Source organism: Gymnoscopelus braueri (genome assembly GCF_963280865.1).
Source record: "Gymnoscopelus braueri genome assembly, chromosome: 5".
Classification (NCBI taxonomy): Eukaryota; Metazoa; Chordata; class Actinopteri; order Myctophiformes; family Myctophidae; genus Gymnoscopelus; species Gymnoscopelus braueri.
The window spans coordinates 7,673,935-7,742,369 of NC_137606.1; the positions used below are offsets into that span (position 1 = coordinate 7,673,935).

Below are 68,435 nucleotides of genomic sequence, written 5' to 3' on the forward strand. Positions count from 1 at the left end.
CTCTCTCTCTCTCTCTCTCTCTCTCTCTCTCTCTCTCTCTCTCTCTCTCTCACACACACACACACACACACACACGCAAACACACACACACACACACACACACACACACACACACACACACACACACACACACACAGTTAACCTGTGATGTGCAACTTTCCTTTTTTTTAATTTATCAAACAATATTATTAGCCTACAAAGAACAAAGGGATTCTACTGTTGCGCCTCAGCCTTAAACGGCCAGTCCGGTGCGTCACAAGGGTAGAGACAATAGATCGCTTGAATATTATTAGCCTACTCTGTGCATTTATTGTCTCCGCCAGGCCGAAAGGCATGGCGAGAGAGTATGTTTTACCCCCTGTCCGTCCGTCCGTCCGTCCGTCCGTCCGTCCGTCCGCGAAACTGTGCACACACACTCCCTGGATGCCAATTCAGAACCTCTGCCCCATAATTTTCACATTTTGACATTACTCCTACAGATTTTATCCAAACATCATGCAAATTGGTACACAGCATCTCTATAGTCATGTGATCAACACAGATTTGTCCGATTTCCCATATTCCATCCTGATTGGCTAAGGTTGGCTTCCAAAGTTTGCAGGATTGGTCCGTTTTGAACAAAAGGCCTCAAATTATGCACGCAGCTTGCAATTTCCGTGAAATTTCAACCGCACATTCCCACTAGGCAGAGGAAGAAATGCCACCCTTTTCACAATGGCCTGTTATAGCGCCACCAGCAAGTCTAATTTAGCAAAACAAAATTTTGGAACAAAATGCCCCAAATCATGAATGCAGTGTCCGCTTGCCGTGAAAGGCCTAGGAATAAATGGCACAACTTTCACATTGGTCTATTATAGCGCCACCAGGAGGCCACAATAACGTACCTGACCTGGCGGAGACCTGTGCTCCGAGGAGCACTTTTTCTAGTTTATTTTCATTCAGTGTGTGCAATGCACCAAGTTTTGCTTATTTATGTATATTTTTAGAATTACTACTGTAGCAGTGGTGGAAGAATTAAGTACTCACATGTTGTACTTAAGTAAAAGTATCAATACTGCAATGTAAAAATACTCTGTTACAAGGAAAAGTCCGGAATAAAAAATGTACTTGGGTAAAAGTACCAAAGTATTGCCGTCAAAATGCACGATGCGAGGCATTGTGAGCTTGTAGATCGGCTATTTTTTAAATGGCCGAAATGTATATAGGGCTGAAGTGGTTAATGTATGTTTTGTAATAATAATCAAAATATACAAAGTAACCAGTAACTAAATTTTTCAAATAGTTGTAGTCGAGTAAAAGTACATCCTTGAGTACAGTACTTGAGTAAATGTATACTTAGTTACTTTACACCACTATGTAAATACTAGTTAGTATTCTTCTAATTCATGAATCTGATGCAACTCTACTTCGTTCAACTGTGCACACGTGTGTAGTTGTGAATGACAATAAAGTTATACTTTAACCTTGAATAATAATTAAGTCAACTAACTGTGTGAAACAAACTATGTCCAATGCAGTGGTAGACAGTAAATAATATTAAGAAAAATGTATGAATTAACCACTTAAGGCCTATTTCAAACCTAGTGAAAATAGCGTTGTGAGCTTGAATATCTGTTTTCTCTATTACTGATATTTGTTGAACATTTCTGGGAAATCGTAGATTTTTGTGGGGAAAACATCTAAATTTCAATACAGCAATGCATTGATATCAAATGGATGGACACTAAAATGTAGCCTACATTTGAATTCTTAAGTATTTTTGAATTCTTAAGTATTTTTAAACTCCAGTAAGTATTTGTACTCCAGTACAAATGTGACAGAGGAGTTGAGTAATATTTGATCGGGAGCATCTGTACTTTGAAGTAGTGGGGTTGAGTACTTTGTCCACTTCTGGTCCAATGCCAAACAAAAGACAAGCCAATTTCATCTCTGTGACCAGGCCAGTGGTTTTCAAAATGTTGTTTCCAAACCTCCAGACACACCTGTATTCTTATCTGTGCAAATAAGCCTCGATATGTGTTAAGCTGTGAGCTTGTAGATCTTCTATTATGGTTAGTTTTTGAAAAATTAATATAAAAAATTAAGAAAAAAAAAAAAAAAACTCATGATTTTCCCCTTTTACTGATTTTACTGTTTCAATGCCCAAAATAGTGAAGCCAGTTTAGGATTTAGAATTCAGGACTGTACTGGGAAATTAGTAGTACTGATATTATTCAATTTTTTAAAGAATCTGAGCTTTTTGTGTAGTTTTATATTATATTGTAATAATAATAATGTGTGGTTATCACACATGGACCTGTCTCACTGTTTTGGTTTTGAAGCACCAAACATGTTGATGGAAAATGTATAACTGTTACAAACATTTCTGTGTTGAATGAAAAACAAAACATGGTAACAACAAGCACACAGGGTGAGGAAGTGATGCAACCACTCGGTCAACTCATTAAGGGACACTGGTATGGGACACAGATTATTACGGGGTCAATAATATTGTGCCACACTGTTGTCAGACTAATAGTGCGTGTGCAGCAGGGAACGGTGTTGTTACCGTACCTTAATGAGCCCCCAGAGAGCTGTTTGGACGCACTGTTTGTTTCCTAGAGAGCCTTGGAGAGCAGCGTGTTGGACAAGTGGACACACGGGAGACTCTACAGCCCCACCCTCAGAGGCCAATTAAAAGCAGTTTAGCCAGGGGTCACTGGGGTCGCAGTGACTGTTGTTTGTTTGTTTCAAGGTCAAAGTTAATTTATTTGTCATTTACCGTACATGCTTGCACACGAAACGAAAATCGCACTCAGGACCAGCAGTGCACAATAAAACAACTATCAATAGATTAAAAAAAAATAAGCATACAAATCCTGTGCAATGAATTCAAACTGAGCAGCATATTAAAAAAGTAACATCCAGCATTTATCAAAACAAGATAACATGGCGGCATGGCATACTGTACAGCAAGGCCGAACAGTGAAAGTACACTTATTGGGGCATAGAGTTCATGTGTCTAACAGCCCCTGGGTAGAAGCTGCAAATATTCAATCCGGGAACGCATCTGTATCACTTTAGATTTCTTTAAAAAAATTGCAGATATACAAGCTCATAGTAGATCTGTTATATTTTTTTTGAGATGATGATACATCATTTTGGGTGGTCCTTGAAAAAAACTGTTAGGATTTAGAGGACATTTGTAGAACCCCCCAGAAGCAAAGATTTGAGTTACAAATGTTCGCTTTATAAAATATATATATCCAAAGATGTGCATACATTTTCACAATTTTTGTTCGCTATGAGCTTGTATATCTGCTATTTTTGAATAGCCAAAGAAATCTAAAATGACACAGATGCTTTCCCGGTTTGAATGGGTTAAAGGGATAGCTCACCCAAAAAAATACGTTTTTTTCTATCAATTAGTCACCCCATGGAGACTTGAATTCATGGATATGTTTTGTTTTTGTCGCATTCCTAAGCCAATAATTTGATGACCAGCGGACCAGTAGGCAGCGGTTCCGGTAGGAGACACAAAGGAGACTCTTTGTGTCTCCTACCCGAACCACTGCCGGTCATCAAATTATTGGCTTAGGAATGCCACAAAAACTAAAAAAATATCCATGAATTCAAGTCTCCATGGGGTGACTAATCGATAGAAATTAAAAGAATCAATGTCATTTTTGGGGTGAACTACCCTTTAAGCCTAACAGTTCTAGCTTTGATGCACCGCAGCCTCTTGCCCGAGGGGAGCGGGTCAAACCGCTCATGGGCCGGGTGAGTGGGGTCGTTCATAATGCGAGCCACACTGCTCCAGCACCTGCTGACGTGTAATGTCCTCAATGGAAGGAGGACTGTGGGTGATCTAGACCAGTGGTTCTAAACCTGTGGTTGATCCCCACATGATTGGGGGGGGGGGTCCTCAGATGACAGTGAAGTGACAATTTAAGGACTTTTAAGACATTTTTAATACCTAAAAAAAGAAGAAGAAAGAAAGCATTACTGCATCAAAAGTCATTATTATATTATACAAAAAAACTGGTCAAACATTGCCCAAATTGTCAAATAATATAAGAAAGAGGCAACAGTTGTTCAAATAGCCTTCAAACTCCTTCAGTATGGTTAAAGGAGAGATCCGGACATTTTAAGTGTTATCTTTGATGTGTCGCTAATCACTCACCATCATTGAAAGGGACGTTGAGTTATTTCAGAGAGTCCCGCGTCGTCCAGTCTGTCGACCCCCTCCGTTGGCATAATGGGAGCCCGTGTAAGAGTGAAAATCGTCTATTATAACCGATACAAAGTTAGTTTTTTCTCTACTACTGCTCATCGTGGAGTGTCATGATACTCAAACGTGCACTGAATGTCGCGAGCGAGCTATCGTTCGTGCAGAACGACATGATGCTGGTTGCTTATTTCTTCCACAGAAGCCAGGTTCTGTGGAAGAAACAAGCAACCAGCGTCATCAAGTTCTGCACAAACGGAAGCTCGCTCGCGACATTCAGTGCACGTTTGAGTATCATGAGAGTACCACCAGGTCCACGCGGTGCTTTTGACCCCAGCCGAAAATCTCAACTTTTTTAGGCTTGTCGATCTGCTCTTTTTCGGGCCAAAACGGCCGGTACCGACCGGGCCGCGGGTCGCCCGGGGCCGGCGGAGGGCTCGTTGGATCCGGGCCGGGGCTGCGCACGCGTCGGTGCCCCCCCCCGGGTCCCATGGATGCCACCCGGGGTAACTGCGGCCGAAAAACACTCCGGAGAGCCCAGGAGCCAAAACACCCCTTTCACACATTTCCGTTTCCGAAAAAGAAAAGAAACACCCCTTTAATACATTTCCGTTTCCGTTCTCTGGACGAGGTCCACGAAAGGAGGTTTCCATCAGTGGAGGTCCCGCCCCCCGGTCACGTGCTCATTTTGCGCTTCAGTCTGCAGCCAGACCCTATTGAAAATTCTGCACGCACATTCCCACTATGCCGAGGAAGAAATGCCATTTTTTTTTTTAAATCAGCCTCATGGTGGCGCTATAACAGGCCGATTCGTGTTTTTACCTATAACTGCACCGATCTATATAAAACTTTGCATACGCACTCACTAGAGGCCAAGGAAAAACCTTTGCCCTGCATTTTTCACATTTGCATTTTATAGCGCCACCAAGAGGCTGACTTATGTAAAAAAAAAATGTTATATTCCTTCACATTTTATCCAAATTTCACGCAAATCGGTACACATGATCTCTATAGTCATGTGATCAAGACGGATCTGTTTCATTTTTCATATTCCATCCTGATTGGCTAAGAGTAACATCTAAAGTTTGCAGTAGTGGCTTGTTTTGAACAAAATGCCGCAAATCATGAACGCAGCGTCTGATTGCGGTGAAACTTTCCACGTACATTCACACTATGTTGAGGAACAAATGCCATTAATATTGGCCTGTTATGGCGCCACCAGCAGGTCAAATTTAGCAAAACACATTTTTAGAACAAAATGTCTCAAATCATGAATGCAGTGTCCGATTGCCGTGCAGGGCCTAGGAAGAAATGGCACCCCTTTCACATTGGCCTATTATAGCGCCACCAGGATGCCAAAATAACCTACCTGACCTGGCGGAGACCTGTGCTCCGAGGAGCAATTTCAATCCAGAAAAGTAATAGTTTTGTACGTGAGGTTTCCACCCGACAGAGATGGCTGGTATGTACTATTGCACTTTTGCCCAAGACAAATTTCCCCTTGTGGGACAATAAAGTATATCTCATCTCATCTCATCTCATTTGTAGAATCGGCCTCAGGTCTTAATGGGTTAAGTTCCTCTTGATAGAAACATCTGCTAAATGATAAAATTGCAAATGCATCTTTTTTCCCACTTCTGATAATCATCTGCAAACATGAATCAAAGCTTCATAAACACTGCCGTGCTGCTAGAGGCCTTCGAGCCCCGCGGCCCGGCAAACCACGTCTACTTCTTTCTGGCCTTTGTCATGTACGTTGTTACCGTGCTGGTGAACCTCGCTCTCATAGCTGTGATCTACGTGGACTCCAGCTTGCAAAAATCCATGTATGTGTTCTTGCTGAACCTGGCGGCGAACGGCGTGATCGGATGCACGGCCGTGTGCCCGGCAATCATGAGCAACCTCCTGTCGGACGACGCGCAGCAGAGCATCTCTTACGGGGGTTGTCTGCTGCAGGTGCTGCTCGTCACCGTCTACGCCACGTGCACGTACGCCATCCTGGCGGCGATGGGCTACGGTACGTGTCCATCAGCAAGCCGCTGCAGTACCACAGTATCATGACTCCCGGTAAGGTCAGACTGCTGTTGGCCGTGGTATAAGTCCCCGTAGCCATCGTAGCCGTCCAGGTGTACTTGACCTCGCGGCTGCCCTGTGCCGCTTCGTCATCAACAAGCTGTTCTGCGACAACATGTCGGTGGTTCAGCTGGCGTGCGTCCGCAGTGCGCTGGCCAACCTCTACGGCGTCTTCGTCATCGTCGGCCTCATCGTGTTCCCTTTATGCCTGGTCACCGTGTCGTACGTTCAGATATTACGTGTGAGTCTGAGAGCCTCTGCGGAGTCGCGTAGGAAAGCCTTGGGCACGTGCGCCCGTCAATTTCTCTCTGTGCATTCTGTTCTCTGTGGTTTATAACAGGTACGGCACGATTCCCAGATATGTCAATTTTCTCCAAACGGCGCAGTTCATATTTCTGCTGCCGTTGCTGCATCCGATTGTCTACGGGATGAGGACCAGGGAAATACGGAGGTCTATTGCGAAGATTATCCAGCGAAAGATTTTGTCACAGACGCAGGACTTCATGGCAGTTAAAAAGTGTAAGATAGGTATTGTTTGGTGAAGGCAGTGTTGGATCTTTATGGCTGGTGGTTAGACTGAATTAAGTACTTGCATTTGCATCTGATATTGTTTCTGTCCATATTTAAACTGCTACTTTTGCTATTTTTATTTATTTTATTTGAAAAGTTATAGTTTTGGACATAATAATACATAATATGAGGTTTCCACCCGACAGAGACGATAAATGTGATATTTTTGTTTTATATCCCAATTAAACAATCCTGCCCTTTTGTGGAAAATATTTTTTATAATTTGGACATTTGGCATTTGGAGTTTTTCCAAATGCCTTTTTTCCCCATTTTATAGTGACAATAGCAGATCTATGAGCTCACAAGAGCACTTGAGCTTGTAGATCGGCTATTTTAACTATTGTCAGGCATGTCCAAAGTCCGGCAGAAGGGCCAATTGTGGCCCGCAGGCACAATATGGCCCCCAGCTTCCTTCCTAAAATGTTTTTTTTTTTTGGCCCGTCAGTATAGTCATGTGAACTGGCCTCTCGCGCCTGTCTAGAGCCCTAGTAAAAGCCTTGAGTTTTGTGACGGCCCCCATGGCCTTTGCTATAGGGTTGTGTGTGTGTGTGTGTGTGTGTGTGTGTGTGCCTTTAACAGCCTGACCAGATTCCCTTGCAGTGCTGGTTTGGAGGGTGGAGTCTGAGTTGATCAGTGGAAGGGGAGACACCTGGCCAATTGTCTCCTCACACTATAAAAGCCCCACTCTACAATGCGCTTGATATTCAGTCCTTCCAGGCCTCTGGCGTGGCCACACAGGAGAGCATTTCTGTTTGGTTTTGTTATGTTCATTTGCTAGGTTCAGTTCCAGTGGGCAGCATGTTTCCCTGCCTGTATTATTTGGAAACTTAAACTTATTACCTTGACATATTTCACTATTGGGTAAATAAACTTTACACTTATTTATGTATTCCTCCGTGTCGTCTCCCCTTTTTTGTTATGGTCTCTGAGCCAGACTGTAACAAATGGGGGCTCGTCCAAAACGGAAAACTTTGGTAAAACGACAAAGTTTGAGTAGGCCTATTGTAGTTTAGGTTGCTTGTGTTCAACAAGCAGGGTTCAGGTTCGCACCTACCCTTGGTGGCAGCAGGGGGGTGGGGCCGTGGGAATTGGGAAAGCCGCTGGTGATGTCAGTGCTGGGGATTCCGTACCTGCATTCTTTGGGGAGCGATGGGAGGTCGGAGAATTTGTTAAAGGTCGGTGACATAAGAGCGTAAGTATAGTTATTTTGCAACTCTGTTTTATTGAGCCAACTCAGGTAGGCATAGCGCGTTTTCCCTTGGGATTCGTGAGCGGGGAAAAAGTAGTGTGGGGTGAAAGTGGCTGGGAGCATGTCCCTAGTTTTGGGGGGTTGCCAGCTTGCTGGTCGCTTTTCCACGCTAGCGGGTTTTGGTGCGTAAGTACCTGGCAGCAGAAACCCTTTGAAGACCAGAGCGCAGTTAGATACGTTTTTGGTATAGGCAGTCAGTGGGGAGGCTCAATTTAATTGATTTGTTTTCTGTTGCGTTCTTTTGTCACTAGAGGTTTTTGGTTTAATTTGGTATTGTTTGTTTTTTTCTGCCATTACTGTCACCAACCAGGACACTGGAAAAAGGAATGCCCTATGCTTCAGTCACGTAATGAGAACACCTCAGCTAGGCCGAGTCCGTCTGCATTTGCAGTGTCACTTTCGGGTGGCATGGTAGATCAGCCGAGTGCTGAGGTAATGACAAGTGCCTTTTCACCATTTGTGTCAAAGGTCCTTGATTGGTAATCCGGAGAAGGTGCCAGTAACTATTTTACGAGACACAGGCTCATTTAATTCATTTATCCTTGCCTCTCCTCTGGAGCGACTGACACTGGGTCGTTCATTCCTGTGTTGGGCATGGAGATGTCAGTTTTCCATGTTCCTGTACACAAGTTCATCTCTGTTCCAGGGTGAAGTTAGGATGGGGGTGCGTCCAGCTCTTCCTGTTAATGGGGTGACCATAGTACTGGGGAATGATGTAGCAGGGGAGCTGGTCTTTACTGATCAGTCTGTTGTTCAACCTGTACAAAAAGCAGTTGGGGATAGGAAGCACCAGGATGAAAATGAATATCTGTGCAACCTTCCTAGGTCTATTTCACACTCTGAGTTGGTGAGGGAGCAGAAAGCCGATCCCACACTGAAGGAGCTGTTCAATCTTGTTCTCCCCAAAAAGGAGGTGAAAAATCGTGCACAGGGGTACTTCATTGAGCATGGAGTGCTACTGCGCAAGTGTGTGCCGAAGGGCCAAGGGTTCATTGGAGACCCAATTTTCCAAATTGTCATTCCTTCCAAATTTCAGGAGTCTATATTAGTGTTGTGCAAATTAAGAGAAAAGAGAAAAGAAGAATTAAGAATTAATTCTATGGTCCTCTTGTTTGTTTTTAAATCTTTACATGCATGGGCTGGCTCGGTGGCTCCTCCTTATCTCGCTGAACTTGTGGAACCTTACACCCCAGTCAGGGCTCTGAGGTCTGCTGACAAGTTGCTCCTAGAGGTTCCCAAACCTAGACTAAAAACCAGGGGTGACGGCCCCTAGGCTCAGTGTAGCCTGACAGCGCGCTGCGGGTGCGACTCCAGATCCCGACTCCATATCACGACGGCCTTTGCTGCATGCCACTCCCCATCTCTCTCCCCATTTCCTGTCAGCCTACTGTCCTGTCAAATAAAGGCATGGGGTGAGCGTGCCTTTACTGCTGCTGCCCCTAGGCTCTGGAACAGCCTAGCCCTTCCTATTAGAAGTGCTCAGACTGTTGGGGCTTTTAAATCTCTCCTCTATTCATTTATTTTCTCTATGGATGGCACACAGTCGGAAAATATCAACTTTGCACACAAAATATCAACTTAATTTGCAAACAATGTATGTCAGAATCTGTTTCAGTTCAGTTTCAGTTTTATTAGACATAAAAGGTTAACACACGGTCAACGGTACAAATGTCTTTATACAACTAAACAGGTCAGCTGTTTGTTCAGGGAGTCAACAGGGAGTTCAGTTGGACCATAAGAGCATATAGTCACCAATCACAGTACTAATCATATAGAGATAAAATATATACACACACACTAAGGCTTCTTAACATTCTTAACATGTCCAGCTACAAGACTCCAAAGGTCGAGGTGTCGCTTGATGCAGAATAGTCTTTCGGCAGGGTGGAGTTGGGGTACCCCTTCGACACTATGGAGAGATTTGGACTTTGGGAAGAATTCATATCATGGGTTAAACTATTTTAATCTACTCCAGTGGCATCAGTAAAACAAACAACATCCCATCACCCTCCTGTTCTCTTCACAGAGGCCCAAGAAGTACGCTGTCGCTTTTACTATTCTCGATGGTGATAACAGTATGTTTGCAACCATGGTTCCATTATTTTGTACAATTTCAGGTCTTGGAAGTGATTAAAGTCAAGTATTTTAAGAGGTCAGACAGACATCCATATAAAGGAACCTTACTTTTCAGAAACACCAAAACCTTTTACATATATTTCGGATTTTGGACATTCTCAGTCCATACAGTATAGGAGTGAGAAATGGCTGGCACATCACAAAATACAATGATAAAAATATACTCAAACCAGCAGGTATATTAGTATTTGTTATATTGAGTCTACTTATGATTGTTTCAAAGAAACAGCCAAAGGAAAAGTTCAAAAGCGAGGCGAGGTGGGGGGTGCATGTACTAAAGGCTTTCTGTCTGGTCTCCTTTGAGCCGTGTACACACATTTTAAGAATCTTAATGTAAGAAAAAATAATTGGAATCAGAGGAATTGAAACGATGTAGGTAGTACCAAACAGACCATATATGTTATTGACTTTGGTATCAGAGGCAAAACATGCCAGTTTAACAATATGGTAGTTTTGACAATATAATTTGTTAATTACATTTCCACACAGTGATAAATGAAGACTCAAAAAAAGATAGATTAGAAAATTAAACAACGGGTAAACCCATGCCACAGTAATGAGCACAGCCACCTTCTTAGTTGTCATACGTGTATTATATTGTAAAGGACTACAGATTGCAAGGTATCTGTCATAGACGCAGGACTTCATGGCAGTTAAAAAGTGTAAGATAGGTATTGTTTGGTGAAGGCAGTGATGGATTATGGCTGGTGGTTAGACTGAAATAAGTGGGCCTACTTGCATTTGCATCTGATATTGTTGCTGTCGGGCATTAATCTCTCATCTCCATATTTAAACTGCTACTTTTGCTATTTTTTGGGGGGAAACGTTACAGCTTTGTACATATGAGGTTTCCACCCGACAGAGACGATATGTGTGATATTTATGTTTGATATCCCAATTAAACAATTTAATTAAACATGTATGTTAACCGCATTAACCCTGCCCTTTTGTGGGGACATTTTGTATAATTATTTCAAACTTTTTCCAAATGCCTTTTTCTTATTTTTATAGTGACAATAGCAGATCTACGAAATCACAAGCTTGAGCTTGTAGATCGGCTATTTTAACTATTGTCTACGTCAGGCATGTCCAAAGTCCGGCAGAAGGGCCAATTGTGGTCCGCAGGCACAATATGGCCCCCAGCTTCCTTCCTAGAATGTATTATTTTTGGCCCGCCAGTACAGCCATGTGAACTGGCCTCTCGCACCTGTCTTCAGCCCTAGTAAGCCTTGAGTTTAGAGCGCAACCTTCTCTATCAATCAATCGATCAAAATCAATAAAAAGCATTTTAAATCCGATCGGCGGCCATTTTCTCATAGAGTTACAATGTATCAGAGTAATATACCTCCAAACCGATACGGTCACGTAGTTGCATGCCACTTCCCATCTCTCTCCCCATTTCCTGTCAGCCTACTGTCCTGTCAAATAAAGGCTAAAAGACCAGATATATATATATTTTTTAAACAAACAGGGGTGAGCGTGCCTTTACTGCTGCTGCCCCTAAGCTCTGGAACAGCCTAGCCCTTACTATTAGAAGTGCTCAGACTGTTGGGGCTTTTAAATCTCTTCTCTAGATTCGTTTCTTTTCTCTATGAATGGCACACACAGTCGGAAAATATCAACTTTGCACACAGAATATCAACTTCTAAAACATCAACTTAATTTGCAGATAATGTATGTCAGAATCTGTTTCAGTTCAGTTTCAGTTTTATTAGTCATAATAGGTTAACAAAAGTCAACGGTACAAATGTCTTTATACAACTAAACAGGTCAGCTGTTTGTTCAGGGAGTCAACAGGGAGTTCAGTTGGACCATAAGAGCATAATAGTCACCAATCACGGCACTAATCATATAGAGATAAAATATATATACACACTAAGGCTTCTTAATATTCTTAACATGTCCAGCTACAAGACTCCAAAGGTCGTGGTGTCACTTGATGCAGAATAGTCTTTCGGCAGGGTGGAGTTGGGGTACCCCTTTGACACTATGGAGAGATTTAGACTTACGGAAGAATTCATCTCATGGGTTAAACTATTTTAATCTACTCCAGTGGCATCAGTAAAACAAACGACATCCCATTACCCTCCTGTTCTCTTCACAGAGGCCCAAGAAGTACGCTGTCGCTTTTACTATTCTCCATGGTGATACCTACAGTATGTTTGCAACCATGGTTCCATTATTTTGTACAATTTCAGGTCTTGGAAGTGATTAAAGTCAAGTATTTTAAGAGGTCAGACAGACATCCATATAAAGGAACCTTACTTCTCAGAAAACACCAAAACCTTTACATATATTTCGGATTTTGGACATTCTCAGTCCATACAGTATAGGAGTGAGAAATGGCTGACACATCACAAAATACAATGATAAAAATATACTCAAACCAGTATTTGTTGTATCAAATCTACTTATGATTGTTTCAAAGAAACAGCCAAAGGAAAAGTTCAAAAGCGAGGCGAGGTGGGGGGTGCATGTACTAAAGGCTTTCTGTCTGGTCTCCTTTGAGCCGTGTACACAGATTTTAAGAATCTTAATGTAAGAAAAAAGAATTGGAATCAGAGGAATGGAAACGATGTAAGTAGTACCAAACAGACCATAGATGTTATTGACTTTGGTATCAGAGACATAACATGCCAGTTTAACAATATGGTAGTTTTGACAATACAATTTGTTAATTACATTTCCACACAGTGATAAACGAAGACTCAAAAAAAGATAGATTAGAAAATTAAGCAACGGGTAAACCCATGCCACAGTAATGAGCACAGCCACCTTCTTAGTTGTCATACGTGTATTATATTGTAAAGGACTACAGATTGCAAGGTATCTGTCATAAGACATGACAGCTAAGTTACAAAACTCCACATTTACATAAGTATACAAACAGTAAACCTGTAGGAAACACAATGACCTTGAAACAGTGTGTGTGTCTGACATTATCTGAGCCATAAGGAATGGGAATAATCCTGCACTACCATACAGCTCATTTACAAACAAACTGCACAGAAAAATATACATGGGTTCATGTAAGCTTCTGTTTACACAAATAATCACGATGAGAGTTGTGTTGGCAAATACAATGGTAACGTACAACAATGCAATAATCACGAAATATAAGTATTTCACTGAACCAGTGTGTATATAAGCACCTAGAATGAAATGCGTCATCATACCTGTAGAATTCATCATCATCGTGTTAGGTCAAAATAAAAATAATTACATTCACACAGTGAAATCATTAGAATTAAAATGAATCATGTTGTGGATTTCACACAATAAACATCAATCCATAATATGTTGAGACACTGACATTGTTGGGGACAAGGCCTACTGTACATCATGCTGAACACACATAAACATCTCACAATGTCACAAACCAACAAAACAATACCACTTACTCTCTGAGTTAACGCAGTATGGATCTGACAATGAAGGCTACACACAGCATAATGTGAGGCGTTCCTGAGCTGGAACTCTCTCTATCTCGCTCTGGTGCTTTATACCTTTTCAACACACGCGAATCCTCCCAAGAGTGTAGGACTTCAACACCAAACATCCAATTAGGCTGTTTTCGATATAACTATATCATCGTCACGGGACGATTATTCAAGGCTACCAATGTGTGTATGTTATTTTTAAATATGCTTTATTTCAACTTTGAAGTTGCACTTTATCAAGTGTCATTTCACCCATAAAATTGCTGTTCTGGTCCTGGTGAAAGTTTGAGAACCCCTGGCCTACAGTATACAGGTATGCTTAGTTGGCCCGGGGTCCCCAGGGCTCAATACTTGGTCCGCTCCTATTTCCCTCTACAATCTCTCCCAAATATCTTTGCCAAAAGTAGCCTTCAACTTGTCACAATATAACACGTTGCATTGTGTTGCACGTTCCATTACTTACATTTGTGCTCCCAGAGAATCCTACTGATTTGATTTTAGATTTTGGTGACCCCATGGCCTCTTCTCTAGTGCCACCCTTAGGCCAAACTTTTGTTGGTCTTTCTGTGGCCATTAAAACTCTTAATTTGTGTTTTAAAAGAACTCCCCTTTCAGTGAATATATAAATATAAATATATATATATATATTTTATGCCATTAACTATGTAAACCTGCTCAGATACGATAATGGACCACAATGGAAACAAGCTTTCGGCTTTTTAAACTTTATTTTGGTGCTTTTAATTGGTGATACTGAGCTTCTGGTTATTGCCATTAAGTATTCTGACTATAATGCTCTGGTAGGCTGTTCCACGCTTACACCCGGACAGCAGTGTGGAGGAAGGTTTTGTCCAATCTCCAATGTGCGTGTTTTGGAGCCTGGGAGGCTCAGAGCATGTCTTGGTGTGGCTGTGCATAGGCGGGTGGTTCGCCATCTGGCCAGTCCTTAACGCGATGGATCCGTTGATAAAGTAAATAGCCAACTCTCACGTGTAATGAGAATAAGAAGTTAGATTAGAAAGTTTTACCTCACGACTAAAGGCTAGTCAAACTTGAAATGGATATATAAGCCCTTTCTACTGAACAATTGCTCACTCACCTTTGCCGAGGTAAAAAGATGATAATGGAATCTGCCAATATCTGAATCTGTCCTTTGGATTAACCCTCCACTGTCCTACATCGGAATTGGAAATGGAGTAATGGACACAGATATCATCCATAGGGGGCGGGGCTAAAGCCGCATTCCATTGAATCGAAATCCTAGAACAGAGATTCTCTCTGTTAAAAAAAAATCGGTTGAATATTATGTCTATGATATGCATACAAGCAATAGATCGTTTGACATATATATATATTTATATGTGTTGACAAATGTTGGGCATATATAACTCCATTGGCTCCCTGTCTATTTTAGGATGAATTTTAAGGTCCTCTTGTTTGTTTTTAAATCTTTACATGCATGGGCTGTCTCCTCCTTATCTCTTTTTTTTTTAAATACATTTTTATCCCGCGATTTTTGTAACCCATTTTTTTCACCCGGTGCCAATTTCCTAAGTGATCCTGGGCACTACACCAGCCCTACACCAGTATTACACCTGTCACCCCACAGTAGGGAGGCCAGGGCCGAGCTCATGCTTCCTTCAGGCATGAGAGCCAACTGACCTTCTTGTCACCTGACAGGGGGGAGTTTCCCTGGTTGGACGTAGCGCGTGGAAGGAACACGTTATTCCAACCAGTTCCCTTCCCCTCCATCAGGCGCCCCGGCTGTCATGGGGGAGGCGGTATAGTGACCAGGATTACTACATGTTTTTGTGAGGGTATTAACTACCCTAGGAGACACGGGGAGAACGTGCAAACTCCACACAGAGTAGGCCCTTTCGCCAACCCCACCTAGGGTGTGGGCGCTGATGACGCGGAGGAGAAGACACGCCCCCAGTGCCCACAGCGTCCCCGGCGGGAATCGAACCCAGGACCTTCTAGCTCCGTCTCCTCCTTATCTCGCTGAACTTGTGGAACCTTACACCCCAGTCAGGGCGCTGAGGTCTGCTGACAAGTTGCTCCTGGAGGTTCCCAAACCTAGACTAAAAACCAGGGGTGACGGCCCCTAGGCTCAGTGTAGCCTGACAGCGCGCCGTGGGTTCGACTCACGATCCCGACGGCCTTTGCTGCATGCCACTCCCCATCTCTCTCCCCATTTCCTGTCGGCTTACTGTCCTGTCAAATAAAGGCATGAAAGCCCAAATATAAATCTTTTAAAAAAAAGAAAAAACAGGGGTGAGCGTGCCTTTACTGCTGCTGCCCCTAGGCTCTGGAACAGCCCTTCCCATTAGAAGTGCTCAGAGTATTGGGGCTTTTAAATCTCTCCTCAAGATTCATTTCTTTTCTCTAAGGATGGCACACACAGTCGGAAAATAACTTAATTTGCACACAATGTATGTCAGAATCTGTTTCAGTTCAGTTTCAGTTTTATTAGTCATAATAGGTTAACACACAGTCAAGGGTACAAATGTCTTTATACGACTAAACAGGTCAGCTGTTTGTTCAGGGAGTCAGAAGGGAGTTCAGTTGGACCATAAGAGCATATAGTCACCAATCACGGCACTAATCATATAGAGATAAAATATATATATACACTAAGGCTTCTTAACATTCTTAACATGTCCAGCTACAAGACTCCAAAAGTTGTGGTGTCGCTTGATGCAGAATAGTCTTTCGGCAGGGTGGAGTTGGGGTACCCCTTCGACACTATGGAGAGATTTGGACTTGGGGAAGAATTCATCTCATGGGTTAACCTCTTGCATTGTGTTAGAAACCTGCTGACGCTTTTGGTGTTAGCGGATCCATGATTTAACTCGGCCCAAAATACTCTTTCTTTCTTTTTTCATCCCCCACCTCATAGCGGACTTGTTATGCATTCATATCCATGAAAACATTATTTAAAATATTATTTTGGGTTAGGGATTCATCTTTCAATATAGCTCGATCAATTGTAAAAATGTTAAAATTCACTCATTACATTTCCTATAATGAAGATAATGGATAATGATGTTATCTGGCTATAATAGACTAATAGAACACACTTCCAAAAATTAATTCCTTGTTTTAGTTTTTTAACTTAATATTATTAACAATAATATTAACAGCCGGGTCAAAATTGACCAGGAAAGAAGGTAAAAAGTCAAACATGTAAACATTGAATATTGACAATTTGGGGGGAATTGAGCCACACTTCTCTGCCGGGTCATATTTGACCCGTACCACCACAGATGTAATTTTTTTATAGAGACCATCAGAATTTACTAAAATGAGAGGGCACGGTGCACGGCGCAGTCGGTAGCGCTGTCGCCTCAGAGCTAGAAGGTCCTGGGTTCGATTCCCGCCGGGGACGCTGTGGGCGCTGGGGGCGTGTCTTCTCCTCCACGTCATCAGCGCCCATACCATAGGTGGGGTTGGCGAAAGGGCCCACTCTGTGTGGAGTTTGCATGTTCTCCCCGTGTCTCTCAGGGTAGTTAATACCCTCACAAAAACATGTAGTAATCCTGGTCACTATAACGCCTCCCCATGACAGCCGGGGCGCCTGATGGAGGGGAAGGGAACTGGTTGGAATAACGTGTTCCTTCCACGCGCTACGTCCAACCAGGGAAACTCCCCCCCTGTCAGGTGACAAGAAGGTCAGTTGGCTCTCATGCATTGAAGGAGGCATGAGCTCGGCCCTGGCCTCCCTAGGCTGGTGCGGGGAGTGTAGTGCCCAGGATCACTTAGAAAATTGGCACCGGGTGAAAAATAAGGGTTACAAAATCTTTTTTTTTACTAAAATGATGATAATTAATTTTGTTGCGTTCAAATTGTTGTTTCTGAGGATATCATGAAGCCTTGTACCAACAAAGAAATGTAACCCTAACACAATGGAAGGGTTAAACTATTTTAATCAGTGGCATCAGTAAAACAAACAACATCACATAACCCTCCTGTCCTCTCCACAAAGGCCCAAGATAGGATTGTATGCTGTCGCTTTTACTGTTCTCGATGTATACTTTTTCAACCATGGTTCCATTATTTTGTACAATTTAATGCCAGGTCTTAGAAGTGATTAAAGTAAAGTATTTTAAGAGGTCAGACAGACATGCATATAGGAATGAACCCTACTTTTTAGAACACACCAAAACCTTTACATATATTTTGGATTTTGGACATTCTCAGTCCATACAGTATAGGACTGAGAAATGGCTGGCACATCAAAAAATACAATGATAAAAATATCCTCAAACCAGCAGGTATATTAGTATTTGTTGTATCAAATCTACTTTGGATTATTTCAAAGAAAGAGCCAAAGGAAAAGTTCAAAAGCGAGGCGAGGTGGGGGGTGCATGTACTTAAGGCTTTCTGTCTGGTCTCCTTTGAGCCGTGTACACAGATTTTAAGGATCTTAATGTAAGAAAAAAGAATTGGAATCAGAGGAATGGAAACGATGTATATAAATAGTACCAAACAGACCATAGATGTTATTGACTTTGGTATCAGAGACATAACATGCCAGTTTAACAATATGGTAGTTTTGACAATACAATTTGTTAATTACATTTCCACACAGTGATAAACGAAGATAGATTAGAAAATTAAGAAACGGGTAAACCCATGCCACAGTAATGAGCACAGCCACCTTCTTAGTTGTCATGCGTGTATTATATTGTAAAGGACTACAGATTGCAAGGTATCTGTCATAAGACATGACAGCTAAGATACAATACTCCACATTTCCATAAGTATACAAACAGTAAACCTGTAGGAAACACAATGACCTTGAAACAGTGTGTGTGTCTGACATTATCTGAGCCATAAGGAATGGGTAGAATCCTGCACTACCATACAGCGCATTTACAAACAAACTGCACAGAAAAATATACATGGGTTCATGTAAGCTTCTGTTTACACAAATAATCACGATGAGAGTTGTTGGCAAATACAATGGTAACGTACAACAATGCAATAATCACGAAATATAAGTATTTCACTGAACCAGTGTGTATATAAGCACCTAGAATGAAATGCGTCATCATACCTGTAGAATTCATCATCATCGTGTTAGGTCACATGAAAAATAATCACACTCATAACACAGTGAAATAATTAGAATTAAAATGAATCATGTTGTGGATTTCACACAAACATCAATCCATAATCTGTTGAGACACTGACATTGTTGGGGACAAGGCCTACTGTACATCATGCTGAACACACATAAACATCTCACAATGTCACAAACCAACAAAACAATACCACTTACTCTCTGAGTCAACGCAGTATGGATCTGACAATGAAGGCTACACACAGCATGTCATAATGTGAGGTGTTCCTGAGCTGGAACTCTCTCTATCTCTCTCTGGTGCTTTATACCTTTTCAACACAAGCGAATCCTCCCAAGAGTGTAGGACTTCAACACCAAACATCCAATTAGGCTGTTTTCGATAACTATATCATCGTCACGGGACGATTATTCAAGGCTGTATGTTATTTTTAAATATGCTTTATTTCAACTTTGAAGTTGCACTTTATCAAGTGTAATTTCACCCATAAAATTGTTGTTCTGGTCCTGGTGAAAGTTTGAGAACCCCTGGCCTAGAGTATACAGGTATGCTTAGTTTATGAGTTTATTAGGATCCCCATTAGCTGGTGCATAACAACAGCTAATCTTCCTGGGGTCCACAAATAACATAAAACATGACATTCGACAGTACATTACAGGAAAATGATACAAATAGTGTACGGCGTCAATTGTCCTTCAAACAGTGACTTTCATATCAACCATCACATACAGCTTATTTTGTGATTCCCCATTTCCTTGGAAAGAAAAATTTAAAAAATAAAATAATAATAATAATAATAATAATAATAGTAACTTTACAAATGTCTCCCTTCGCTTCTTTTAAAGTAAAAACAAACTAAACAAATACAATCCTTCCTAATCATAACTGTGAAAGGATGTGTGTGTGTCTGTGTTAGCGAAAGTGCCATATTCCTGCATGTGTTTAAAAAAAAACTATATGAATGGGTATGCTGCTGTATGTTTATAACCTGTCCGCTGCTTGTGTAATTACAATCTTTGGGCTTCTAGATGCCTCTTCAATCGTCTTTTGAAGCTTGCTTTAGTTTTTTCTTTAGAAATCTGATCTGGCAGTGTGTTCCATGCAGCCATGGCTCTATACAGCACTGTGCTCATAGACTCTGTTTTGGCTTTAGGGATTTGATAGCAACCTCTTGTGACATATCTCGTCTTATATGTATGGATTTTAGAGCTAGGTGTAAGTTGCTTATATAGACAGATTGGATGTTTCAGCTCATTTATGTTTCTCAAAAAGACAAGGAGTGATACCATCAACCTCTCCATGACTAATGTCCAGGAGAGCTTGACATGCATTTTGTTTACATTATGTCTTGGTGTACACCTAAGGGCAAGGCGAGCTGTTCTGTTTTGAACCAGTTGCAACTTTCCCAGGTCCCTCTTGTTTGCCCCTGACCAGATCATTGAGCAGTAGTCCAGTTGTGAAAGGACTAGAATCTCAATGACTTGTTTTGTCAGTTGCGGTGGTAAAAACACTGAGCACCTCTTGATGACAGATATATTCGTCCCCATCTTTGCCACCACTGAATCTATGTGTCTCGTCCATGATAAATTGTTCACTAGGATGAGTCCCAGGAGCTTTGTTTCCTCCACCTGCTCAACCTCTACATTATTCAGCATCAGATTCACCTGCGGTTTAGACCTTAGTACGTAATTTGTGCCAAATAGAATACTTTTAGTTTTTTGAATGTTGAGCACTAATTTGTTGCTGGTCACCCATTCCATTACTGTTTTCAATTCTTTGTTCAAAATCTCAGTTATCTCACCGATTGTGGGAGCCTGTGTATATATTGTCGTGTCATCCGAGTACATAGAGACTTTTTCAAGAGCTAATGGAAAATCATTTGTAAAGATTGAGAAGAGTAGAGGACCTAGTGAACTTCCTTGTGGAATTCCACTCTCAACACATCTAGCACTAGAGATACTGCCATTAAAGTATACACTTTGAGGTCTGTTATATAGATAGCTTTCTAGCCATGATATCGCCTTTGGGGCAAAACCATAGCACTCCAATTTGTCAAGTAAAATTATATGGTCTATCACATCAAAGGCAGCGCTGTAGTCTCATAGTACTGCTCCCACCATTTTCTTCACATCAATCTCTTTCATCCATTGATCTGTCATTTGTGTCAGTGCTGTGGCTGTTGAGTGACCTTCTCTGTACGCATGTTGATACTCACTCATCAGACTGTTAACAGAAAAATAGCATAGTATTTGATTGAATATAATTTGTTCTAGTAGTTTGTTTAGAACGGGTGACAGGCTTATTGGTCTGCTGTTAGAGCCAGTGAAGGCATTCTTTGCATTTTTAGGGAGTGGAATAACTTTGGCTACTTTCCAGATGTGCGGGCATGTACCTTCCAGACTCATGTTAAAAATATGACAGATGGGTGCAGCAATGAACTTGGCTACATTCTTTAATAGCTGACCGTCTAATCAATACCTGGTGGTTTATCATTATTGATTAAACAAAGGTATGGCTCGCAACTCACTTTGATGCTCCAGGTTTTATTTCACAATACAGCTGATACGATGTTTCGACCATTTCGGTCTTTTTCAAGTATGACTTACTTGAAAAAGACCGAAAGGGTCGAAACATCGTATCAGCTGTATTGTGAAATAAAACCTGGAGCATCAAAGTGAGTTGCGAGCCATACCTTTGTTTTATTATTACTGTCTTTACAGTTTAAAGCTCAGCGCCAAGGAACGGAGGATGTGCGTTGTCTATGTTTCTGATTATCATTATTGATTGCCAACAATAACTTTTCCACCTCTTCTGCCCTAACTTTACCCAGCTCAAAGGTGCAATTTTTATTTTTCATAATACGTTCTCTAATATTAACATAGGACGACTCGCAGCTAGATTTTGGCATTCCCTGCCTTAGCTTCTCCACTTTATCAATGAAATAGTTATTAAAATAATTGGCAATATCTAGTGGTCTAGTGATGTATGCCCCCTCTGATTCTATAAAGGATGGTGTTGAGTCGTTTTTCCTACCCATGATAGTTGACCGGGGTCCCCAGGGCTCTATACTTGGTCCGCTCCTATTTCCCTCTACAATCTCTCCCAAATCTCTTTGCCAAAAGTAGCCTTCAACTGCCACACGTTGCATTGTGTTGTACGTTCAATTACTTACATTTGTGCTCCCAGAGAATCCTACTGATTTTAGATTTTAAATTTATTTTGGTGCTTTTAATTGGTGATACTGAGCTTTTAGCTATTGCCATTAAGTATTCCGGATATAAGGCTCTGGTAGGCTGTTCCACGCGTACACCCGGAAAGCAGTGTGGAGGAAGGTTCTGTCCAATCTCCAATGTGCGTGGTTGGCATGAAAGCCCAATAGGCGAAACTGTGGCCACACTTGCAGAAACTGAAACGCCCCGAGGGAACTAATACTATGTGTCAACTGAAAATAAATACAAATCGGTTGAATATTTTGTCTATAATATCTATACAAGCAATAGATCGTTTGACATATATATATAGTTATATGTGTTGACAAAAGTTGGGCACATACATATTTTATTTGAGGTTTGGCACTATTGTAATTGATTTTGCATGAAGAATAAGGCATTCTGACATATGCAATCTTTGGTCCCATGTAAGTCTGCTTCTGAGCAGACGTGACTTTGAGCGGACATCCGTCAAAATTCAGGTGAAAAAAAGATTGATGAATCAGACTCCTAACGTGGGAATTTGCGTAAATGCCGTTAAGTACAAAATATGGATGTAAACAAGCTTAGTGACTGAGGCTCATGCCCATTGTCTTTTTACAGAAAATCCTGACAAAAAATAACTGGAGCAAGCCTACACCCATGTATGTTTTATTGATATCTTTTTTTTATCTGATTATAACAGACTAAATAAAAACTGAAACTTTTATTTCCTAGACTGAAAGTCTTCCACTTTGGTGAATCCCCGGATACCTGTAATAAAACATTTTAACTTAACTGCTCTATTAAATATGACTGGCAGGTTTCTTAACTAAAGAGTGAGGCATGCTCTTTTTGGAAGAATGTAAGTTAAGTTAATGTGTTTGCTACGCTACATTACTTGTGAAATTGTAATTGTCTTCTAGAGAAATTACATACTGGTGAAAACCCTAGGCTCAGTGTAGCCTGACAGCACGCCGTGGGTTCGACTCCCGATCCCGACGGCCTTTGCTGCATGCGTCTGTCTGTCTGCATGCCTGTCCTTTGCTGCATGCGTCTGTCTGTCCGTCTGTCCGTCTGCATGCCTGTCCTTTGCTGCATGCGTCCGTCCGTCCGTCCGTCCGTCTGCATGCCTGTCCTTTGCTGCGTCCGTCCGTCCGTCCGTCCGTCTGCATGCCTGTCCTTTGCTGCATGCGTCCGTCCGTCCGTCCGTCCGTCCGTCCGTCTGCATGCCTGTCCTTTGCTGCATGCGTCCGTCCGTCCGTCTGCATGCCTGTCCTTTGCTGCATGCGTCCGTCCGTCCGTCTGCATGCCTGTCCTTTGCTGCATGCGTCCGTCCGTCCGTCTGCATGCCTGTCCTTTGCTGCATGCGTCCGTCCGTCCGTCTGCATGCCTGTCCTTTGCTGCATCCATCCGTCCGTCCGTCCGTCCGTCTGTCTGTCAATAAACAATTGGCTTAAAATCTCACAGACTACTTAGCAACGTGTTTCGAGTACAACAACTCTCCTGCAGACAGCAGGTTTCCTGAGTTCTTGTACTCGTTTCGAGTACACTCCAAACGCATTGGATATTTTTCCTCCCTGGAAACCCTAGGACTCTCCACTTTTTCTGTGTAAGCAAATATAATATCATCAATTAGAGTAGCCTACCCCTGGTTATTTTTCGAAAACAATTTACTTGAATTAATTTGCTGCAAGACGGTACCATAAAACACTGAAATGAAATAAACTCAAACCACATCATAACTTTTTTAGCGCATCACTTTTTAGTGCCTTTAAAAAGGGAGCTGAGCCAGTAGAAGGTAAAGCTGTCGATCTGGCGGACAACCTTCGTCTCTCTCACTTTATGGTCATCAAATGTGGGTCATGACTGACAGAAGGAGATGGAAGATACTAGCGGCTGAAATGGGTTTTCTGAAGAGGGTGGCGGTTATCTCCCTCAGAGAGTAGAGCCACTGCTCCTTTATGTGGAAAGAAGCCTGTTGAGGTGGATTGGGCATCTATTAAAGGGATAGTTCACCAAAAATATATATGTTTTTTTCTATCGATTAGTCATCCCATGGAGACTTGAATTCATAGCCAATTTTTTGTTTTTGTCACATTCCTAAGCCAATAATGTGATGACCATGCGGACCGGTAGGCAGCGGTTCCGGTAGGAGATACTGTACATATGAGACTCTTTGTGTCTCCTACCGGAACCGCTGCCGGTCATCAAATTATTGCCTTAGGAATGCGACAAAAACTAACAAATATCCATGAATTCAAGTCTCCATGGGGTGACTAATCGATAGGAAAAAAAGTCATTTTGGCACTATCCCTTTAAGGACAGTGGTGTAAAGTAACTAAGTACATTTACTCAAGCACTGTACTTAGTGCTGACACTTGTGCCATTGCTAATAGAGCCTGCCTGCTTGCTCAGGGGATCCATTTAATCTTGACCATCAGGTCAAGATTCGTGTCAGATCCTGTGTCTATAGGTGAGACATGACCTTTGACACGATCTAAATGTCTCAATAGAAGAGCAGGGAGACACACCAATATTTGCCTCTGAGATGTAGTGGAGTAGAAGTAAAAGTACAGACAATTGGAAATACTCCAGTAAAGTAAAAGTACCTCAAAATTGTACTTAATTACAGTACTTGAGTAAATGTACTTAGTTTACACCACTGATTAAAACACAATACAATACAAATAAAAAGAACAGAAAAATAAATAAAATAAAAAGACTTCCACCATGTTCAGTTTCGAACACACAAACAAGTGCACCAATGGTTCAACAGTCTAGAGGAGAACCAAACAGAACTACGTAAGGGGTTAATTATGACAGCAATTATGTCATTTACTGACTCAGATGCCCTACACATACATCTATACATAAGGTTACGTAGCACAGCAGAGCAGGTGGGTACCCCAACACTAACAAACATATACATCTATACATAAGATTGCTTAGCACAGCAGAGCAGGTGGGTACCCCAACACTAACAAACATCTGGCTTGCACTGGAGCTTCTTGGAGCTCTCAGCAGCAGCCTCATACAGTCATTATAAGCCACTGTGAGTCGTCTGATGCTGCCTTGTTTGTATAGCAACCCCACAGGTGGGCAGTGGTGGAAAAAAGTACTGACATGTTTTACTTAAGTAAAGGTATCAATACAACAATCTAGAAATACTCAGTTACAAGTAAAAATTCGTAATTTAACATTCACTTGAGTAAAAGTACAAAAGTATTGGCATCAGAATGTACACGAAGTAGAAAGTACTCATTATGCAGAATGTCCCATTTCACAAGTTCCGTATAAAAAATATTTTTGAAAATAGCAGATCTACAAGCTCACAATGATCGCGACACATTGTGAGCTTGTAGATCTGCTATTTTCAAATGACCAAAATATATGTAGGGCTGAGGTGGTTAGTGTGTTTTGTTATAATAATCAGAATATACAAAGTAACTAGTAACTAAAGTTTTCAAATAATTATAGTGGTGTAAAAGTACAATATTTTCCTCTGAGATGTAGTGGAGTAGAAGTAAAAGTGCAGAAAATTGTAAATACTGAAGAAAGTAAAAATACTTCAAAATTGTACTTAAGTACAGCTACTTAAGTAAAAAACCACTGCAGGTGGGCAGTATACAGAAAGATTTAAAAAGTGAAATCTTCACCGGTACTGAGCACATGCTAAATTTACCACGCAGCATGTTCCCTTGAGCACACAGCTTCCGACACTGTCTGTCTATATACAGTATGTCCTGGTCATCAGAGAGGTCATTTGAGATCATTTGGCCCACATATTTAATCTCACAGCAGACACTGAGGGCAGTACCGGAGAGATAGAAGTCAGGAAAGGTTGACTGTCTGTCTTCCCTGCTTCGGACAATCATCATCTTACTCTTTTTAGAATCTTAGCATATCAGAAAGAAAGAAGTGATAAAATACAACAACAAAAAAACTTGATAGTTTCTGTTATGGGAACATCTAGGACACAAATGTCCCCTTATCTGTGTGTAACTGCAGACCGGCCTTCTCATTGACCCATTAAGACTGGGAAAGCATCTGTGTCATTTCTTTTATATCTTTGGATATTCACAACGCGTCGCATCGTATTTTAGGCTTGTTTTACTACTTTTGAAAAACATTTTAAAATAGTTCAAATATAGCCGATGTACAAGCTCACAACGTGTCGATGTAGATTGGCTGTTTGGAGTGGTGGAACGTAACAAAGTAAATTTACTCAAGTACTGTACTTAAGTACACATTTGAGGAATTTCTGCTTCACTAGCTGGAGTATTTTAAACTTTCAGTACTTTTACTTCTACTCCACTACATCTCAGAGGAACATATTGTACTTTTACTCCACTACAATTATTTGAAAACTTTAGCTACTAGTTACATTGTAGATTTTGATTATTATCACAAAACATACATTAACCACTTCAGCCCTATGCATACATTGACCATTTGAAAATAACCGATCTACAAGCTCACAATGTGTCGCAAAGCGACGCATTGTGAGCTTGTAGATCTGCTATTTTCAATTTGATTACACATTTGAAAACTTGTGAAATAGGACATTTCCGCATAATGAGTACTTTCTATTTTTGGTACTTTAAGTACATTTTGATACCAATACTTTTGTACTTTTACTCGAGTAAATTTGGAATTCCGGGCTTTTATTTGTAACTTGTTCTACATTGACAGTATTGATACTTTACTTAAGTAAAATATGTGAGTACTTTTTCCCACCACTGATCCACAGTGAGTAACTGATTTAAAGGTGAAAGGTGATCATATGAATCATACACTGGGTGATGGATGTGACAACTTTAAGCATGGTGGACATTCAACAGAGCAAAAGGAAGAGCAGCAGTGAACCTAAAGAGAGGACAAACTGTTATAATGTTTTAGATGCGTGTACAAACTGCAATATACACACACACACGCACACACACACACACCCTTTTTTTTAACTGCTAGGATTTAGAATATATTTGTAGAAAGATTTTTCCTTTTTTCCCCCAAAATAGCCGATATACAAGCTCATAGCACGGCACTCTGTACCTGCTATTTTTTTTAATAGCCAAAGAAATCTAAAAATGACAAAGATGTGTTCCCGGTCTTAATGGGTTAACGCACCATGACCGTGAACTACTTTATCAGATAGACTAACGTTGGTCTGTGCAACAATGATACCAGATGCATGTTCTATTCTATCACCATTCTGTTCTTCATGACTTATCCATCATATCTCCTGGTCAGGTCATGTGTCCAGGACTGCATAATCTATATATGTGTGTAATCACAACTTCACAACGTGCGGCGTGATAGGCCAGTGGTTCTCAACAGTGGTGGTGAAAGTACTTGCTTGTTTTACTTAAGTAACAGTATCAATACGGCAATGTAGAAATACTCTGTTACGAGTAAAAGTCCGGAATTCAAAATTTACTTGCGTAAAAGTACAAAAGTGTTGGCATCAAAAGTACCAAAAGTAAAAGTACTTATTGTGCAGAATGTCCCATTTCAAAGTTCAAAATGTATACAAAATCTTTTGACAATAGCAGATCTACAAGCAAGGTTTGTAGATCAGCTATTTTCAAATGGTCGAAAAGGTCAACTTATGTTTTGTAATAATAATCAAAATCTACAAAGTAACTAGTAACTAAAGTTGTCAAATAATTGTAGTGGAGTAAAAGTACAATATTTGCCTCTTAGATGTAGTGGAGTAGAAGTAAAAGTACTGAAAATTGGAAATACTCCAGTAAAGTCAAAATACCTCAACATTTTACCTAAGTACAGTACTTGAGTAAATGTACTTAGGTACTTCACACCACTGTTTCTCAACCTGTGGGTCGGGGACCCCAGGGCGGTCCATATGACAGTAAACCATATGACAGTAAAGTGACAATTTAAGGACTTTCAAAAAGGCAAGGCCAGTTTGAGGTTTGGGTTGTGTAGTTACCTTGTCAGGATGTAACTCCAAAGGTGGACAAGAAATAAAAACAATATTGCTCTATTGATTAGAAATTGATAATTCAAAATATGCTCCTCATTGACTTACATTGTATGGTAAATCAGCTCTCAAAGTCACTCTTTTAGCATGTAAACGAACGTAAACAAAGCTGTTCCAGAAAATCCAGCACGGTTTGCTTTTGTTAATAATTTTTTTTTTATAACTTCCTGTTAATTTTGCTATTTTTGCTATTTAATAAGAAAACTTTTGTCCATCTTGGACAAAATTGTTGATGGAATGTGACATTGTGGTTACTGGTTAGACAGGTTCGTAAGCAGTGATGGAAGAAGTGCTCACATGTTTTTCCTTAAGTTAAAGTATCAATACCCTAAATACAGTAGACTGTTACAAGTACAAGTTTGGTATTAAAAATGTACTTGAGTAAAAGTACAAAAGTATTGGCATAAAAATGTACTTAAAGCACCAAAAGCAAAAGTACTTCAAATCAAAATGTGTAAAATATCTTTTGAAAATAGCCGATCTACAAGCTCACAATGCGCCGCATTACTTTACACCAGTGTTTGTAAGCTATATTCCAGATGAGAGATGGTGCTAATAATAATGGAAATGCCTTTCTCAGTGGCTACAAAGTGCATAAATTCAAGTCAGTCAATGGGAAAGAAAAGTAGGACCTTGTTGTCTGAAGCAGTGGTGTCAAGTAACTAATTACATTTACTCAAATACTGTACTTAAGTACAAGTTCAACGCATTTTTACTTTACTTGAGTATTTCCAATTTTCAGTACTTTTACTTCTACTCCACTGCATCTCAGAGGCAAATATTATACTTTCACTCCATTACAATTATTTGACAACTTTAGTTACTAGTTACTTTGTAGATATACATTATTATATTATAAAACATACATTAACCACTTCAGCCCTATCTTATACATATAGGCTATTTGAAAATAGCAGATCTACAAGCTCACAAAACGACACTTTGTGAGCTTGTAGATCTGCTATTTTCAAATATTTTAGTACTTTTACTTTTGGTACTTTGGTATATTTTGATGCCAATAATTTTGTACTTTTACTCAAGTAACATTTTGAACACAGGCCTTTTACTTATAACAGAGTATTTTTATATTGCACTGCAGTATTAATACTTTTACTTTTTCCACCAGTATTAATACTTTTACTTTTTCCACCACTGGTCTGTCTGGTTTGTCATGCATATCGTTTCCAATAAAGGACAAGTGTGGGTGGAGGAACGAGGTGGGAATGCATTCATTGGCTGTTTAACCCATTTAGACCGCGGTAAAATCTGTGTCATTTTTAGATTTATATGGCTGTTTGAAGATATACAACAGGGATGGCAAACTCATTTTAGCTCAGGGGCCACATGGAGGAGGGCCAGAGGGCCTTGAGCTCATAGCTCAAGCTCAAGCTATGAGCTTGTACATCTGCTGTTTTTAAAGAATCTTGAACATTTTTGCAAATCTTTGAATATATATGTTTTTTAAAGCAAACTTTTTTTTAACTCAAATCTTTGCTTCTGTGGATTCTACAAATGTCGTCTAAATCCTAACAGTTTTTCTTTTTTGAAAAATAATTATGTTGCTATAATATCACTGCATGGTTCTCAAACTTTTTCATGTCCAAGGACCACCCAAAATGATATGCATTTGTTGAAAGGGTAGGCAGAATACGTTATTTAGCTTCAGCCTATACCTATTTTAGTCATAACTATGTCATATTTATTATTGTCGTTGTTTTATGCGAATGGAGCATACTGTTTGCATAGTGAAATGATGACCAAAATAAAAACGTAAGTATTTGGCCGTGAACCCCCTAAACCCCCCCCCCCCCCCACCATCTCAAAATATCTTGTTCCAGGGACCCCCAGAAGCAAAGATTTGAGTTACAAATGTTTGCTTTAAAAATATAACAAAGATTTGCACACATTTTCACGATTCTTTTTTTCAAAAATAGCAGATATACAAGCTCATATGAGCTTGTAGATCTGCTCATTTTGAATAGCCAAAGTATAAAATAATGGTTTAAGTGTCTACACACAATATATGTGTTCCCGGTCTTAAGGTGTTAACATAAGGGGTTTTCTCCTGCCTACACATGACAGCACATAAATGATGGCTGAGTATCTGACATGAAGGCACACTTCATCTCTCTGGAAGGAACAGCTGAAAGGACATTTAGCCCTGGAATCATAACAAAGCAGTGGTGGAAAGTAACTAAGTACATGTACTCAAGTACTGTACTTAAGTACAATTTTGAGGTATTTGTACTTTACTTGAGTGTTTCCAATTTCCAACACTTTTACTTCTATCTACTGCACTACATCTCAGAGGCAAATATTGTACTTTCACTCCACTACAATTATTTGAAAACTTTAGTTACTAGTTACTTTGCAGATATAAATTATTACATTATAAAACATACATTAACGACTTATTTTATACCTAGGCTATTTGAAAATAGCCGATTCGGCTATTTTCAAACATTTCAGTACTTTTACTTTTGGTATAATTTGATGCCAATACTTTTGTACTTTTACTCAAGTAACATTTTGAAAACCAGACTTTTACTTGTAACAAGGTACTTCTACATTGCGGTATTGATACTTTTACTTAAATAAGACATTTGAGTACTTTTTCCACCGCAGGGACCCATAAGGCTCAGGATTTTGCAGTGTATATATATATTTTTTTAATATTAACTTGTCTTAAGAGTTTCTTGGACAAACTACAATTGTGTTAACACTATAAAACGTGTCTTTTGAAAGGTACTAAGAGAAGCTGCTGAATGTAACAAGTTACTTTGATATGTATATTAATATTACAGACTGGAATCCTTGCATGTTGCAATGATGAATGGATTTCTGTTCCTGCTGTTTGCTGCTCTGGCTCTGAAGAGCCAGGTGAATGCTGGTGAGTGCCATCTTTAACCATCTTTAACACTATATTTATTAATAGTTGTAGGAATCAGAAACAATTGTTTCAATCAAATTGTATTACATTATTATTATTATTGTTATTATTATTATTATTATTGTTTTTATTATTATTATTATTATTACTACTAATTTGTACTGTTAAGGACATGAGTCTTGGTATCTAGAGTAGCAATATGTTACATAGGTTGTTGTGTAATTAATAATCAATTAACTAACTCACTAAATAACTAACTAACATGGTATACAACACAATTCAATAATAATTCTAAAAATATCAATTAAAGAAATATATATATATAATGCATAACTGACTCGATAAAAATGTAGAACTGATTTATTTTCTTTTTTCTCAGCATCACACATGCCCATTGGTCTCCTTAAACATATGGTGCATGATGCTAAAGACAAAGTGGATCGTGAATATGATTACTCCAGGAAAGAGTGAGTAGGCCTACTGTATACCAACTTGTCGAGAATGTGAAAGAAAAAATAATCAGAATCAATTGTTACATCACAGGTTTTACTATTTTTCGTGTATAAGCTCCATCATTTCATAGTTTTCTGTTTCACCGGAGTGAAAAAGTCAAATGGTTGACTTCTTGGGACTGACATCCGGCAAATAAGGCACATGTTGAGGGAATATTTGGGGAATATGAGTTACGATTCGACTTTTGGGGAATATGAGTTACGATTCGACTTTTGGGGAATATGAGTTACGATTCGACTTTTGGGGAATATGAGTTACGATTCCGCTTTTGGGGAATATGAGTTACGATTCCGCTTTTGGGGAATATGAGTTACGATTCCGCTTTTGGGGAATATGAGTTACGATTCGACTTTTGGGGAATATGAGTTAAGATTCTGTCCCGGGACATAACTCGAACGGCGCTGAGTCGGCTCAGTCGGACTTCGCAATGCTCGGCGCGGCGACTCACTCGCCTGACGGCGGTGCCTCCCGTGGCTCAAGTCCGTTTGAGACGGCGCGCCTCCGGCACATTCCTGGAGTGCAGAAGTGCCCGGTAAGGCGTTGTAAGGCAAAACATACTTTAACCACTTCAGCCCTGCATATTTTTCGGCCATTTGAAAATAGCCGATCTATGCTCACAAAAGCCGATCTGTGCTCACACGACGCATTGTGAGCTTGTAGATGTTTTCAAAAGATTTGTATACATTTTGTACATTTGAAAACTTATGAAATAGGACATTCTGCATAATGAGAAGGCCTACTTTCTACTTTTGTTACTTTAAGTACATTTTGATAGCAATACTTTTGTACTTTTACTTAAAGGGGAAATCCACCCATTTTCAATATTTAACTATGTCATTAATATAGCATAAAGGAGTTGTGTGGAAATAAGAAAAAATTAAAAAAAAAATTAACATTGCAAAAAAATGTAACATTGCAAAAAAATTAACATTGCAAATTACACCATGATGAGTCATCACAGTGTAATTTGCAATGTTAATTTTTATATTAACTTTTATTTGTAATTCTACATTGCAGTATTGATACTTTTACCCAAGTAAAAAATTTGAGTACTTATTCCACCCCTGCTAATGTCCAATCCAGCGTGTACTTTAGTTTCTATACTCTCATGTCCAATCCAACACAGAAGCATGGAACGTGTCCAGAAGAACCCAGCTAACATCACAGATTCTCTGCGACTGATGAAGCAGCCTCGCGGGCCGACCCGCAATGCGGTGCGTTCTGCCGACTATATGGACGCTTGCATCAAAATGATCCACCGGAAAAGTTAGTTTTGTGCTGTTGTTTGCATATATATATATTTTTATCAAAAAATGTTTTGATCAATTAATCAAATATTTGTTTTAAAACTATATTTTCAGGCCGCTACAAGGCCTTCAAATCCAGTCCAATAGACCAATTATTGTTTACAAACATTGAGACTGGACGCACAGGTGACTGTTCCATGTAATCAATTCCCAACAGATCCCCAAACCTGCTGTTTTGGGGTGCGCTGGTTTCAGTTCATTCAACCTCCTCTGTGTGTTGGCTAGTGGGGTGCGCCCTGGCGAGACATATATACTTCATCGTGCAACGGTATTTGGCACAGAGAACAGCTGACATACAAGCTCACAACCGCGGCGTGGATGAGAACGCTGTGAGCTTGGAAGTCTGCTAATCTCGGCCGTTCTCTGCGCGCGACACTTTCGCGGGACAGAGCATAAATTAGGCTTGACAGGCTACAGCTGCGCGAAGCAGGTTCTGGTGCCATAGAGCGCTCCCTCCGTTCTTATGACAGCCACTGGAGGTGGGGTTTGGGGGACAACTGTTTTGAATTGTTATTGTTTACACACATCAGAAACCAAGGATTATATATTTCGAGAGATCACAGTAAAAATCTTAAGCATTCCTCCATACTGGGAGAAAAACATAATCTGAAAGTTTGATGGGATGCATTTTTACACGTGAGGCTGTGACCACTTTTACATTGCATCTTATGAAAGGTGGGGTTCTTTTGCTGCCGACCTGCGCACGCATACTGTTTCTTATCAGCGTGACGTTGTCTGTTAAGGGGTCTATATTGCTCTGATCAGAGCAATGGTCACCGAGTTATGGCCATTTGAAATGCTATAAACTGCAGGCAGTTTCGGGTCTCTACAACCACTTCCTTGTAAAACTGGAAGTGAACAGATGCACTTCCGGGTTGCACCATTGCACTTTTATGATTTTTTTTGTTGCGGTTTTCAAATATGTTTTGACACAGAATCAATGGTCATGACTCACCAGGAGCCTGGATGGCTTGGTTCCAGGCTTAAAATAATGAATATAAATATTTTCGAAAATGTCTATTATGGGAAAAAATAATGGGCTTTCTATCAGTGGAACCAGAGGCGGTAAACAAAACGGCCGCCACTGCGAAGCTCTATTGGAAAATAGTGTAAAGCATTGGTCCGAGGGACCAGGGGGTCCCCAGCTAAATTAGTTAACATAGCGTCACAATCAAACCACTTATTCAAAAATAGCAGATATACAAGCTCATAGCGCGGCACTGAGTGCCACGCTATGAGCTTGTAGATCTGCAATTGTTTTGAAAAATCTTGAAAATGTGTCCATATCTTTGAATATATATATTATCATTTTTTTAAGCAAACATTTTTAACTCAAATCTTTGCTTCTGGGGAGGGATCCCTGGCACAAAACATTTTCAGATGGGGGTCCGCGGCCAAATGTATATCAATTCAGGGGTCCTTGGCATGAAAAAGGTTGAGAACCACCGGTGTGCAGGGTTGTTGACGCTTTGTATCTCCGCCTTAGTGAATGTGATCTCTGACGAGGACATGTACATGATCGCCGAGATGAGTGGCTGCTCAGCCAGAGCTCCTCCCCCTTCCTGCAAAACTCCGCTCCATATGGACCCGTTTCGAACGCCCACCGCCGTGTGCAACAACAGGTGAGGCTAACTGACATGAAGTAGAGATGTACCCATAGGCAATTTTTAGGGGGGGGGGGGTTGTGGAGAAAATCACAGAAAAAAAAAATGTATGGTCATGATTCACCAGGACCCTGGATGGCTTGATTCTGGGCTTAAATGAATTGATATAAATATTTTTGGAAATGTCAATGGGAAAAATGCATTGACTATTTTGAAGTGGAACCAGAAAATGGCCGCCACTGCTATGCCCTATATTGGTCGATACCGAGTACCGATCCGACACCAGTGTGCAGTGGTGTAGTACGGTACTTAAGTACTTTTGAGGAGTTTTTACTTTACTGGAGTATTTCCCATTTTCAATACTTTTACTTCTACTCCAATACATCTCAAATATTGTACTTTTACTCCACTACAATTATTTGACATCTTTAGACACTAGTTACTTTGCATATTTTGATTATTATCACAAAACATACATTAAACATACAGTCGCATCACGACGCATTGTGATCTGCTATTTTCAAAATATGTATCTACATTTTGAACTTGTGAAACAGGACATTCTGCACAATGAGTACTTTCTACTTTTGGTACTTTAAGTACATACCAATACTTTTGTACTTTTGATCAAGTACATTTTTAATACCTTACTTTTACTTGTAACAGAGTATTTCTACACTGCAGTATTGATGCTTTTACTTAAGTAAAACATTTGAGTACTTTTTCCACCACTGCCAGTGTGTAATTTAAAAACAATCCGGACTGGTTCTCAAACTGATGTCCCAATGGACCCTTAGAGGTCTGTAACTCTGAGAGTGTCCCAAATGGACATTTGGTTGCATTTGCACATTTGCATTTGTATAAAACAGTCGTGCAACATTAACTGAAACATTCAAAATATTACTTTCAATGAAATATCATCATGTGATAAATGACGTGGTATCGGATTGGCACAGACTGGCATACTCGCCGATACCGATACCAGCATTTTAGGCAGTATCGGCAGCTTTTCCGGTACGGGTATCGATATCGGAACAACTCTGACGAGAAGTAGCTGTGAAATCTGTAATCCTTGCCGTTGCCTGTTATGTAAGTATCAGTGCTGTAAAATAACTAAGTACATTTACTGAAGTACTGTACTTAAGTACAATTTTGAGGTATTTTTACTTTACTGAAATATTTCCAATTTTCAGTACTTTTACTTCTACTCCACTACATCTCAAAGGCAAATATTGTACTTTTACTCCACCACAATTATTTGAAAATTTTTTGATTATTATATTACATTACCCACTTCAGCCCTATATACAATTTGGCCATTTGAAAATAGCAGATCTACAAGCTCATAATGCGTCACGATGCAACGCATTATGAGCTTGTAGATCTGCTATTTTCAAATTATTTTTATATATTTTAGACATTTGAAAACTTGTGTAATGGGACATTCTGCACAATGAGTACTTTCTACTTTTGGTACTTTAAGTACACTTTGATACCAATACTTTTGTACTTTCACTCAAGTACATTTTTAATTCCGGACTTTTACTTGTAACAGAGTATTTTTACATTGCAGTATTGATACTTTTATTTAAGTAACAAATTTGAGTACCTTTTCCACCACTGGTAAATATTTTCAAGAACGTAGATTCAGAGATTAAAGAAAGAAAGAGAAGATCCACGTCTATTTTCTCCTTGAAAGGAAAAACCCCCATCTGGGATCTTCCAACATGCCCTTCGCCCGCTGGCTGCCTGCGGAGTACCAGGATGGCGTTTCTCTGCCCAGAGGCTGGAATAGTAGACTTCGACGAGACTATGGGCGCATCCTCCCCTTGGTACGTGCATACAACACTGCATTTAGTTTGGTTCATTTTACTTTAGTGTACTTTACTCTATATCAGGCCTGTCAAACTCGCGGCCCGCGGGCGTTTTGCGGCCCGCGGAAAGGTCCATAGCGGCCCGCGAAATACTTTGAAAAATAGTAAATTGACACTACATCTAACAGACATAGAGTCGCAGTTTGCATTGCTGTGCTGCCAAGCAGCTCGCCCCTCCCTCACTCGCTGCTACTTGACTGAGTACCTCTGATCGCCCAGGCATTGTCTAACCAGCTGCGGAATGTTCTGGCTGATTGGCTCGTTAACAGTCTATACTCTTTGATCGTCACACAGGAGTCAGCCCAGCACGGACATGTACACACACTCTCTCTCTCTCTCTCTCTCTCTCTCTCTCTGTCTGTCTGTCTGTCTGTCTGTCTGTCTGTCTGTCTGTCTGTCTGTCTGTCTGTCTGTCTGTCTGTCTGTCTCTCACACACACACACACACACACACACACACACACACACACACACACACACACACACACACACACACACACACACAAACGTAGTGCAGTGTTATGAAAATAACTGCTCCCTGACATTAAGTTTGTTAAAGCAAAGAGATGTCAGGTGTCTGGGAGCAGCAAGTGATTTAGATGAAATTTCATGCTGGCTACACCATGTAAATTTGCCATTTTTGAAAATATAATAATGTTAATAGGTAGTTAGAAGCATTAATCATATATGTGTTAAAAACGTATAAATGTATCAAAGCTGCTTCTTTTATTTCTCAGGAGCTTGCCCAGTGAAATCCTCAGTATTAATTGAACTCAGAGCGTATTTAACATTCAATCTGGGAAAGCATCTGTGTCATTTTAAGATTTATTTGGCTATTCAAAAATAGCAGATATACAAGCTCATAGTGCGGCACTGAGTGCCACACTATGAGCTTGTAGATCTGCTATTTTTGTAAATGTAAATAATTAAAGTAGCTAATCTTCATAAAACATTTTTTAAAGTGATATACTGTAGTTATAGCAGTGACTGAGATGTAGTGGAGTAGAAAGTTCTGGAAATTGGAAATACTCTAGTAAAGTAAAACTACGTCAAATCTTTACTTAGGTACAGTACTTGAGTAAATGTAATTAGTTACTTTACACCACTGTTCTATAAATGTAATTATTTAACCACCCACACACATTACCAGGTATTGTTTAACTTCAAATTATTCTACTTAAAATGGTTTATAATAATAAATGTAATAATAATAATAATAAGGGTAATAATAATAATAATAATAATAATTATTATTATTATTATTATTATTATTATTATTATTATTACCCTTATTATTATTATTGTTACAAATTGCATTGTTTGTTTTCTGAGACAAGACAACAGATTGAAAAACAATGCTGTATAACTGAATGCGTGTGAGCGCGCATGTGCGTCCGCAACTGGTTCCTGCCCACCTCAAGTCACCATTTGACCAATCTTGCCCGGACACCAAAATGAGTTCGACACCCCTGCTCTATATTAAGTTAAAGAAGAAATGTACAGAGAAAATTCTGTGGTCTATGTATGTATTTTCTCTATGGTTAAACAGAAGTGAGGAAAATAGTTATGTTTTTATCAGTTAGGCAATTATCAGTTAAGCATGTCTTGTCAAAAATACATAGTTAAACACAGGAGGCGAGATTCAGGCGATTTCCGAAATACGTTAACCAGGAAGTGAATGGAGCTGTAAATCTTGGGATCACGTAATCGCCTAGTTCTGTGTGCATCTGGGGATGAAATGGTCACTCATGTGTTAGTGGAGAGCGCCATCTAGTGGAAACACCAAAACGTCGTAAAAGTTATCCTTGGCAGTCTGGACCTTTGGGAAAATAATCATCAAAATCGTCCCTGGCAGTGAATGAGTTAAGTTAAAGAAGAAATGTACAGAGAAAGTTCTGTGGTCTATGTATTTTCTCTATGGTTAAACAGAAGTGAGGTAAAGCTAATCAATAGCTATTTTTTTATCAGTTAGGCAGTGCCTATCATACGCAGAACAATCTGTAGTGTTAATTTAACTCTGAAGAGTACAAATAGAACCAAATGGACCATTCCGGGTCTATTTGAATCCAATTGTGCACTCTCCAGAGTTGGATTTTACTTTGTGATCACTTTAACTGAAATTCTTGTCTCTGCCCAGGTGAGGAAAGTGTCCAACCATTTACTGCGAACGGCCAATGAGGACGTGGAGAGTGACTCTATCTACACCCATCTGTTGACCATCTTTGGCCAGTGGACTGACCGTGACCTGACCTTCACCCCTATCTCTCCTGTCATTCGTTCATTCGATGGCGGCATCGACTGTGACAAGACCTGTGATTGCACAGAGCCTTGTTTCCCTATCAAGGTCAGTGTCACAGCATGACAGTGGTGAATATAGGCCTACTGTGTATAGGTACACAGAAAAATGCTTAATAATCTAACCTTTAATTGGGTAAATCTTTACACTCACAATTAAATTAACGGCCAGGATGTTACTGTATTCACTCGCACGCACACGCACAGTGGTGTAAAGTAACTAAGTATATTTACTCAATTACTGTACTTAAGTAAAAAATTTTGTTACATTTACTTTACTGGGGGTTTTGATTGATGTACTTTATTTAGTAAGACATGAGAACAGTACATGACAGTACATAACAGTACATGGAAGTACAAATTCACAATACAAGGTCTACTAAACTGGAACTCTCATTAAGCACACAGCTTGTTTAAGATGAGAACCCCATGCACACAAATCATGATGACATATAAGAGACAGACAGATATACACACTACTATACAGAATGTCATACAATCAGCTTTCAGGGTATGAAGAGAGAAAGAATATATATACAAAAGAGGAAAATGAAAGAGGGGGGGGTAGGGGGGGGTAGGTTAAGACTTAGACAGGGGCCATTTTCGAATTGCAGCCTCCTGAAGGTGTATCTTTAGGGCAGTTTTGAAAGTGCGTAGGGTTTTACACTCCTTTACTCCTTTTGGTAGGGCATTCCACATTTTTGATGAATAGCATGAGAACGAGTTCATTCCCTTAGTTGAGCCAAATCTGGGTTGAACATGATTTGTGGAGCTGCCTCTGGTGTTATGATCATGGACTTCATTAACATTTTGGAAGTATTTTGACAAATACAGGGGGATCCCAAAGTTGTGGTGTATCTTGAAGACCAGGCCCATAGCAAGTTGCTGTACTCTGTCCTCAACCCTAAGCCATCCAATCCTAGCAAAATGAGCAGGGGTTAGATGGGTTTTGTGATTGAGGCCAAGAAGTAGCTTCACAAGTTTGTTTTGGGATGTTTGGAGCCTTGTTTTTAAGGCCTTGGAGGTGTTGTGATACCATGAAGTGCATGCATAATCATAATGACCTTGAATGAGGGCCCCTGCAAGAATCTTCAGAGTATTCTTACTGACTAGACGATCAATCCTCCACAAATAGCGTGTTGTTTGGTTGACATTTTTTATCACAGCCCAACGTGTTACGTGTCATACTAAAACAGATCCCCAGAAGTGATCCCCGTTTTGGCCGTAACTCTAAAGACTGCATCCCCTTCGTCCGCTCATCGGCCGGCTGCGGCTCCGGCAACGCATCGGCGCTTGCCGTGCGTCAGCAGATCAACGCCATCACGGCGTTCATCGACGTGGGCCAGGTTTATGGCTCAGAAGATACCAAGGCTCGTGACCTCCGTGACCTCACTAGTGACAAGGGAATGTTAAGGGTCAACGACCTTAAGGACAACGGCCGCGATCTCCTGCCTTTCAGTAAGATGGCCACCAACATGTGCGCCACGCGAAGGAAGATCACCAGTGTCACCGATGCCAAGGAGGTGCCCTGTTTCATGGCTGGTGAGTGAAGACAAACTATCCTGTGTTATAAAAACAAGAAATGATGACAGACAGTCATATTATACCAGGTAGCTTTTTTTTGCCCCGATCAAACGTGACCAGTTGCTTCTCTCTGTGAGTGTGTGTGTGTGTGTGTGTGTGTGTGTGTGTGTGTGTGTGTGTGTGTGTGTGTGTGTGTGTGTGTGTGTGTGTGTGTGTGTGTGTGTGTGTGTGTGTGTGTGTGTGTGTGTGTGTGTGTGTGTGTGTGTGTGTGTGTGTGTGTGTGCGTGCGTGCGTGCGTGCGTGCGTGCGTGCGTGCGTGCGTGCGTGCGTGCGTGCGTGCGTGCGTGCGTGCGTGCGTGCGTGCGTGCGTGCGTGCGTGCGTGCGTGCGTGCGTGTGTGTGTGTGTGTGTGTTAGCATAAATTTGTTGTTAGCACTTAGCACTCATTAGCATGGTCTGTAGCAACCAAACATGGCTCAACTGCTGCTGTCTTTTTCAACCAAAATAGTCACGGAGGTTACATAGCATGGGAGGACAGCCGTCGTTCAGAGTATGGGGAAGTCTCTGGGAAGTCTCCCCATTGGCTTAATATGGCGAAGTGTCGGGGAAGTCTCCCCATTGGCTTAAAGGACAGCCAATGATGAAGAAGTCGAAGAGGTCGCTAAAAAGTGTTGAGTAGTTTTAGTCTCTTTGTATACCCGGTTACTCTTCAAGCAACCTGGTAATAAGTCAAGAGATTAGATACTTAGATAATAGATACAAATTGTTTTTCTCTAAAGTGGTCGTCCCATCCCTTAGCACCAGTGGTGGAAAAAAGTACTCAAATATTTTACTTAAGTAAAAGTACCACTACTATAATCCAGAAATACTCTGTTACAAGTAAAACATTTACGTGAGTAAAAGTACAAAAGTAGTGGTATCAAAATGTACTTAAAATATCAATAGTAAATGTACTCGTTAGGCAGAATGTCCCGTTTCACAGGTTTTCAAATATATAAAATTCAAAAAATCCTTTGAAAATAGCAGATCTACAAGCTCACAATGTGATGCGACGCATTGTGAGCTTGTAACTCTATATCTATAGATATAACTCTATATCTATAGATATAACTCTATAACTACAAAACAACCAATTGTTTTATTCCATTTGACCGTTGATGTAAGTCGGCTGTCTATCAGCCACCCGTGTTTAAATTATGACCTTCCCTTGCTGTCCAATATAGGGGATGAACGTGCCAACGAAAACATCGGCCTGACAGCCCTGCACACAATGTTTCTGCGCGAGCACAACCGTCTGGCGCGAGCTCTGGCCAAAATCAACCCCCACTGGAAAGGAGAAAGACTTTTCCAGGAGACCCGTAAGATCCTGGGAGGATACCTACAAGTAAGAGGAACAGACAATCTGAAGACTCACGTCTTCAGACTCCTTATCCCATAGCACTTGACCTAGCCTTGATGACCATGCAGTCTTATGCAAAGGTTAAAATGTAATTTAGATAGCATGTTATTTAGACAGATACCAGGTCCATTTGTTGACCTGGTATCCTATAGTTTGTATAGTTTCAACGTACATATTTATTTTTTGATTATAATGTTTAGAGTCTAAACATTATAATGTGCTCGGTTGATACCCCCTTCCTATACAAACCCATGGTAACTTCAAACTCCATTTTAACCATGATAGATTCATTGCAAACACCCGTCATTGGTTCTGGTGACTCATACTACCCTCTTAATACTAAATACAATAAAATAAATTAATATGGGTTATAATGGGTTTGTATGGGAAGGGAAATACTTAAAAACTGTCAGGGGTGCTCACAAAAGCAGTAGACGTTAAAATGACCCCAAACATGTTTGAAAGTGAAACATCCCTTTAAGTGGGAACACTTCTGAGATTTTCAAGAGGGCCCTGGTCCAGTAGAGGATACACTCTAAACAAAAACAACGATCCCATTATTGATGGAAGTGACATTTCAACGCGTGAAACTCTCTCCCCCAACCTCAGTGGTGTAAAGTACATTTACTCAAATACTGTACTTAAGTACAATTTTGAGGTACTTTTACTTTACTGGAGTATTTCCAGTTTTCAGTACTTTTACTTCTACTCCATTACACCTCAGAGGCAAATATTGTACTTTTACTCCACTACAACTATTTGAAAACTTTAGTTATTATAGCGTGCCTTTCAGCAGTATGCTTACTATGGGATATCATCGCCCCCTGGCGATGCGCAGGGCAAAACACATGGACTCCCGGCTACAATTCCTATTGGATAGGGTCATGTTACGCGACACCGGTAACCCGGAAGGGTATAAATGCCCTCGCGTCACTTGGGCACTCCCTCTTCCTTCACTCTGCCAACGCGAACGCACACGGAGCCTGAAACAAGCACATCGGAGAAACAACGGAGAAACTTCTAATCCAACCAGACCCATAGCGAGGGCACCCAGTGCTACTCTACGGGCGCTTCAAATAAGTTTCTAGTTTCCAACGCTCTCGGTTACACTCAACTTATTTTATAATTGTATCTTTCCTATCCTCTCTGTTTAACGCCACGAGGCGTTAGCCTAGCCGGGTTAGTGGCTAGGCCGTTGAGCTAAACGGCTAGGCTAGGTGGCTAACTAGCCTATTGTTCTCAAACCTCGTGTCGACAGAGAAGGAGGAAAGATGGAGCTGCCTCGTCCTTGCGACCTACGAGGGTGCACCCTCCTCGTCGCGGCGGACGACGAACACCGCCTCTGCATCTCGTGTCTGGGGCCCAACCATGCTTGGCTAGCTCACCACCGAGGCGGAGACATAGACAAGTGCCCTGCGACAAATTCACCGTGTTCCAGCTGGAACATCGGCTCGCCAGAGCTACGCTGCTAGCGACTTCGCCAGAAAGCAGCGGCACTCACCCCAACGCTCTCCTCGCCATGGACCCAGGAGCGCCGGTGGCGGGTACCAGCCAAGGAGCCATGGGGCCTCCGCTCTCCGCGGCCCCACGTTCCAGCGGAGCTATCAGAAAGTCACCGGACCCCGGTCACCGGACCCCGCGGATGCTGTCGCGGCCATCGGGCCTTTCCACGACAGCAGCTTTCCTCTCTCCCCCCCGCCTCCCTCCTCGCCTGGGGCGACACGCCGACGCCTGGCGACAGCGACTCAGACGGCGAGATCGACGAGGGAGACAGTGTCCTGCACAACGGGGGAGATGAGGAAGAAGAGTTGGAGCTCACCTCCTACCAGCAGTCCCAGGAGGTAACGATGACCAGTCCGGGTCCTCCTGGGCCTACAGAGACGGCTGAAGCCTCGGGGAATCTTAGCCAGGCAAAGGAAACCCAAGAGGCCGTCTCGGTCGTGCTAAAGAGGGCTATCGCCAGATGCGGCCTGGCGCAGCCCATGGAGCCGGCCAAGCTATCGATCGGGGTCCCCATTCCGGGGTTCCAAGGTTTGACACCCCTCCCCCCCGACACACCGAGTTAAAGCTGCTTCCCGAGGCCGGTGGCGTCAGAGATGCAGTGCAGTACTCGTGGGCGGTGGGGAGAAGAGAACCAGAGAAGCTAGGCTTCGTAGTGGACATGCAACAGACTGCTGTGGACGGGCAGAGCCATGGCCCTCACCGCGGATCTGGAGAGGGTCAAATGGCTCGACCTCGCTACTGGATGTAAGACTATTCTGACTACAGGTCTCATGAGTCTTCCCCTAACAGCAAACAATCTGTTCGACAACGCTGCCGATGTGATTATCAGAGCCAAGGCAGCGGAGAAGCAGATGGACGAGACGGCTGCAGGCCTTCTCTCCTCCACCGCCCCTGCTGCAGCTAGGCCACGTCAGCAGAGTGCTGCAGGTGGGACTCGCGCTGGAGTCCTTGCCCGGTTTATACCGGGCCCACAGCTGATTACCCCCTCACAGCCACTTGGCCGATATTATGGGGGTCAGCTTCCCACTTGGGAGAACAGAACTGGCGCTCATCTTGCCCCCATGGACAGAGTCGAGGACGGCGCCACGGGGGCACAGAGACAAACAGAGACGCTAAAGACATTGAACACGGTTCAGAGCACTTTTTGTCCTGTTATCCCGAAAATGTGTGTACAAAATGCGCCTCATGTGTGTGGAATAAATCTATTGCCAGAAACACAAATGCTCATTTTTTCCCATGTCAAATTACGAGGCGGATCGCTACCCGAATCGAATGGGAAGCCCTGTCCTCTAATGTATTCCATGAGCCCTCAGTGTTCGCTATGTCCCCTAAAGAGAAAGGACGACATTTCAAACGCTGTAGGGACAGATCCTGTGCATGTTATGAACAAGATGACTCAAATGCAGGTAGAGAAACCAATTGCTATGAATCAAATGTCTCAAATGCATTGTGTAAAACAGGGGTTTTCTGTAAACGAAAATATTCTAATTGCGACACAGCAGTTCCTTCTACCGTCCGGCAGATGGCTGCAAAGCGCATCTGTAGGACGGTGGAAGGGCAAGATGGCCGCCCCCCTCACCCTCCCCAACATGGCGGAGGGGCGGAAGTTTACGTCACAGAAAGCCCCGGTGTTACACCGGCGAAACTACGAAAGTTTCGTTCCGGGTGACGTCACCACACAAAATGGCCGCCTCCCTCGACCTACCCAAGATGGCAGACGAGGTAAGGCAGATGTCGTCACATCTGAGAACCCCGGTGTTGCACCATCGACACTCCCCAGGTTCGGAGGGAGTTTCGTTCCGGGTAACCGCAACACCGCGAAAGGGTTCCGATGTTACGTCAGTCGGAGCAACGGCGTCCCCGGTTCCCATGGGAACGGGCTCGCGCTCCGTGACGATGCCGCCATTAGCCCAGCTAGCGCTAACGAGCAATGCTACAGGGCGGATGTCGACGTTGGGCAAGACTCCCGTGCTGCGTCACAGGCCTTCCCCACTTCCGGTGAACGGACAGACGCTACCGCTGCTGCCCCTCGTGGACGCCTCCTCGTTGATCGTTGCGATCGGTCCGGAGGCGTCTCGGGTTCCCATGGGAACGGGCACGAGCTCCTCGGAGCAGGTGACGTCATCAGCCCCCACCAACCCCTCGAACCCGCCGGCTCGATGCTTTTCTCAATGGAGAGCCTGCAGAACGAATCCTTGGGTGCTTCGCACCGTGAAACAAGGCTACAGGTTGCAATTCATAGCGAAACCTCTGTTAACAACCAAAGTGGTGTTCTCTCGTGCGACAGGCCAAGCGGCCATAACGCTAAGAGAGGAGGTTTTGTCGCTACTGAGCAAGGGTGCAATCAGAGAATTATCCCCGGATCAGAACCTTTTGGGTTATTATTCGGAATATTTTCTGGTGAAAAAGAAGGGGGGGGGGGGCGTGAGACCTATTCTGAACCTGAAGGGTTTGAACAGATTTCTGAAGGTCTTCAAATTTCGAATGCTGACAACGGCGACGTTGTTACGCTCGATACGACAAGGGGATTGGTGGACGAGTATAGACCTCAAGGATACCTATTTTCACGTCCCAATCTACCCGCCGCACCGGAAGTTCCTACGCTTTGGCTACGAAGGCAAAGTATACGAGTACACAGTGCTACCGTTTGGCATGTCACTGAGCCCTCGGGTGTTCATGAAATGCACGGAGGCGGCAATAGCTCCGCTGCGGCAGCAGGGTCTTCGTCTGTTGACGTATATAGACGACTGGCTGCTGGCAGCGGACTCGAGGGAAGAGGTGGCACGGCACACAGCGTTGGCCATTACGCACCTCCAGTCCCTGGGATTCACAATCAACGCTCAGAAGAGATGGTGGCGCGCCTGTCTCAGGACAGAGCAGCCGGCTTTCTGGCATGTGTGCGCTCCTTACGCCTGGGGCGTCGGGTCACGTACAGAACGTGCATGCAGGCTGCGGGTCTCATGGCCTCGGCCATACACCTGATCCGATTGGGCAGGTTCCACATGAGACCTTTCCAGAGATGGATGCGGGCTCTGGGGATCCCGCATCTCATGGGCTCTCGGAAAGTGGTAGTCTCACCACGGTGCGTGGTGTCACTCGAGCCATGGACACATGCAAACTTCTTGACCAAAGGGGTCAAGATAGGCGCAGTGTTGGCACGGAAAGTAATCACCACGGACGCCAGCCTCTCGGGATGGGGGGCTGTCCACGAAGGCTACTCAGCCAGGGGGATGTGGGACTGCCTGGAGCTGTTGGCGGTCTTTCTCGCTCTCAAGCACTTCGAGAGCCGCATTGTGGGGTGTCATGTCCAGGTCAGAACGGACAATACCACAACGATGTGTTATGTCAACAAACAAGGAGGCTTGGGGTCCCTTGTGTTGGACAAACTAGCGGGTGAGCTAACGCTCTGAAGCGTGCAACGCCTGGCATTGCTACACGCCACCCATGTGCCGGGCCTCCTGAACAGCGGGGCGGACCTGCTGTCCAGAGGGGGGCTCCGCTACGGGGAATGGTCGCTTTGCCCCAAGGTTGTGGACCTGATCTGGGCCCGGTTCGGCCGGGCTCAGGTCGACTTGTTCGCATCCAAGGAGAACACGAAATGCTCCCGGTTCTTCTCGGTGAGGGACGGGGACATGTCCTTGGGAGTGGACGCTCTGGCCCACAGGTGGCCGAGCGGACTACTCTACGCCTTCCCGCCCCTGGAGATGATCCCTCCAACGTTGGAGAGGATCAGAACCCAGGGCGGAACGGTTTTGCTGGTAGCGCCAGCATGGGGCACGTGGAGGACGGAGATCTCTCCTCTCCTCTACGCCGAGCCGTGGCCTCTCCCTCTGTTCAGAGAGCTTCTGAGACAGGGAGGGAGCGAGATTTACCACGAGAACCTCCAGGGGCTAGACCTGTGGGTCTACCCCGTGAGAGGACGAGTCTAAACTCGCAGGGTCTGCCCCCTAACGTGGTGGCCACCATACAGGGGGCTAAAGCTGATTCTACCAGACGTCAGTACGACATCAGGTGGAACATGTTTGAGTCCTGGTGCCTGGACCAGTCACCTTCGGTGGTGGCTTTCCAGGCTCCGGTGAGGAGCATCCTGGTTTATCTATAGGACAGGTTGGACCAGGATTTGTCTTTCTCTACCATCAAGGTGTACCTGGCGGCCATTTCCGCTTGCCACGATGGGTTCGAGGGCAAGTCGGTGGACCAGCAACGGTTTATGGCCGGCGCTAAGCGGGCTAGGCCGGTCAACAGACCTTTATTCCCGAAATGGGACCTGGCAGTGGTGCTGGAGGCACTGTGCCGGCCCCCTTTTGAGCCCCTTGAGACCGTGGATCTGCTCCTGGTGGCCCTGTGTATGGCTAAGCGTGTTGGTGACATGCAGGCGCTCTCGGTGAGCCAGGACTGCATGTGGTTTTCAGACGACGGCAAGAGGGTTTTGCTGAAACCTAACTTGACCTTTGTGTCTAAGACCGGCATGGTAGCCAGGGCCCCGGTGGAACTGGGGGCTTTCCATCCACCACGGTTCACTTCGGTGGAGGATAAGCGGTTGCACTGTCTCTGTCCGGTGAGAGCCTTGCGGCTCTACTGTCAGAGGACCGCAGTCGGCCGTGGGTCGTCTCAGCTCTTTGTCTCCTTTGGCCGGGGTCAGAGGAAGGCGGTGGCTAAACCGACTCTGTCCAAATGGATCGTGGACGCGATTCGGTTGGCTTATGTGAGTAGTGGGTCTGTCATCCCGGTGGGACTGAGGGCCCACTCTACTCGGGGTGTTGCTGCATCTTGGGCCCTTTACAGAGGGGTGTCGATGCAGGAGATATGCTCTGCGGCTAACTGGTCTTCTCCTTCGACATTTGCGGCCTTTTACAGCCTTGACGTGGCGGCATCTGAGATGGCGCACACAGTCTTGGGTGTAAGAGCTGGTTCAAGCCAGGGGAATGCAGAGCGTGCCTAGGGGCATGCTTTCTCTCCCCGCTTGAGCGGCTTCTTAGCCTCCCCTGGAACGGCTAGGCTAGGTCCGGGGGGGAGGAGGCCCTGGTTTCTCTTATCACTAGGGGGTGGACTGGGGTCTAACCTTCCTAGTTTCCTGAGACAGGACTTTGGTCTGTCAGGGCCTTGCCTTTTGATCCTTTTCCGCGTCCTGACCCGAGGGGTCAAGGGCGCCTATGGGCCATGATCTTGCCGAGGGCGGGTTCTAAGGCCTTGGGCGAGCGGATGGGTAGGTTTATGGACTGGGGCTCCCCCAGGGGGCGTTTATGTGTCCCATAGTAAGCATACTGCTGAAAGGCACGCTATAATAACTAGGGGTTACGTATGTAACCCCAGTTTTATTAGTGCCGTAAGCAGTATGCTTACGTAAAACCCCTTCTGTGCGCTTTGTGGCGTGCAGAGTGAAGGTTTTTTCGAGGGAGTGCCCAAGTGACGCGAGGGTATTTATACCCTTCCGGGTTACCGGTGTCGCGTAACATGACCCTATCCAATAGGAATTGTAGCCGGGAGTCCATGTGTTTTGCCCTGCGCATCACCAGGGGGCGATGATATCCCATAGTAAGCATACTGCTTACGGCACTAATAAAACTGGGGTTACATACGTAACCCCTAGTTACTAGTTACTTTGCAATTATCAATTATTATATTATAACACATACGTTAGCAACTTTAGCCCTATTTTAAACATAGGCTATTTGAAAATAGCAGATCTACAAGCTCACAACGCATCGCGATGCGGCGCGTTATGAGCTTGTAGATCTGCTATTTTCGTAGTTTAGTACTTTTACTTTTGGCACTTTAAGTACATTTTGATACCAATACTTTTGTACTTTTACTCAAGTACATTTTGAATTCCGGGCTTTTACTTGTAACAGAGTACTTCTACATTGCAGTATTGATACTTTTACTTAAGTAAAACATTTGAGTACTTTTTCCACCACTGCCCAACCTTAAGGTGATCACATTCAGGGACTACTTATTCCACATTGTTGGTCCAGTGGTGGCCTCGAAAACCATGCTCTCTACCTACCCTGGTTACGACGAGAACGTGGACCCCAGCATCTCCAACGTCTTTGCCACGGCCGCCTACCGCTTCGCCCACCTGAACATCCAGCCCTTCATATTCCGTCTGAACGAGACGTACCAGGAGCACCCCGAATTCCCCAGCCCACTGTTGCACAGAGTCTTCTTCACGCCGTGGAGGGTGGTCTTTGAAGGTTTGTGACCCCCATGTCATTGTAATTAGAGCAGTGGTGGAAAGTAACGAAGTACTGATAGTGCTGATTGCTATAGAGTGTTTGTTCAGTAACAGTGTTAAATAGCTCTATATTGTTTGTTCAGTAACAGTGTTAAATAGCTCTATATTGTGATAGTACTCATTGCTATAGAGTGTTTGTTCAGTAAAAGGAGTCTCCCATGTCTCCCCAGCTCTTTATTAAACAGAAAATGCATTTTCAGTGCCCTCTGATCTCTGATTGGCTTAAATGTTGTCACCTACCTGAACATTTATTTATATGTTTACTAAAGAGCTGGAGAGACCCCTGTGAAGGAACAAACGCTCTCTAGCAATGATTACTATCAGAATATAGATAGTACTTTAACCTTTTAACAAAAAAAATATATATACCAAAAAAATATCACTTACCCTACCTTTAAACTAGTTACTTTTTAGTTTTTAATTATTACTAGAAAACATTAACCACTTCAGCCCTACAGTATATAGATTTCAGCCATTTGAAAATAGCAGATCTATAAGCTCACAATGCGTCGCATCGCGACACATTGTAGATCTGCTATTTGCCAGAACCAAGGGGTCGGGCTTACATGAGGCTTTGTACCTGTTTCGTCCATACATGGGCATGGGGCCATTTGTCCTCCAGCCCCAGCCAAAAAAAAGTCATGACATCATTATTATGTCACAAGTATGTAATTAAGTAAAGCATAAAAGCTTAATCATTCTGGGTCTGGCATAATCAGGTCTCCTGGTCTTGTTTCAAAAGATTTGTATACATTTTATACATTTGAAAACTTTCTACTTTTGTACTTTGATACCAACACTTTTGTACTTTTACTCAAGTAAATTTAGAATTCTGGACTTTTTGTTGTAACAGAGTATTTCTACATTGTAGTATTGATACTTTTACTTAAGTAAACAATTTGAGTACTTTTTCCACCACTGAATTAGAGATGTACCAATACAATTTTTTTTCCCTTCCGGATACCGATTCCCACAACTTACATATCTGTCGAGTATCGATCCGAAACAACTGATCTAGGAATAGATCAAACAAATCCATTAATAATTATTAAAGTGCAGATACAAGTTATTAAACTAATGATGTAATTAGTACAGTGAGAGTATAAAACAGTCGTGCAACATCAACTGAAGCATTCAAAATACGACTTTAAATGAAATATCATCATGTGCTAAATGACGTGGTATCGGATTGGCACAGACTCGCCGATACCGATACCAGCATTTTAGGGAGTATCGGCAGCTTTTCCGCTACTGGTATCGGTATCAGAACAAGTAATACTAGCTTCAAATTACTTTAGGTGCGGTATTAATAGAGCTTCAACTTCATTGTTTACGGGTATAAACCTTGTATGTCCATAGTTCGGCTTTGTGTGTTTTTTATTTTGTTTTTGTACAGTCTCACAAAAGTAGCAAAAAGAACCAAATGCATTGGTTACAGTAAATCTATGGGCTTTTAACATTTAACCAGTGAAATGTATTAACACAAACGTATGCCTATAAATAATAACTACACTGGATCCATTGGAACCCAGGTTCTTTCTTTTTTTAAGTGAACGTTTTGGACATACAAGGTTTCCGCCCGACAGCATCATTATTCAAACTGCTAACTGGAAACTAACGTTTTTGTGCACCACAGGTGGCGTGGACCCCATCATAAGGGGACTGGTGGGTCGCAAGGCCAAACTGAGCACACAGGAGCACATGATGCCTGATGAGCTAAGGGAACGTCTCTTTGAGTTCTCCGAACACTTGGCCCTGGACCTGGCCTCCCTCAACATGCAGAGAGGCAGGGACCATGGACTTCCTGGTACGTACCAATGAATTTATTTGAAAAGGAAGAGACGCCAACGTCATTTTCTCTATCCTGCAATTCCAGCCGGAAGATTCGTCGCACTGGGTGGCAGACTCACACCGGAAGTTCGGTGAAATAACATTGGAGCCTATGAGAGCCGGCTGGACAGCTTATGAACAAACACTATTTCTGAGACAACGATTGAGACCTTTATAAAAATCCTAGGCTCAGGAAAATAAAAGAAGACATATCACACATTGTTTTCTGCTGTGTTGCTTTTCGATGTGTACACTGTATAATTGTATAGAGGTATCTGAAGAGCACAAAGTAGGTTTCTGAATGGCCAAAGTATCGCGAGACTGTCCTCCATTCTTAACTGGCAACCACATCTTGCGATACCTCCGAGACAGAAACGATACCTGCCACTGTTTAGATGCATGAAACACTGTACACATCGAAAAGCAAGTGATTAGAAAACAACCTGTGTCTTATTTTATATTCCAGCCCAGAGGGTGTCACCAAGCCTTCAAGATTTAAGTGCTATAATTTTTTTAATGCCACAAGATGGAAGCATGTGGGCCTTATGGATCTGAGCCGCCTCCCACAGACATACAGTCATATATACTTGACAAAACGTATAAAGGACTCCAGCGGTGCCGGCTTCGAGTCTGTCCGAGTCACACCACAGTCATAATTGCATATTTTGATATCAATTAATGCTTGTTTAAAGCTGTGGGAAGGCTATTTTATTGACATTGCGATAAAATAGCCCTACACACGTGCATGGACATGTGCACATTATGTACAGTGGTGGAAAAAGTACTAAAATTCTTTAAAAGTACCAATACTGCAATATAGAAGTACTCTGTTGCAAGTAAAGGTCCAGAATTCAAAATGTTTAAAAATAGCAGATCTACAAGCTCACAACGCGTCGCGATGCGATGCGTTGTGAGCTTGTAGATCGTCTATTTTCAAATACCCTAGGTATAAAATAGGGCTAAAGTGGTTAATGTATGCCTTATAATGTAATAATTTTAATCTGCAAAGTAACTAGTAACTCAAGTTTTCAAATAATTGTAGTGGAGTAAAAGTACAATATTTGCCTCTGAGATGTAGTGGAGTAGAAGTAAGTAAAAGTACTGATAATTGGAAATACTCCAGTAAAGTAAAAGTACCTTAAAATTGTATGTAAGTACAGTGCTTAAGTAAATGTATGGCTGCAATTATAGATTATTTACGATGAATAGATTTTTTTTCCTCACTCTTTGCTCTCTCTCTCTCTCGCTCTCTCTCTCTCTTTCTCTCTCTCTCTCTCTCTAGGCTACAACAAATGGCGCAAGTTCTGTGGTCTATCACAGCCCCAGACTCTGCGAGAACTGGCCAGAGTGTTGAATAACTCCATGTTGGCCATGAGACTGATATCCCTCTACGGCAAGACTGACGACATCGATGTGTGGATGGGCGGAGTGTCTGAGCCCTTCGTCCCCGGGGGTCGAACGGGGCCCTTGTTCGCCTGCCTCATCCACACACAGTTCCAGAGGATTCGTCAGGGAGACAGGTAAAACACGCAGTGATGGAAGCAGTCAGTGGTGGGAAAAGTACTACATTCCTTCCTTCCACACGCTACGTCCAACCAGGGAAACTCCCCCCTGTCAGGTGACAAGAAGGTCAGTTGGCTCTCATGCACAGAATGAGGCATGAGCTCGGCCCTGGCCTCCCTAGGCTGGTGAGGGGAGTGTAGCGGCCAGGATCACTTAGAAAATTGGCACCGGGTGAAAAAATAAGGGTTGCAAAATCGCGGGATAAAAATAAAAAATAAATTAAAAAAAGTAGAAAGTACTTATGCAGAATGTCCCATTTCACAAGTTTTCAAATGTATATACAGGAGTAATGTATAAAACATCTTTTGAAAATAGCAGATCTACAAGCTGGTGAGCTTGTAGATCGGCTATTTTCAAAAAAAAAAGTAATTAGTAAATACATTTTTCAAATAATTGTAGTGGAGTAAAAGTATAATATTTGCCTCTGAGATGTAGAGGAGTAGAAGTGAAAGTATAGAAAATTGGAAATACTCAAGTAAAGTGAAAATACCTAAAAATAATACTTGAGTAAATGTACTTAGTTACTTTACACCACTGGAAGCAGTGTTCATTTTGACAGCACATTTTGATTTAGTTTTAGTATTTTGAATAAAGCATATTCATATTTTAGTCATCTGAAATGTTTTAGTCTTAGTGTAGTTTTAGTAGACTAAATATTGTAAGATTTTAGTCGACTGAATCCACAGTTGATTTTGTCAACAAAACGTTTTTTTTGCAGGCCTTGATAGCGTCGTAATGCCTGGTTGCATGCTGAAAATAGCCGATCTACAAGCTCACAACGCGTCGCAGCGCAATGCGTTGTGAGCTTGTAGGCTTATAGGCTAGTACTGTAGCTCTATAAGTGTTAAATAGTGATACGTGTTAAATAGCTCTTGTGATAGTAATCATTGGTTGCTACAGTATAGATGGGTTTCCGCGCGACGTCATCACAGAGCAGAGTGCGCAATCTGCGCATGCGCGGGGGAGAACGAACCGGAAGTGCCATTCACTCTATTGTTATTTTCGGGATTTAGATAGGCATAATGCTGCTATTATAGGCATAATAGGCATAATGCTGCTATTATATAGAAACAGATCCAACTTCCGACAAATCATTTTTATTGAGTAAAGAAGATATTACAAACTGCATCATTTAATCTACTTTCATTAAACCTGGTGAAGACCATTTATTTTCTGAATGTACAATGGCCAGAGCTGCTGCGGGTAATAGCGCCCTCTACAGGCTCATCCCGCCACTGCGCGCGCATCATCCTCTCATGTTTACAAACAGGAAACCCATCTATAGAGAGTGTTCAGATACAGGAATCTCCGTGTCTCTCCATCTCTGTAAACAGAAAATGCATTTTCAGGTCGGGATACCAATTTTATAGAATGCAAGTAAATGTTTTTTCACTTCCTACGAAAAAAAACTACATGTAAATACAAAATAAATACAAATAATGTAGTAAAAAAACTTTTCAGAAGTAGTGGAAATTGCAGATCTACAAGCTCACATTGTGTCGCATCGTAACAAATTGTGAGCTTGTAGATCTGCTATTTTCACCAGTTTGGGTGGTGGGTCCCCGAAGAGACGCAAAAATATCTCTTTTGGGTCTCGGGCAAAAAAAACTAAATAAACTGGGAACCATTGTTCTAAAAAGTTCATGTCAATTTCAGACATTGGTGGGAGAACCCAGGAGTTTTCACTGCGAGACAGAGAAAGTCCCTGGAGGACACAGACCTAGCTCGCATTATCTGTGACAACACCGGCATCACCGAGGTCCCCGACAAACCCTTCCTGAACAAACGCGGAGGGTCCGCAGGTTTCACCAAGTGTGCAGACATCCGGCGCTTCAACCTTAGTCCATGGAGGGAAGGTCTGTGTCATTTTAGTTTTGAGCTAAAAAGCATTATTATATACTTTGGCTATTCAAAAATTACAGATCTACAAGCTCATAGCCGCACTATGAGCTTGTAGATCTGCTATTTTTGCAAAATCGTGAAAATGTGTGCAAATCTTTGAATATATATTCTTTTAAAGCGAAAATTTTTAACTCAAATCTTTGCTTCGGGGGGGGGGGGGGGGGTCCCTGGAACAACATAGTTTGAGATGGGCGGTCCGTGGCCAAATATATGATCCTTGACAGGGTCCTTGACATGAAAAAGTTTGAGAACCACTGATTTTATAGCAACAAAAGTTTAAAAAGAAAAAAACTGTTAGGATTTAGAAGATATTTGTAGAATCCCCCAGAAGCAAAGATTTGAGTTACAAATGTTCGCTTAAAAAAATTATATACATATTCAAAGATTTGCACAAATTTTCACGATGTTTCAAAAATAGCAGATCTACAAGCTCATAGTGCGGCACTATGAGCTTGTAGATCTGCTATTTTTGAATAGACAAAGACATCTAAAAATGACAGGGATGCGTTCCCGGATTGAATGGGTTAACGCACAAATACATGTTTGACCTATATGACGGAGGACGATTGATGCCATTTCTTTCTTTTCTTTCTTTTTCCTCACTGTCTTTTTCTATGCATCAAGGTTCTAAGGGCTTCTGTGAGGACCCACCTTAAGATTAATTACCACAAGGTATAACCACTATTATTAGGCATGTAATTGATTCAAGCTGGTGACAATTTAAATCGATTTAATACAAAAAATGACAATTAAGTTTTCCATACATTTAAGATCCGATTGATACATTTAAATGCAACATCCCTAAATGCCTACTACCCCCTTCAGGGAAGCCACAGCACCAGAGGGAGCACCCACCATCTGGTACCCCATACATTCAGCACAAACATGGGACATTTCTCATAGTGTTGACTGTGGAATGCCCTGACATCATCCATTGATTAAAGTATGTGAATCACTGGTTACTTTCAAAACTGTCCAGAAAAGGCATCTATCAAGAAAGTGGAGTTAGATATGAATTCCCATTGAAATGAGTTGTTCCTTTTTCTCCTCTGTAAATATAGCTATTTGTATTTGTAATTTATTAAAGTGTCAGTGTTATATGCTCATATGTTGAAAACATATGACCACAATGGACTTTTTTGTGTGTTATCCTTATGGCCTAATTGTTTTACTTTTTTGACTAATAAAGTATTCAACCAATCAATCAATCTACAATGTTACAATGTGCAATACACCTATAGCACCAATACCTCCTATCACCTGTGTGATTCCTGCCGTATACCTTAATTACTAACCGTCCAAAGTCTGGGGGGAATATTCGGCCAAAAAAAATCACCGATCTACAAGCTCACAATGCGTTTCAACCCAAAGCATTTTGAGCTTCGAACAGAGATGTTGGTGTGGACGGAAAAGGTGGCCAGTTACAGTCCTGCAACGGGCGGGGTACCCGCGGATACCCGACGGGTACCTGCGTTTGACGGGTGAAAAATATACTTTTATAAGTTCATGGGTACGGCGACGGGCGGTAACATTTTATTGTGAAAATCAGAGAGCACTGTTTCTGCCCAAACAACGTCACTTGTGTACGACACATGCATAGCCCACTGCGTATATATGCGTGTTCGCGCGCGTGGCTAAAGCTCGCTCCTCCGTTCTTCACTTGATTTCTGAACGAACCTGACCACTGAATGTACGCTATTGTTGAAGGCTGCTATCTTTTTCAACACATTACAACACACTTTTAAATTGAGTGTCTGTAGGCTTTACATTTTACTCGGCATGTAATCACGGGTAAACGGGCGGGACGGGTCCATTATTTGACGGGCGGGGCGGGTCTGGTTCGTATTTTGAAATAATCACGGGTGACGGGTCGGTCTACGGATCTGATTATTGACTCTTCTCAATTGTCTATTTGACACATTATTACACTAACTTTTAGTACAAAATCACTTTTGTGTTATCATCATAGATTACAATTGTGTGCCTTGAAAACCAGTGGTGGAAAAAAGTACTCAAATGTTTTACTTAAGTAAAAGTATCAATATTGCAATGTAGAAGTACCCTGTTCCAAGTAAAAGTCCGGAATTCTAAATTGACTTGAGTTAAAAGTACAAAAGTATTGGTATCCAAATGTACTTGAAGTATCAAAAGTAAAAGTACTAAAATGTTTGAAAAAAGCAGATCTACAAGCTCACAACGTGTCGCGATGTACTTTTTCCACCACTGACACTGGGTGATTCATGAGACAACTTTAAGCTTGTGGACATTTAACAGCGCAAGGAAGCAGAGGGTTGTGGTCAACCCATGAACCCAACACACATCAGCTGACAACATTGCAAGAAGAAATATCTGAATTAAGTTTGCGCCCATTATGCACATTTGAACGAATGTTCTCCATGGTGAGCTGATTATCCTTATTATTGCTTATCGTTATATTATTATTATAACCCAGGGCCAACGAAAGCCACCACTCTAAGCGAGACATTGGCAAGTCCCCTCAACTGACATTCTCCATTACAGTTCAGATGCTAAACCAGGCTTTTTGTTTGTTTTTGTGTGTGTGTGTGTGTGTGTGTGTGTGTGTGTGTGTGTGTGTGTGTGTGTGCGTGTGTGTGTGTGTGTGTGTGTGTGTGTGTGTGTGTGTGTGTGTGTGTGTGTGTGTGTGTGTGTGTGTGTGCGTGCGTGCGTGCGTGCGTGTGTGCTTTGTCTCAAGTTCAATCTATTCTGTTTCTACATCTTTTTGTGCTATTGTTGCATATTGCTTTTTGCCTTTCATGCCTGGCCCCGCTTATCGCTGCTTGCAGCTTTAATGTTGTTTTTAAAGTTGGTCATATTAAATGTTACATTTCAGACGATCGTCTGAGTATGGGGGGGGGGGGAATCTATATTGATCAAGCTTACATCCAAGTATGTTTTTTTGTCTAGACTTACAGGCATCTGCTTTGATCCATCCCTGGATGCCTGAAATAAAAAAATTACTTTTATTTCCATAAATATCTCTGGCAGGTTTCAAAACTAAAAGAGTCAGACATGCACATTTTAGAAGAATGTAATACGTTAAATAAATGTGTTTGCTACATTACATAGAAGATGTAGAATTGTGATTGTCTTCTCAAAAATATTTGCTTTACATACCGGTGAACCTGAAACAAAGTAAACTATCATATCTGATTATTATTTAACCCCACTAGCGGCAGGGCTCTATGGATGGCATGGACAGTCCCAAACATGCTGAGCACACACTGTGCTTGGTGGATAAACCCTAACCATGTTCATGACCCCATTGAGTGATCCCATTCCTCTAGTGCCGCCCTCAGGCCAAAATATAAACTTTGTACACATCTCAGATGTATTGGTCATATATACAGCAGGTTAACACAGGGTCAACGGTGCAAATGTCTTACACGAAGAAACAGGTCAGCAGTTTGTTCAGGGAGTAACAGCTCTAGTCGTATAGAGATAAACATACAATTATTTACACATTTAAATCAAACTTACACTAAGGCTTCTTAACATTCTTAACATCTCCAGCTACAAGACTTCAAAGTTTGTTGTATCGCTATGGAGAGATTTGGACTTGGGGAAGAATTCATCTCATGGGTTAAAATATTTTAATCTACAGTGACATCATGCAGTACAAACAAACATGTGATCACCCTCCTTTTCTCTCCCAAGAGGCCCATCATATGTTTGCACGCTATTGTTCTCGATGGTGATGGAACCTTTTGCCTCTTGGTTCCATTATTTTGTACAATTTCCAAACATATGCCAGGTCAGTAAATAGTACTTTAAGAGTTTCAGACATGAGTAAGAACCCTACTTTGCAGAAAATACCACAATACCACTCGGATTTTGGACATTCTCAGTCCGTACATTATAGGTATCAACAGTGGCTGGCATATCAGGAAATACAGTGATAAAAACATATGCAAAACAGCAGGTATATTTGTTGTATCAAATCTACTTTGCATTATTTCAAAGAAACAGCCGAACGAAAAGTTCAAAAGGGAGGCGAGGTGGGGGGTGCATGTACTAACGGCTTTCTGGCTGGTCTCCTTTGAGCCATGTACACAGACTTTAAGAATCTTAATGTAAGAAAAAAGAATTGGAGTGAGAGGAACACCAATGCTGATGCAAGTACCAATGATTCCATAGATGTTATTGACCTTGGTATCAGAGGCAAAGCATGCCAGTTTAACAATATGGTAGTTTTGACAATACAATTTGTTAATGACATTTCCGCAGAGTGACAAACGAAGACTCAAAAGCAGAGTGAGTAGAACCTTAAACAAAGGGCAAACCCACGCCACAGCAATGAGCACAGCCACCTTATTAGTTGGCATACGTGTATTGTATTGTAAAGGACTACAGATTGCAAGGTATCTGTCATAAGACATGACAGCTAACTTACAAAACTCCACATTTACATAAGTATACAAACAGTAAACCTGTAGGAAACACAATAACCTTGAAACAGTGTGTGTGTCTGACATTATCTGAGCCATAAGGAATGGGTATAATCCTGCACTACCATACAGTTCATTTACAAACAAACTGCAGAGAAAAATATACATGGGTTCATGTAAGCTTCTGTTTACACAAATAACCACGATGAGAGTTGTGTTGACAAATACAATGGTAATGTACAACAGTGCAATAATCACAAAATATAAGTATTTCACTGAACTAGTGTGCATATACGCACCTAGAATGAAATGTGTCACACCTGTAGAATTGACCATCCTCAAATTAGTTCACATAACAATAATGACAATGGGCAGAAAATGTAATAATTAAAGTAGAATGAATCATATTGTGGATTGCACACAACAAACATCAATGCATTATTTGTTGACATGTAAACAGACTCAAATTCATATCATTGATGGGAACTAGGCCTACATGCTGAACAATCATCACGTTACGCATCTCACAATGTCACAACCAATACAAATATACCACTTACTCCCTGAGTCAATGCAGTATTCAGAGGATCTGTCAATGAAGGCTAAATACTGTGAGAAGTTCCTAAGCTGTAATCTCTCTATGGTTCTTTATACCTTTTCAACACACACAAAACCTCCTAAGGGGGTCAAACCTCAACACCAAACTAAACAACACCTAAAAAAAAAGAAAAATCTCAATTAAACAGACACTGAAAAAAAACTGAAACACACACACACACACACACACACACACACACACACACACACACACACACACACACACACACACACACACACACACACACACACACACACACACACACACACACACACACACACTTACTTTAACCACTTATCCCTAGTACGATGAACAACAAAATAGTCAATCTACACGCTCACAAAGCATGTGTTCACAGTGTGCTTATATCTAGTTATTTATGGTATTTTTTGATCATTTTGAAATTTAGGGAAATATTTCTGGGAAAACTGACGGCTTGGCCACTGTTCTTTGTAAACACACTATAGCAACTAGAAAAGGGTGCTTGTCGGAGCGCATATCTTCACCAGTCTGGGTTGCCTAGCCAGGGTTGTGTAAGTCTTGGGTTGTATCCATCAGGACGTAATGAATCTGGGGGGAATCTGTACGCCATGCAGGGCAACTTTTCATTCATGGCGCCTCCTATTGCCAGAAGTGGGCAATAGGGAGATGGATAGCTTTTGGAGGTATGCTCCATAGAGGCTCCCTCAAAATGTCATCCCAATTTGGGTTGATTGGATGTTGTGTCATGTTATATACCTTTTTTTTTCTTTTTTTTTAATAGGCTCATTACTTTTTAGGCAAACAGGATGGCAAACAGGCAAACCGGATGTGACAAGGATGGTCATTGTCACGTGACTCACAAGCTCAGTACCTAATTTGGTGGGGGGGAGATCATGTTGTGCAACAGTGACATTTTGCATAATTTGTGGCTTACAAGTGTGTAAACATCATCATGGCAGCCTCGAAAACGAGGATCCGTTCTCCTCATCATTCATAGTCTCCGCCGGGCCGAAAGGCATGGCGAGAGTATGTTTTACCCCCTGTCCGTCCGTCCGTCCGTCCCTGTGTCATTCTGTCTGTCTGTGTACAGCTAATCTCCGGCACTGTAGGCTTGATCGCAGCGAAACTGTGCACACACACACCCTGGATGCCAATTCAGAACCTCTGCCCCAAATGTTTCACATGGGCCTGTTATAGTGCCACCAGGAGGCCGCTTTTTGCAAAACAAATTTTTGACAGTACTTGTCCAAACATCACGCAAATCGCTACACAGTATCTCTATAGTCATTTCAGATTTTTCATATTCCATCCTGATTGGCTAAAAATGGCTTCCAAAGCAGGAGTGCTCTGTTTTGAACAAAATGCCTCAAATCATGAACACAGCATGCAATTTCTGTGACATTTTGCACACACATTCCCACTATGCAGAGGAAGAAATGACAGTTGAATTTTTTTAAATCAGCCTCATGGTGGCGCTATAACAGGCCGATTCGTGTTTTTACCTATAACTGCACATATCTGTGTAAAACTTTGTATGCGCACTACCTAGAGGCCAAGGAAAAACCTTTGCCCTGCATTTTTCACATCTGCCTTTTATAGCGCCACCAGGAGGCCGACTTATGTAAAACATAACACAAACATAAAACATTTTTATATTACTTATATAAATTGTATCCATATTTCACGCAAACCGGTACACATGATCTCTATAGATCTCTATAAAAGATTCACATCTAAAGTTTGCTGTAGTGCCTTGTTTGAACAAAATGCCGTAAATCATGAACGCAGCGTCCGATTGCGGTCAAACTTTGCACGCACATTCACACTATGTTGAGGAACAAATGCCACCCTTTTTAACATTGGCCTGTTATAGCGCCACCAGCAGGTCTAATTTTGCAAAACACATTTTTGGAACACATCAGCTTTCAATGGACCCTTCGCTAAACCCCAACCCAAAAGCGATTGTCCAATGCCAGCTTAGCAACCGTTGTTAGCCTGGCATAGGTCTGGCAAGCTTTCGTCACCTGCCATAGCTGTCAATGTTATTTCACCCGCACACACACAATCATTTGCAACATAGCAAAGATAGCAAGAATAGGAATACCACGATAACGCAATGGTGACTATGAACCAGCAACAGATTCCACGTACCCAAAACCGTTGGAGGGTTCTTTTCCCAAGCTGAAATCTGCACTTAAACTGCAAGGCTGCATGGCTGTGTTGTTGAACACATACACAGTTAACGTCGGGAAAGTTACACGACTCACTCGCCCAGGTGGTGTCAATGATACTAATCACCGTAATCGTAACAAAATTCAGAATCACAGCACTGCCTGTTTCGGATTCCGCACGTTAAAGTATATTCATTCATTTGTTCGTCTATTTATCAACTGCTACTGTAGTCTTACCCTGCGGTACATGAAAACTCCTGTTACAGTCATGGATCAACTTCAACCTGGTGCTTGCACTTTCTCCGTTTACGTACATCTCCGTACATCTATATAAACGTTCAGATTTCAAATATCCCACTGAGCTAGGGCTAGGCTAAAACCGGGTTATAATTGGTCTAACTATTTATAGACCGTCTATATTATAGCCGTTGAAACAACGTCTATAATATAGACGTCTATATATAGACGTCTAAAAACAGCTAATCAACGTCTAGGCTAAGCCTAGACGTCTAAAAAACTTTCACTGTTAGACCAATTATAACCCGGTTTTAGACGGAGGTCTAATAGCCGACTATGGCTCACTGGGATGAATTGCCTACCCTATGGCCACGGATGTTAAAATTATGCACGGGACTCTCAAAAGTACCCGCATATTCTGTATTGTTCAATAAAAAGCATTCATAGAGTTATAATGTATCAGAGTGCAATACACCTACCAACCGATAGGGTCACTTAGTTGAAAGCATATGGAGAAAATGGCCACTGATCAGATTAAAATGCTTTTTATTGAACAATACGGATGATACGGGTACTTTTGAGAGCCTGTACATAAATGTAACATCCGTGGCCATGGGATAAGCACTTTATATTTGAAATATGAACGTTTCTGTAGATGTACGGGCCATAAATGGAGAAAGTGCAAACACCAAGTTGAAATTCATCCATGACGGTCGAGACCGACGACCGTCGTGTATCCATGGCTATTACTCCCTCTAACATTTCCCGTGTTTTTAGTTTAGTGAAATAATGCCATGCACATTTGTCCAGTGCATAGCCTACTGCAGGCCTTGTTGACTAGATTTAGAAGAGATTTTGAAGCTATTGCTGCTGAAATGATTGATTATTTTTAAGGGTAAAAGGCGTCATTTAACATGCAAGTCAATGGGTGAGAAGCAGAGTTTGCCAGGCCTGGGTGTGACTAACTCGCACCACCAGTCACAGAGTGGAGTGGGTGGGGCTTAGCGAAGGGTCCATTCCAGAGCCACAAACCAACAGTCACTGAACATGTTTCACTGCCACACCGGGCCCCAACATGACAGCAATAGAGCTACTGTACATCTTGAACCACATCAGCACATGACACGAACAGCATTCAACAAAAACATCATACAACACAAACTGCAGCAGCAGCACCCAGCAAAGGAAAAGGAAAAATTAGGTATGTCACAATTATTACATAATCACCTGATCGCAAGTATTTCAGATAATCGCAATACTTTTTCGGATAATCGACATAATCATTTCCATGTTGAAAAATGTTCATATGTTTCCAAACATTTTCAAAAATAGTGGAAATAGCAGACTGCTATTTCCACTATTCATGTTTTTTTTAAGTATAAAGTTACTGAGTTATGCAAGTTATTTGTCATATCTGACCCGTGCACCTTTTGTTTACGAAGACAGACACATTTTTATTAATAATGTAACAATGTTCAGTGTACGACGCAATAATTGATTAATTCGGCCTAGTTAATCGCAATTATTTGAGCGACAATTAATCGCCAAGTAAAATGTCAGAATCGTGACAGCCCTAAAGAGGTTCCTATACTTTGAGTCGTCTTCATCAGCCGTCTTCAGGAGAAACCCCCGAGAAGGACAAGGTCTTCGGCCGTTCGACCATGCGGACCAAGTCTTCGGAGGAATCCCCCATGCAGACAAACCCATGGATAGAGAGAGCTCTTCAGATCTCGATCTCTAGGGCAGGGCATCCTCGGATGAACCTTCCAGCGGGTGTCTCCCATCATCTCCATCCTCCATACATCTGGTTAGCTTCACCAGTACTTTACATCTCCATCCTTCGTACATCTGGTTGGCTTCACCAGTACTTTATTAGAGGTGGATGGTCTGGGAGGGTGTTAAACTGTAGGTGAGAACCTCAGTCTTCTGGGCATTTACGTATGTGTGTGGGGGTGTATGGGTGGGTGGATGTGTGTGTGGGGTGTGTTTGTGTGTGTGTGTGTGTGTGTGTGTGTGTGTGTGTGTGTGTGTGTATGTGTGTGTGTTTATTTTTTTTAAAGACTACATTAGAGAGTCATCTAGACCTCCTAGTTGTAGTAGGGAAGCCCAGTTCTTGCTCCCCTCCTCCACTGATGGCCTGTCTTCATAGTCCATGCTTATAATGAAGAGGAGGGGGGAGGGGGGGTGTCCCCTGCAACACCTCTGCCAGCCTTGAGTATCTGAATGAAAGAAAGAAAGAAAGAAAGAAAGAAAGAAAGAAAGAAAGAAAGATTAATTCAAGTAACCGAGAGCCACGTATACGTATACTGTATCCTGTCACAACATACAGTCTAGTATACGTATACTGTATCCTGTCACAACATGCAGCCTAGTATACGTATACTGTATCCTGTCATAACTGCATAACATACACAGCCTAGTATAAGTATGCTGTATCCTGTCACAGCATACACAGCCTAGTATACGTACAGCTTGTAGATCGGCTATTTTCACAATGTTTGCCTCTTTTTCTTAAGTAATATTTGACCATTTGGCCAATTTAGTATTAAAGGTCATAATTGTAACTTTATAAATGTGCAAATACCCTGTATACACTTATAGGTATAGGGCATAGCAGTGGCGGCCATTTTGTGGTGTCACTGATAGAAAACCCATTAATGTTTCCCATGGAGATTTCCGAAAATATTTTTTATAAATGATGTTAAGCCTGGAACCAAACCATCCAGGATACTGATGAATGTGCCCGGTAGTGCAAAAAGCACTCAAAATCGTTACTTGAGTAAAAGTATCAATACAGCAAATACTCTATTAGAAGTACAAGTCTGGTACTCAAACTTAACTTCAGTAAAAGTACAAAAGTATTGGCATCAAAATATACTTAAAGTACCAAAAGTAAAAGTACTCATTATGCACAATGTGTTACGATGTGACGCGTTGTGAGTTTGTAGATCGGCTATTTTCAAAGTAGTATGTTTTGTAATATTAATCCAAATCTACAAAAAACTAGTAACCAAAGTTTTCAAATAATTGTAGTGGAGTAAAATATTTGTCTCTTGGATGGAGTGGTAAAAGTATTGAAAATGTAAAATACTCCAGTAAAGTAAAAGCTCCTCAAAATTGTACAGTAGCCTACTTGATTACATGTAGCCTACTTAGTTACTTTACACCACTGATTAGGCTTGCAAACACAGCTCAACAATACAACATATTCACTTCAAATCACATCACACAACACAACTAGCTGTAGTATACAACCCTCGTAGACGTATTTATGATTCTGACGTCTTCAATCTACGAGAGTTGTAGGGTTCACGCCCCATGGAGACCTGGACTTTCTGCACTATGCCCCGTAGACACTCCAGACATGTACAAATGTGAAAATAAAGGTGCTTAACCCCAAGCCCCAAATGTTAACTGGCTCTACGGGGTAGTAGTTTAATGTAATAATCCATATCTTTCAATTAAGATGTGTTTTAATGCCGTCTGTGGCCGAACGCCATTTTTTCACCCTCGTTTACTTCCTGTTTACATTTAGTGTAATTCCGGGTTCCACCGGATGCGCCCCGTCACTACCCGTCACTACCGCCCATTGGGAACTTCCGACAGAATCGGCCACAGACGGCATTAAAACACTTCTTTATTGAAAGATATGGATTATAACTACTACCCCGTAGAGCCAGTTAACATTTGGGGCTTGGGGTTAAGCACCTTTATTTTCACATTTGTACATGTTTGGAGTGTCTACGGGGCATAGTGCAGAAAGTCCAGGTCTCCATGGGGCGTGAACCCTACAACTCTCGTAGATTGAAGACGTCAGAATCATAAATACGTCTACGAGGGTTGTATACTACAGCTACAACACAACAATGCTTCATCCTGACTAGTTGTTGCTTTACCAAGTAAAATAAAAGTGAAATTAAACACGCAAATTCCATCAATTCCTTTAATGCTAAGCTGCTAATTAGCTAAGCTAAGTCACCTGCAGAAACTCACCTCAGTTTGGCCAGATGGAGAAAATGTCTTGTCACAAGCGTGTTTTAGCAGCTTTTACCACACTGGTAAACACTGACAACTCTACACAACATTCATGTGGAGTAAAGTTGCATTATGAGTTGTTTATTTTGCTCTTTTACTCCCAAATTTTGCAGAGCTTGTAACAAACTGTGTGTGTCTGTGTGTGTGTAAGAGGGGGGGGGGGCTGACAATTGGAGGACTTATAAAGCCCGCCCCTCCCTCCCTCCCTACTTCCTAGGGAGTGTGGAGCAATAACTAACTACCTCAAAGGGCAGGGTTTCTCGTGCCCCTTGGCCAGTGGTGTGAAGTAACTAAGTCCATTTACTCAAGTACTGTACTTAAGTACATTTCACTTTACTGGAGTATTTACAAATTTCAATACTTTTACTTCTACTCCACTACATCTCAGAGGAAAATATTGTACTTTTACTCCACTACAATTATTTGAAAACGTAGGGTTACTTCCGTAACCCCGGTTTTGTAAATTGCGAACGAGTTGTTCACATATGGGAACAGCGCCCTCTGGCGATGAATACAGAAGCTTCACATTAACTCCCTCGGACTAATCCCATTGGTCCGGTGGGCCATCTAACGCATTTCCGGAGTCCCTCCCCCAGAGGTAACAAAAGGACCTGGAAACCGGGGACCGTTCCAAACACCACTCCTCGAACACACCCCACTTAGCTCCATAGACGGACCTAGTGGAGTGTGCCCTAGCGGCCTGAATAGTAGCTACCACTCTAGGTGGAAGTCCAGTAGCAGTCAAGTTTTCCCTCTCACGGGCCAGACCCACAGATCTAGGTCTGCGGGTCTGGGATGATGAATCTCGCCCCCCGCCTGCTGCAGCAGGTCCGCTCGCAGCGGGAGGGGCCAAGGTCGCTCGTATAGGAGGGGAGCTATCTCCGACCTCCAAGTGCCCCATGCTGGAGCCACCAGCAGCACCGTCAGGCCCCGGAGCCTGATCCGTTCTAGAGTGGGGTGGATCAGCTCCAGCGGAGGGAACGCATAAAGTAGCCCCCCCGGCCACTCGTGCGCCAAGGCGTCCAAACCCAGCGGAGCCTGGCCTTTCATTGAGAAAAACAGCGAGCATTTCGCGTTCTCCTCTGATGCAAACAGGTCCACCCGGGGCCGCCTGAACCTGACCCAGATCTGGTTCGCGACCGCGGGGTGCAGAGACCATTCTGAAAAATGAGTCTTGCGTCTGGACAGAAGATCGGCTCCCCTGTTCAGAAGTCCAGGTACACGAGAGGCGTTGATTGACTCCAGGTGCGTGTTGCACCATAGTATCAACCTCCGTGCCAGGCCGTCCAAGGTAGGAGACCGCAGTTCTCCTTGCTTGTTGATGTAGGCCATGGTCGTGGTATTGTCCGTCTTGACCAGAACGTGACATCCACTGATGTGGGGTCTGAAGTGCTTTAACGCCAAAAAGACCGGCATCAACTCCAAGTAGTTGATGTGGGCCGCCCTCATACTGCGGTCCCACACACCCCTGGCCATTCTGCCTTCGAAGGTGGCGCCCCACCCCGTCAGACTGGCATCGGTGGTTATCATCTTCCTGGAAATGATCCTCCCCATTGGAACGCCCTCCGACAGGAAAGAGACCACTTTCCATTGGTGAAGGGACTGTATGCACGCTGCGGACACCGTTACCCGGCGAAAACCCTGAGTGACCGGGATCCCGAGGGAGCCCACCCATCTCTGAAAAGGGCGCATGTGCAACCTGCCCAGGCGTATCAGGGAAATGGCCGAGGCCATGAGCCCCGCCGCTCTCATGCAGATTTTGTACTGGACCTTGCGTACTAGTTGAAACATGGCCAGACATCTCAGAAAGGAACCTATCCTCTCCTGAGACAAACGAGCCCTGAGAGAGACCGCGTCCAGCTCGTTACCTATGAAAGTAGCGCAATGGGACCGGGTGAGCACGCACTTCTCGAAGTTCAGCATGAAACCCAGGGAGGTCAGGTGCGACACCACTGTATTGGTGTGATGACATGCCTCCTGATACGAGTCTCCACTCAGTAGCCAGTCGACGATGTAACTCGCGATGCGAATACCCCTCTGCCTCAGGGGAGCTATCGCTGCCTGAGTGCATTTCACGAACACCCTGGGACTTAAAGACATTCCAAACGGGAGGACCAGGTATTCGTACACATGACCCTCGAACTCGAACCACAGGAATTTCCTTTGCGGCGGGTAAATAGGGATGTGAAAGTAGGCGTCCTTGAGATCTATTGAGCTCCACCAGTCGCCCTGATGGACCGAGCGTAGTAACGCCGCCGCCGTCAACATTTTGAACTGGAAAGTTTTCAAATACCTGTTGAGAGCTCGTAGATCCATGATGGGACTTAATCCCCCCCCTTTCTTCTTGACCAGGAAGTATCTTGAGTAGAAACCGAGCCGGCTTTCTCCCGGTAACACTTCCCGTACGGCGTTCTTGCGTAACAGGGAGGCAATCTCCTCTCGCAACGTCAAAGCCGATTGACCACTCGCTCATGACAAAAGTACTCTGTCGGACATGGGTGGTTTTGTGGAAAACTGCAGCCTGTACTCCTGTGCTATTGTACGAAACACCCAGGGGTTGGCTGCCCCCGCTGTCATTGCGACAATAGTTTGGCTTTGTTTTACCTTGTGGCGCCTCC

At 42.4% G+C, this 68,435-nt stretch overlaps 5 protein-coding genes and 1 pseudogene across 6 annotated transcripts; 2 read left to right on the plus strand and 4 right to left on the minus strand.

The window, feature by feature from the left end:
- Nucleotides 1-5,863: 5,863 nt before the first annotated feature.
- On the plus strand, nucleotides 5,864-6,822 carry LOC308085242 (olfactory receptor 2K2-like; annotated as a pseudogene). Its single transcript has 2 exons — nucleotides 5,864-6,568; nucleotides 6,621-6,822. The product of its transcript is annotated as an olfactory receptor 2K2-like (transcript).
- Nucleotides 6,823-8,730: 1,908 nt separating this feature from the next.
- Nucleotides 8,731-10,883, minus strand: or64d1 (odorant receptor, family 64, subfamily D, member 1; the record flags this gene model as incomplete). Its single annotated transcript, XM_080428321.1, has 2 exons — nucleotides 8,731-8,857; nucleotides 10,303-10,883. The coding sequence occupies 2 exons, from the start codon at nucleotides 10,881-10,883 to the stop codon at nucleotides 8,731-8,733; spliced, it is 708 nt and encodes a 235-aa protein (XP_080284447.1).
- A 1,620-nt stretch (nucleotides 10,884-12,503) lies between these two features.
- LOC308085245 (olfactory receptor 5M5-like) lies at nucleotides 12,504-13,406 on the minus strand (the record flags this gene model as incomplete). The annotated part of the gene is made up of 1 exon (XM_080428323.1): nucleotides 12,504-13,406. One exon carries the CDS (start codon nucleotides 13,404-13,406, stop codon nucleotides 12,504-12,506), a length of 903 nt encoding a protein of 300 aa, XP_080284449.1.
- A 169-nt stretch (nucleotides 13,407-13,575) lies between these two features.
- On the minus strand, nucleotides 13,576-18,729 carry LOC308085246 (olfactory receptor 5P6-like; the record flags this gene model as incomplete). The annotated part of the gene is given in 4 exon segments (XM_080428324.1): nucleotides 13,576-13,580; nucleotides 17,944-18,155; nucleotides 18,157-18,627; nucleotides 18,629-18,729. Coding segments are annotated over 4 exon segments (789 nt in total).
- A 12,051-nt stretch (nucleotides 18,730-30,780) lies between these two features.
- LOC308085247 (eosinophil peroxidase-like) lies at nucleotides 30,781-55,044 on the plus strand (the record flags this gene model as incomplete). The annotated part of the gene is made up of 13 exons (XM_080428325.1): nucleotides 30,781-30,841; nucleotides 31,221-31,308; nucleotides 32,481-32,620; nucleotides 34,148-34,283; nucleotides 35,965-36,097; nucleotides 38,276-38,482; nucleotides 39,630-39,975; nucleotides 41,180-41,340; nucleotides 48,791-49,052; nucleotides 50,730-50,900; nucleotides 52,206-52,443; nucleotides 54,143-54,342; nucleotides 55,013-55,044. The coding sequence occupies 13 exons, from the start codon at nucleotides 30,781-30,783 to the stop codon at nucleotides 55,042-55,044; spliced, it is 2,175 nt and encodes a 724-aa protein (XP_080284451.1).
- A 2,744-nt stretch (nucleotides 55,045-57,788) lies between these two features.
- On the minus strand, nucleotides 57,789-59,130 carry LOC308085248 (olfactory receptor 1E16-like; the record flags this gene model as incomplete). Its single annotated transcript, XM_080428326.1, has 2 exons — nucleotides 57,789-57,833; nucleotides 58,231-59,130. 2 exons carry the CDS (start codon nucleotides 59,128-59,130, stop codon nucleotides 57,789-57,791), a joined length of 945 nt encoding a protein of 314 aa, XP_080284452.1.
- Nucleotides 59,131-68,435: the final 9,305 nt, after the last annotated feature.